Below are 72,089 nucleotides of genomic sequence, written 5' to 3'. Positions count from 1 at the left end.
GCAATCAAGGGAAAGATCCAAATATGACCAGGCAGCTTTAAATGAAAGAATGCAAGAGTACAAACGGCAGGTTGACAGAGAGAGCAGATTGTCTTCTAATGGTTCTAATGGATCTCCTAATGGAGATGGTATACAAGCAATAGGTAGAAGTTCACATAAAATGATAGAGGCAGTAATGCAGTCTGCTGCGAAGGGAAAGGTTTAAAGAAGATTTTAAGTTATCCCAGATTTCTGTTTGTTAGATTTTATTAGTCCTCTGATGCTTTTGCATCTATGTACTGTATATCTGCATCTGAAACTCTGAATATTCCTACAGGTTCAAACCATTCGACAAGGCTATCTGTCAAAACGTTCATCAAGCTTGAGAGGAGACTGGAAAAGAAGATTTTTTGTCCTTGATAGCCGTGGAATGTTGTATTATTACCGCAAGCAGTGCAGCAAATCATCTGTAAGATTCTTCCTCCTCTCCTGCTTTTTTGAAAAATATTGAAAGTAGGGTGCTTGAAGTGCATTTTGTGATGAAAGCTCTCTTCTGCTCTTCTTGATCTTTCTTGGTGAGTAGGGGTCTGGCAGTCAGCTTTCTGGTCAGAGAAATAGCTCTGAACTTGGATCTGGATTATTGGGCCGATGGCTTTCTTCTCATTATCATGGTGGCGTTCATGATGAAAAATCTGTTGCCCATCACACAGTGAATCTGCTTACGTCAACAATTAAAGTTGATGCCGACCAGTCAGATTTGAGGTTTTGTTTTAGGATAATTTCTCCTACAAAGAATTACACCTTGCAGGTATGACCTAGGTGTAGACTGTGTTTCTCATTAGCTGTTAACTTGTATCTTTGCATTTCTCTTATTTCTGGGATCAATCAATTGCTGGGTTGACAGGCCAAATTGCACTTGTGTAGGATTAGGGCTATTATTTGGAAATTGACTGCAATAATGCTTTTTTTGTGCTTGTCAGAGCAGGCAGAGAGTGCACTGGATCAAATGGATTGGATTGAAAAGATAACTGGTGTTATTGCTTCTTTGCTTAGTTCTCAGGCTCCTGAAAGGGTAATTATTTATGTAGCACAATTTTTTCTCGTTGCTTCCTTATCAACTTATTGACTGTTGAATTCTTATAAATTTTCAGTGTCTCTCTGCTAGTCCCATGGGAAGTGGTCATCATCGATCTGCCAGTGAGAGTAGTTCATTTGAAAGTTCTGATTTTGATCACACTGGTGTTGAAGAGTATGCCTCTGAGAGAAACCTTGTTAGTGCACATAACGAACGCCAATCAAGAGCCTCACAACATCAAAGGTCCTGTCTAAAAAATGAAAAGCCAATTGATGTACTGCGAAGAGTATCTGGGAATGACAAATGTGCAGATTGTGGTGCTCCTGAACCTGATTGGGCATCTTTGAATCTGGGTGTTCTTCTTTGTATCGAGTGTTCTGGTGTTCACCGTAATCTTGGTGTTCATATATCGAAGGTGAAGTGAATAGATTATATACAACATTTTTATTCATCCATATGAAAACCTGCGTCTCTCTAGAGAAGTATTTTATTGATCAATTGCTCTTTTTCTTGAATTTTCTTATTTCTAAAGATGAATGGTTCTCAGTAATGAACATGGTAATACAAACAGAATGAAAAGTTATTTCTGCTATTGATTGGATTACAGGAATTTGATAATAAAGAGAATAATTAGTCTCTTGTTGGAATTTGTATTTTTTTGGTTTCTATGCAGTATACTGTTTTCTTGCTATAGTGAATTCTTTTAGCTGGATAAAAGCATCCTGAGTAATCTTTAGTGATGTTGCTTTGTCCTTTGTGTAGCTCTGATGTTTTTGTTGGTTCATATTTCAGGTTAGGTCGCTTACTCTTGATGTAAAAGTGTGGGACCCATCTGTTATAAGTTTGTTTCAATCTCTGGGCAATACCTTTGCTAACTCAGTTTGGGAGGAATTGTTGCACTCCAGAAATGCTTTCCACGTTGATCTTACTCCAAGGTAAAGAATCTTTTTTTCTTATGATTAAAATACAGTATATGTAGTAATAATAAAAACCAACTTAGTTCTCTAGCTATGTGTTGCTAATGCTTATTATTGGTGATGAAGCTTTTCCAAGTCTGATAAACCGCAGCTGCTGCTTATGGGAAAACCTTGTCATTCTGATTCTATTTCTGTAAAGGAGAAGTTCATTCATGCAAAGGTTAATTTCCTTCGACTGTAGTCTTTACATTTTCTTTACTATTTCCTGTAGTTGCTTATGAGTTCATATAATAGATGTTCTTGTCTATGCATTATTGCATTTTCCTCGAATGTTGGATAATTGTACTTCAATTACGGGTGAGACACGTTTGATAAGGTGCATGCCTTGCGTGCCTAGGCATGCTTTTTGGTGAGGTAGTAGGTGCAAAGGGAATGTCTGATTGAAAATCTATTTAATTTTCTTAACTTTTATTAATTTTCTTTAAATTTTACCTTTTCACAGTAGAAGAATGGGACAATATCGGACTCTACTTTTTTGAATGTTTGAGTTCTCAACAAAGAACATGAGATTACATGGAAATCATGCATAATGACCCGCAGAAAAAGGGGGGGGGGGTGACTTTATCTTTTAGTAGTAGAAAAATATGGGTCAATATCAGACTTTCTACGGTTGAATATTTGAGTATTCAACAACAAACATGAGATTATAAGGAAATCATGCATAATAGCCCACAATAAAAACCGGGGGGGGGGGGGGGAAGACTTTTGCTTGTTTTATAAAGTAAATTGGACTGTTTCATATGCATATTTGACCTTGCTTTACTCAGACAACCTTGCACCTTAGGCATTCTAAGGGTTCTAGCTCCTGCAGTTAGACACTGCTTAGAACACAAACATTAGATAAAAATTAAATTTGGAGGGTCTGCTGAACAAATATTAATTCTAGAACTTGAGCAATGTGAATAGTTACTTGTGGCCGTTTCAGCTTCATTTAATAAGAGAGCTGGTTTGGTAGAATTTGTTTGTTTTAAGCTGTCAAAAAATGTGAAGATATCTTCTTGTAATTGTCTGTACTTCTTTCCTTTTAAGCCTTTAAGATAGGCATAAGGTGACCTTGTGGATAATAGTGGAAGCTTAGATAATCTTATTTCTGTTAACTCCAATCGATACTTCCTTCACGCTGTGCACTTAATTTGGTGATTCATGAAAACCTAGAATATTCTCAGGCTTGAAGATAAAACATATACTTTTTGTTTTAACAATTTCTAATTATTTGATGTGTGTAAACAATTGAAAGAATTTTCTGTTTTCTTTATGATCTCAGTATGCAGAAAAGCTTTTTGTTTGCAAGCTGAAAGATGAGCAACATCCTCAATCAGTTGCACAACAGATTTGGGAGGGTGTTCGTGCCAATGATAAGAAGGCTGTATACCGTTATATTGTTAATTGTGAAGTAGATTTAAATGCAGTGTATGAACAATCTTCTGGGTCTTCATTAACCCTTGCCAAAGTGATGCTTCTGCAGGAACATACAAATGTCTGTAACAACAGCTCCAGTTACATCACAGGGGATTCATCAGACAGATCCTCTGCTAGCTCTTTCAACTTGGTGGGTACCAGTGAAGGGCAAACCACAGACGATTTAGATGGTTGTACCCTACTTCACCTTGCCTGTGAAACGGGTGACATTGGCATGATTGAACTTCTATTACAATATGGAGCAAATATAAATGTAATGGATTCAAGAGGTCAAACACCACTTCATCGATGTATTCTCAAGGGCAAGGCTGCAGTTGCTAAATTACTCCTTACCAGGTTACTGGCAGATCCTTTCTAAAATATTGTAATAGTTGATTAGTTTTCACGGTCATTTACATGTTGAGTTTATTAACGTGTTGGTTTTCTGCAGGGGAGCAGATCCGCAGGTGTTAAATAGGGAAAATAAAACCCCTGTTGAGCTAGCAGTGGAATCAGATTTTGATGACAGTGAGGTCCTTGCTTTATTATCAGACTCAAACGGGTAACTAGGGTGAAAAGAAAATAAATTGGAGTTTGAGCTGTACCTGAAGTGTGAAATTTGAAAATGCATTCGTGTTGGTTTTTTTGGTGTAATTATAACAATATCTAAAAGTTAGAGCCGGTTGTAGTTGACATGGATGTCCCCTATATTGGGAGGGGTACTAAACAAAAAACAAGTGGGAGGTTGTGCTAGTGCTAGGCTGCCCCCATGGGTACATGTGAAAATTAGTACCCTAGAGGACAAAGATGGTTTTAAAAGCAAGTAAAATGGTCCATCAGCTGACAGCCTTGCTTCAGAGGGGAGGGGAAGGGAGGGGATGGCTAAAGGGTAAAGGCTAAAGTAATAATGCAATGCGGTGTTGTGTTATTTATTAGTTGGATCATTGATGTAGCTGTTGAGTTGATGTTAGATTTTAGAGTAGTTGGTGTGTTATGTACATTTAATTTATATATTATAGTATTGGTGCTTTTTTCTGGTGCCTGTAATTAAATATTTTTCGTGGTTGCACTTAAAAAAACATATTTTATGTCGTTTATTTTTATTTTTTATTTCTCATTTGTATTAGTCTTACGTTTTAGCCGGTGATAAAACGGTATTAGTATTTCTGTTAAAGAAATCACGTATAATTGACACTGAATGAGTACACAATAGTTCAGTTTTTATATTTCTTCAAACATTTGTTAGTTACTATTGTCCGCTTTTGTTGGAGACAATGGAGTTTATCCCTTTGCTTTGTATTCATCTGATCCATCTTCTAACTATTTTCTTCTGTTCATTCTCCTCACTTGTTAGTGTAATATAACACTAAATAACAATTTAAAAATTGAAACTAAATTCAGGTATCAGATGAATACAAAGCAGAAGAAACTGGTATGCAGGAAGCTATCATGAAACAGGAAGGAAACGAAGCAAAATCGATTTAAAGGGTAACCAAAGCTATCATGAAACAAGTAAACAGGAAGGAAATGAAGGCAATCCAAGGGAGAAGCTGAAGAGTTGGTAGCTAATAGGAAGATGGAATCCGAGCCAGTTAAAGCATAAGCGGGTGATGAGATCCAACAAGAAAGCTATGTTGGGAGCTGCTGAGTTGAATTATGGGCTAGTTTTATGGCTAAGTTTGTTAGCTGGCCCAACAATTGTACCAGTCGATCTCTTATATTTCATATGAATGAATTTAATCAATTTTTTTTTCTCTGGTCAACATCTTTCTCTCCATTTCTAATTGAGAAGAAAAGAGAGAGATGAGAGAAAGATGTATCTCGCCTCCTCTCTTGGTGCACGTTGGTTTTGATTTTGTTGTGCCTGAACTTGTTTACTATAATCATCAAGGAAGCCTCGATATATAGAATCATCTAACATCCTTTTCGATGGACACTTTTGATTTTATTCCTCACTTGACATGGAAACTTAGCTGTACTCCTCACACACCCATTATGTAGCGTTTTAGTGGGACGTAACTTCACTTAGTCTTAGTTTAGTAATGCAAGTGTTTTTAGAGAAAAAACATTTTTGAAGAGAAACTAAAATTTTCATCTTCTCATAAAAATACTTTTCGGCCAATTTTTTGCTTGGGTAAAGCACTTTTTGTCTTAAAAAGCAACTTATTTAAGAATATTTTATCTAAAAGTATTTTTTTTTGTTTCAAAAGTACTTCTTAAAAGTAATACTAAACACTAAGGGTTCGTTTGATTGCCAGTAAAATGTTTTCCGTAAAATGATTTCTGGAAAATGTTTTACTTTTTTGTAAAATGATTTACCGGAAAATATTTTCTGGTGTTTGATTGAATCTGTGTAAAATATTTTCTGCTTTTTGACAGATTTCCTGAAAATATTTTCCGGAAAAGTTGCTTTTACATATATTAATATATATTAATAATTTTTTATATTTTAAATTGTTTTTACATATATTGCAATGATTTATTTATAATAATACTCAATTATTAAGCTACAATATTGATCGTTATAAATTGAAAAAAACTAATATCAAATAAATTATTTGTAATTGTGTTAAAAAAACAAGTATTGAATAATTATAAATTGCTTCGAAACCACAATGAGTACTAGAAATTATAATATTATCCAAATACATAATTAGTAGTACACTACATAGTAACAACATTGTCCAAGTGCATAATATTACACCACATAAAAGTATCAATATCTTCAACCTTGAGAAAATTTTTGAAGCCAAACTTTTTTATGCTTCTTACTTTTAACTAAAAAAGCTTTGGCCTCGGATTCATGACTCACTAGATAATCAAACACAGAACACAATAAGTCATCATCAAATCCTTCTTCCTCCATCGACATCACTTGTTCGTAAAGCTGTGATGTCTTATCGACAGTAAATTGTTTCAAAGCATTAGCAATTTCGCCAAGTTGTTCACCCACAAATTTAATTTGTTCATCAACGAGACTTTCTTGACCACTTTTTCTTTTACGTTTGGATGTGCCAGATGAAGATACATTTGTTCTTACCTCTTCAGCCTTTTCATTGTCGCAGTCTACAGGCATTGAATCTTCATTACCATCATCCAAATCTATGTCAGCAAATGTTCTGGTAAAACTCCCTGTTGCCATATCTTTGCCAACAACCAAAGCCATTTCATCATAATGATCAATGCTTTTATTCAAAAATAGTTCATACTTATTGTGTGCCTGTTGGATATTATACACAATTAGAATAACAAGTAAAAAACAATTGAAATATACTTAACATATATATACATATATTACCATCACTGCTGCATCATATGTCGCTCTATCACATGTGATCATTTTCATGTTATCATCTCATCCAAAACCACTTTCATATCGAATTTTGCATATAATCTGTCACTGGTTTTTTACTGTCCTCAAATGATTTTCCACATGCTTCGCATCGCATTGGACTTGGAAGCTTTCAGAAATGGTGTCGACAACTCGATTAATAGAAACTGATTTGAAAGTATTAGAAGGCTTATTTTCTTTTCGAGCCTCCTCTGCTAGAATTTCAAGGAAAACATGTTCTATCGGTTTTGTCCACTTGAATTGCTTGGAGGTCCCTTCTTTGTTGCCTTTACATTAAATAATTGTCATTGTCAATAATTTCAATATCCAACAAGCTTAAAACATAATAATCAATTCAATATCCAACAAGGTTAAAACATAATCAATATCTAACAAATTCAAGACATATATCAATATCCAACAATCTAAAATTTCAATATCATTATCCAACCAACATTTACAAAAAAAAAAAATACTAAAACATACATAACATAGAAACAATAGCCCTAAATCTACCTAATATTTCTAGCCATATAATCAGTCCACATAGTTTGTGCAATTTCATCTTTCTTAGCAAACCATTCTCTTGCTTCTTATCTTTCTTCTCGCTCCGTGAGAGTTTGTATTATCGAATCAGACTCAGACACCTCGTATAATCCTTGATTAAGTAAATCACTAGGATCAACTCCCATTATATGATTATGAATGATACAACAAGCCAAAACTATATCTACTTGAGTTTGAAAATTCCAAAATGGTTCAGCATCTAATACACGAAACCGTTTCTTCAAAATCCCAAAAACACGTTCAACAGTGATCCGTAATGATGAATGGCGAAGATTAAAGAGTTCCTTTGCATTTTCAGGCCCTTCAGCACCAAACTCTTTTAAATGATATCGGACACCACGATATGGGGTAATACATCCAATTCGGATGCCATATCCAGCATCAGCAATATAATATGTACCTATAATTTTACAATACATAGTTAATACTAATAAACTATGAGCTTACTAGAACTATTTGTGATAAATATTACCTTCCGGAATTCTTAATCCTCTTGGGCATGAAAGTGCATCACTTAAAATACGAGAATCATGTGCACTACCTTCCCAACTAGCTAGAACATAGGAAAATTTCAAATCAAATGTAATGGCAGCCAATACATTTTGTGTCGTCCCCCTTTTACGGCTACGAAATCTTCCTTGCATGCTAAGTGGAACGGATGCACGAATATGAATTCCATCTAATACTCCAATACAATCTTTAAAATAAGGATAAAACCTTGGATTGTTTCTAATTTCACTAGGAGTTGGCTCATCATGTAATCTAATAACTAGTCTATACAATTTCAAAATAGCTCTCAATACAACCCTAAAGTAATGGTGAACTGTCTGAGTTGATCTATAATATCTAGATCCAATCACTCGAAACCTTACATTATGACCAATTATATGTAAAAATATAACTACTTGCTCCCTAATATCGACAGATTTATACGATTGTAACAAATTATTCGTACTAAGAATATCACATAAATTAAAAAAGGCGATCGGTCTCATTCTTATCACATCAATGCAATGCTGGTCACCACTATATAAAATACTATTAATATAGTTTTCTCTTTCATAATCTCGATTCACACGAGGGCGAGAAGCAATTTCCTTCCTAGTTTCTAATTTTTAATCCAAAGAGCCCCAAAAGCTAAAACTAAAGCCACGACTCCGACAATTGCCATTTGATGTTGATTACGATCCATCTACACAAAATAATGCCACACAAATATATGATCACTACTACAAAGATTTTCATAAGATCACATAAAGTTACCATGACTAAAAAAGTGCATACATGCATATCAAGCTAATTATAATTGCCCAATAATAATTTTTTGAAAGTAGCACTTAAAATATATTGATCATAGTTAATACAATACTTCAATTGGTGCAAGATTTTGTTATATATTATTAGGTTATCTTTCATGTATTTATAAAAAATATTTTTATTATTTAAGTTACCATGTATTTATAAAAAATATACATTAACATATTATTTATAAAAAATATCTTTCATGTATTTGTTATATATTGATCATGCATTTATAAAGTTACCATGACTTAAAAAATATTGATCATAGTTAATACAATACTTTAATATTTAACATATTATTTATAAAAAAATATACATTAACAGAAATTTGATTATTTAAGTATTGTTTTTTATTGCAAAAACATTATTAAAAATGGTGATGCCTCTTTTTTAAAATATAAAAAAATTTTAAATTATAATTGCTATCAAGTGTGTTTTCTTTTTTTATTTCGATATAAACAAAAAAAATTGACAATGTTATAGATTTTTTTATTTCTATTTTTTATAAAAAATAAATAATGTTTAAGTGCACTGCTACAATTGCTATATAGATAACAATAACTACAGTTAAAATTTCGGACATAATTAACAAAAATATCAGTCCCTAAGATGCTTATATAGATGAGTTATTACTAGCTTCCTGATTTCTTAAATCAAAATCTACTTGAAAAGTTAAAAACAAATTTGATTTTGGTTCATCTGTCATTTGTAAAAGTTTTGAGACTTTCCCATTTCTAACTTCATCTTTTCTTTAATTCCGAGTCTTTGAACTGTGAAAAAAATGGTGGGGTACATGAATTCTTTCCCTCCTATTCATACTGTATATTCACTACAATCTCTTTCATGGAAATTTAGCATGTTTGAATTTAGATAGCAAATGAATATGTATCACACCTAAACTTCCAAATCGATATCAATGTGTAATATTTAAACAACATTTCCTTATATTTCAAAAAAAAACATAATTCCTTGCCATAAACTCTATATTACTACATATTTAAATCTATAACATGGAAACTTGGGAAAAGGTCATTGTTCCCATAAACTTATACTGTTCCCCATTGGTTATCGGCTGTCTTGTTGGTTAATAGCAGCTTCTGTGCTTGCATTGCACCACAAATGCATATTACCACTGACAACATAATAATAACAACCTAAAGCCAGACCTTTTTAATGCCAATTCCATATGCTATAAATCATGCCAAAATTACCAAAATTCATGACATATGCACTTATGTATTTACCTACCATCAACCAAATATAACAGCTCATCACTGCCATTTCCCAAGTAATACGTAAACAAATTACAGTAAAAATGTAAATCAATAATAAACCATACCCAAACACATCCAAAAACCATGCTTAATTCACTTGAATCGAATTATAACAAACACAAATGCATATTATACCAAATCATAAATCAAGCACACCACAAACATATAACAACCACAAATGCCATGCCATTGGCAGACCAGAATCAAGAAAGAAGACATTCCAAAGATAAAACCTTGGACCAACCTCTTATGAAAATATCAACCAAAGCCACCAACAGGAGTAAGAATGTTGAGGTAGAGGCTAGGACAGCAAGAACTATACAGCTGGAGGTCAAGCATAGAAAGAAATTAGAACCGTTAGGAGCAATAAAAAATCAAACACAAATCATTAATGGTTTAATTTAATGGATTGAAATTACAATATATCAATACTTGTATTATATGGTGTGAATCATGCTTCAAACAGAAGAAAATTGCAATTTATTATATTAGGTATTCTTCCATCACCTAAATCTAATAACTATTTGTTAAAATCAGATACTATATCAAAATTTTTATCCTTAAGCTGCATATTTATTATTAAGGTGAGCAACTGACAATGATTCCATAGGTATGATTTCGAAATAGAAGCTAAGACAACATCAGTCTTGCTCCCTTTTGGAACAACGAAAATTTGTAGGATCAGACATTACTGATCTGCATATTTATTATTTACCTTGCATTACCCAATTTTCGTGCATAAAAACCTAAAACCCTTTTACAATTACTGAACAATGCACTAATACCAGGACAGAAAATACAAACCTAGCAAGTCTTTTTCGACATTGAAAATAAAACCATAAAAAATCAAATAATGTCTATAATAATAAGGTTACCTGAAATTTCCCACAGATCTGACGGAAATTGGAGTGGAGATAGCAAAAATAAATGGTGGTCGGAGAGAACGTTTGGATCGGTAACTGAATCAGTCGGAGAAGAGGGAACCGAGGAAATGAAAGAAAACTGCGATAATCTGCCACTGGGAACTGAGGAAATGAAGGAATGAAGGACTTCTTGTGGGGGGTTAGTGGAAAATTAGTCGACAAAAGCACTTTTTCTACCGGAAACGATGGAAGGAATGAAGGTATTAGAAGGCAGGAGAGCAGGGAAAATGTCTTACGGAAATTGAAAGGGTAAGAGATTTTCCATAAAATGTAACCCAATTTTCCGTGTTGCGGAATTGATTTTCCAAAAGGAAAATGTTTTCCGCCAATCAAACACTGGAAAACTTGTAATTGGTTTTCTAGAAAATCAATTCCGCTAATCAAACAGACCCTAAAGTTGTGTTGTGAGAAAAGATATGATGATGGTGCGACTAGAGGCAAATCTAGGGGAGGCTGGTAGAGGTCCCGCCCTCCCCCAAATGGAAAATTACTATTTAGACCATTTAAAAATTTTTAAAATTTTAAATTAATAAAGATAAAATTATATTTTGACCCCCTAAAATTATAAAAAATTAATTTTATTATTTAAAAATTATAAAGATATAAACTATTAAAAATTAAAATTTGATCGACTCAAAAAACTTTTAGGGCTTCAAGAGGGTAATTAGTCCTCATCTATTGGCCTTTAACCTTGTATGGCGGTTTTCTCCATAGTCTAAGAGTAGATTTGCCCATGAGTGAGACCTTATAGACTTTAGAGGGTTGTTTTTATTGGGAGTTTTGATGACTTCCAATAAGGCAAAATCAGGTTTTTCTTAAGGGAGTTTTTTTTTTCCTTTTTTTGCAAAGTTTGGTACATAGTAAGTTTCCCCTTATATGTTTCAAGGTTTTAAAAGTAGCTCTCTTTATAAAAAAGAAAGGTTTTGATACTCCGAAGTTTTATGCAGATGGAACTTTGGGAGTCCTACATGGTAGCATAAGACTAGTTTTTCATCTTCATAGTGATGCTAAAGCATTGTCGTGTGGGCTTTAGGTCTCCCCTGACTTATCCTATCCCGAATGGAGTAGGAAATTTGATTTTGAGATGTAGGAGAAGTTGACAGCTCTTCGGGCATTTTGGTTGGGTCGACCAAGTAGAATGTTGTATGCTTAGGGAACCTTGAGCACCAGAATTGGACCATTGTAGTGATAATTGATAGGAGAATGTCCAAGTGTAAAGACAGAATGATAATACCTTCGAACTTCTTCATTGGGAAACCAATGAGTAAGACATAGAATTAGAGGTGTTCATGGGCCGGGCCGGGCTCAGAAAAAAATTCAGCCTGCATCCTAGGCCCGGGCCTGGTCCAGCCTGAAATATGGGCCTGCAATTTTGTCCAGGCCTGGTCCGAGAAAAATTTTCTAAGCCCGAGCTCGGCTCGGCCCGACCCATTTTTTAATAAACACCAAAAAATTATTTTAAAAATAAAAAATAAAAAAGTATTTTAAAAATATTTTAAAATAAAAAATAAAAAATATATTTATTATATATTCGGGCCAGGCTGGGCCCGGGCCAAAAAAGTGGTGCCCGAGGCCCGGCCCGTTTTCTAAACGGGACTCATTTTTTTACCCAAATTCATATTTCGGGCCTATATTTTTACCCGAACCCTCTTATATTTTAGGCGGGCCGTCGGGCCGCCCGGCCATGGACACCTCTACATGGAATGCCTCAAGTTGGTCATTCGTTATCCCCATTTTCCACATAGCATCATAGTAGAGGATGTCATTGGCACTTCTGATGTCAAAGAGTATCCTTTTTATCTCGTGGTTATAGACAGTGGCGAAAATGATGATGCCGTCGTCGTAGGGCTTTTGCAATCATTCCAGATCTTTCGGTCCTGAAGAGATGGGTTCATCTTTCCATGACCTAGGTGTTTTTATGAGATCATGGTAAGGTGAACCTTGGCATGTCTTTCGAAGGAACTCCCTCCTGTTATCATATGGAGTCTTTCGCGTGTTAGGGAGTCCTCATGGTTTGGTTCTTTCGATTGGCGTTCTTCTCTTGGCCCTTTTTCAACTTGCTCTTCCCTTTCGCTTTTTCTTTGTCCTCTTTCTTTAGGGTGCTAGGCTAAAAACTTTTTGAGGTACTCATTTTTTTTGGGTTTCTCAATTTGATTTTTGAGGTGGACACACTCTTCAGCGTCGTGGTCGTGGTCCTTGTGGAAGAGGCAATACTGAGAGGTATCCTTTCATCTTTGGGCATGTCGGTGGTGAGGAGGAGGTCTGCAGAGAAGGTCTGAAAAGGTCCTTTTGCCATCATCAAGATATCTTTTTTTGGGCCTATTGAGAGAGGTATACTGTTCATACTTGTGACTGGGAAATCGTCTCCTTTTTTCGGTCTGACTGGGGCAACTTTTGCTTGAGGTTATCCGAGTTTCTTTCCTTCCTTTGCAATCCATGATATGATATTTGGCAACCATCATTTCTTTCGCATTGTCATATATTTTGGCGCAGGCTAACATGTCAGAGAAGACTTTAGGGATCTTCGAGAGAGAGACTTGGTGAAGTTTTGATCTCTCAGCCCATTAGTGAAAGCTGCAATGGCGACAATATGGTCCAAGTCTCGTACTTGGAGAGTCGGCATTAAAGCGATGACATATAAGTTTTTTTGTCTACTCTTTAAGAGATATTAAGTGTCATGCTTCTATTAGATTTGCGTCAATGGGTGTATAAGACACCTGCTTGAGCCTTGAAGCAAAGGCTCTCTCTTAAGCATGGCTTCCTTCTCTTCATAGATTTGGTGGTCGGTATTTTTACTTCCAACATTATCCATAACAAATTTTAAATAATAAGATTTAAAGATGAAAATTTTTATTTATTAAAAATAAAAATGTAACATATTTAATGAGATAAAAGGGTGTAATAATTATTGACTCATAATAATTCCAAAGGAGAAATTGGGCTTTAAGCATTTTAATGAATTTGGATCAAATGGGCTTAGCAAATGTGACCGAACCCAATAAATGGATATTCAAATATTCGTCTATGTAATTGGGCTAATTTTAATAAGGTTCAAATGATCCGAAATTAATCAGGTTTAATTCCAAATTTAACGTGTTATTTGATTCAAAATAACTATTAATGAGATATTGTTATCGGTATAGAAGGATGTGAGATTATGAACAATTTTAAGTATTGTATAAAAAAATATATATTTACCTCCAGTAATTCAGACCAAGTTAATTGGGCTCAAAATATAACAACTAAACTTAAGACGTGAGCCAATAATTTAAATCAAAATTCAAATTTTAAGCTAAACTTTAAAAATTCGACAATTCAACTCAATATTTGAAAAATAATCATTAATGCCAAATTGAGTTGAAAGTTGATTATTTTTATTGTTATTGAGATCCATTTACCCATATTTTAGATTAAAATGATCTGGACAAAATTAAATTTCTACTGATACTATTTACAAAGTTTTGGTTAATAGATTGAGGACTATCATGAAAAGCTTGGTTTCTAAGTTCCATTCTACCTTTGTTGGTAAAGTTGAGGTCCTTGGTTTAATGAGACTTTGGTTTAATTGCAATGTTGAAGTCTTACGAAGTTTAAAATCTTAGTTTGAGTCACATCCTATATAATTTGTGATTCTTATTCATATTCATTCTAGCTAGTTAATTAGTTGGAGTGAGTTAATTATTTAGTTCAAGCAAGTAAGAATTAATTCTATTGGATCAGTTGTAATCTTTTAAAAAAATTCAAAGCATATGATAAATTGAATTGGACCTTCTTGAAGTGTGACTTAAGTAAAATTAATATGTTTGAATTATCCATAATCCCTTCTCAACTCTTAAATAGGAGAATAAATATGCTTTAGCATGCTAGAACTTACATCTTCCTATACTGACAATATTATTGATACCAACTGAGTTAAGACTCAAAAACTGAAAATTTTTAAATTATTAAGTATCAAATACATGGTTTTGAATTCATTTATATATACTTGCAGTTTCCAAGCATATTAGGCTATTGCTGATGTTAACATGGGTGCCTAAGCTTTTTGCAGATGAAACAAAATGAGGTTAGTTTCATATCTTTAAGGAGAGAGTGCAAGGGATTACTTTATATCCATAATGTGGTACATTGGACTATGCAAATCAAGCTGAGTCTTAGATGAACCTGATACTGTGGCTGAAAGTTCAGCTTCAGCATCAGATATTCTATAGATAGTGTTCTCTCAGAGGAATAATTAGCAATCCAAGCTTGTGGCCTTTTCCTTCAATCTTCATTTTTGCTTTTTTTCATCCTGAGTCACAAAATCTGTAATGGCAACAAGCTGTGGATTCAATATTGCGGCTGAAATTAAGAAAACAGGAAAAAGAGAGGCAGCAGGCAATTGCGGTGGGGTGGGGTTGGGTGCAGCCTCACGCGTGGATGTGTAACAGGATACGGTATAGCATTAGCACACAATATTTCTTGAACTGCAATTGGAAAGGAAGAAGGGTAAGCTATATGGTCACCTCACCTCACCTCACCTCACCTGCAAGTGCATGGGATGACCCAGTTGTGATAGTGACACCTACAGTCCAAGGATCTATATTTGATTGGTGCACTTTGCAAAGAATGATGGCAGTCATTTTTGGTAGGAGTGGGACCAAAAAGTACATCATAATAATAAAGCAGCATCATGGAAAAGGCGATGCTTCAACAGCCAACACGTCTCGCTACTGGTACGTGTAAAAGTTTTAAGAATCTCAAGAGTCCAAATTGCATTACATGATTTATGATGATTGTTGGCTTTGTCTTTGCTTTGGTTGCTGAGGGTCCATCCAGCGTGTCATCTGTCACCATGGATGGGAACCTTCCCCTCCTCTTCATTGCTTCAGTGCTCACTTGTCACTACCCAATCAATTTAATTTAAGCCCATGATTGGATGCTTTAATTATTACTTAAAATCTTTTTTGCCCTTTTTTCAGAATGAATGAGTTGGGTCTTACATGCACTCGAGATTGTTACCTCAGCCTCTTTAACTCGCTGCTTGGCAAGTTGTGACTTTTGATTTGGTAGGATGAAAACAAATCTCTCCATTGTTAGAGATAAGATTATATATTTTAATATTATCAAAGCTTCTATTTGATGTATATTACATTGAAACTTCTGCTAAAAGTAAATACTATTTTTAGATTTACATAATCACCCTTCAATTTTACAAAAAAGTTATTTTAGCCTTCTATTTTTTGGGTCTTTTTTAGCCATTAAATTTACATTATTTATCAAATCAACCCAAAATGGATGGAAAAGTTAACATTTTTTAACTTTGTTGACGTGACATACACGTAGATTGCCATGCGTATGTCACGTTAGCAATTAATTAATTTTTTTAAAAAAATTATACTTTTTTAATAAATTTTATTTTTTAAAATAGTTTTTATAATTTTTTAAAATTTTAAAAATTAATTAATTATAGACGTGACATCCACATGGCAATCCACGTGTATGTTATATCGGTAAAGTTAATAAATGTTAAATTTTTCATTCATTTGGGATTGATTTGACAAACAACACAAGTTTAAAGACTAAAAAATTGCGAAAACTTAGGCTCCGTTTGTTTGGCATGAAAACATTTTCCGGAAAAGCTTTTTAGCCTTTTCTAGTGTTTGTATGGCTGAAAATAATTTCCTAACGTAAAATGAATTACAAAACACGGGAAATGATGCCTTTAATTTAGGAAAATGTCTTACCGTTTTTATTTCAGTAAAAATAAATCATAGTTAGATATGAAGGGCTTAAATGACTTTTTTTTTAGTTGGAGGGACAAATAAATCATTATACCATTTAGATTTGATAAGATTAAGGATGTATTTGTAAAGCAACAATAGTTAGATATGGGTGTAATTACTTGTAATTATACTTCTGTTGTTGTTTAGGTAACTATTATAACTAGTGACACCCAAGGGATTGAGTGTAGTTTATGCGCTCAATTATTTACTCTAATTCTTAATAGGAATTGAGAATTGGGTGAATTACAAACGATAATTAACTATGATGAATTTTATTTATAATTTTTAAAGATATAATTAGATTATAATAACTAGGGAATTAAATTTTAAAAAAAAAATTCTAAACAAAATTATACTAATAAATCCTTTATATCTTAAGAGATCAATTTAATTTAATGTATGACTCAGCCAATTATAGAAAATTATGGGAGAAGGAGAGCTGGCTCCTTAGAGGAGGAAGCTTTATGGAAAATGGCCTATCAATCAAGTTGTAGTGATCCATCTGAAAGATAATGTATATTTTCTATCAGTAAACCATGTTTTATTAACTTAGTCCATGGTGTTAGTTTACCTAACACAATTCCTTAATCTAATCCTTATTCAACAATTATCTTTTTACTGCCCTAATTTTTGGTTTAATAATTGTTAGTTGTAAAGTGCTAATGTGCTCCTATAACCTAATGATGATGAAGTAATTATAATAATAAATCATGACTTACCAAAAACTTAAAATATGGTATAAGTTTTTATATTTTTTTATATATTTAAAATTTTAAAAATTAAGATTCAATTGTTAACACTTTAAAAAATTTTCTATTAAATTTATTAGTGTGATTTTTTAATATAAAAAAAAACTCATTTAATAGCGATGTTATAAAACAAAGACTTTATTCACTGTTTGGCCCCTGAACTATTAACTGTTTTCTCATATTGGTATCTAAATTCTTTTTGTCTCATTTTGGTACCTAAAATATAATTCGGCCCCTGTCATTAACGGTGTTAAAAAAAGCAATCAATCAAAACACCCCACGTGTCTCCATTGACTGCTGATGTGGACGATGATATGGTCGTTGATCGTGCCAACTATGCATTGACCAAACCAAAATATTGTAAAAATTTATAAAAGAATATTAAAAATCGTAATATATATAAATTGTAAAAAAATATTTAAATTATTAAAAAATGTTACAAATTAAAAAAAACATTTAAAAATTGTAAAAAAATTAATTATTGTAATAATTATTAAATATTGTTAAAAATATTTTAATGTTGTAAAAAAAGTTATTAAAAATTATAAAACCTTATTTAAAATTTGTAAAAATTATTAAAAATTGGGGAAAATATTAAAAAATGCTAATAATTATTAAAAAATTGTAAATAATGATTAAATAATTGTGAATTGGTGGCATTTAATCAACCATTTCACAAATTTAAATATTTTTTTACACTTTTTTAATCAAATCATATGTTCTTACTATTTCAAGACCGAAAATCTAAAAATAGTAATGGCAGAATAATCAAGAAAAGAAAGTAGATGACAACATAGAAGAAGAAGAAGGAGAAGAAGAAGGAGATTTGTTAATTATTTACAATTTTTAATAATTTTTTAAAAATTAAATAAATTTTTATTATTTTTAATAACCTTTTTAGAATTTTAAAATATTTTTAACAACATTTAATTTTTTACAATTTTTAAATATATTTTACATTTTTAATATTTTTATATATTTTTAAATATTATTTTATGATTTTTAATATTTTATTATAATTTTTTGGTCTAGTCAACGTGATTAATGGACATGTCATTGTCCACATCAACGATCAATGGGGACATGTGGCGTGTTCTGGTTTTTTTTTAACATTGTTAACAATATGGGCCAAAAAGTGTAACATAATAGTTCAAGTACTAAAATGAGACAAAAAAAATTAGGTATCAATATGAAAAAAATGGGTATAGTTTAAGGGCCAAACAATGAATAAAGCCTAAAACAAATGATATTATAATTAAGTTGAATTTAACAAAAGAAATTTAATAGTACTAATAATTGGACTTGAACTTTTAGACCCCACAAGTAAAAATAGAAATAAAAAGTTAAAATTCAATTATACAAAAAAAATACAGAGATTTAAAACATAATTTAAATTACCAAAATCAGATAAAATTAAATCGAAGTCAATGGTCAATTTAATCAATTGTTGGATTAATGAAAATATTTAAATCCAACAAATCTATATAATTTATAGTTGTCATATATATATATATATACCTACGCATATTATAGAAATACTAATTTTTGAATGATCAATTGATGAATTGTTGGATAAATGAAAATATTTAAACCCAACAACTCTATAATTTACAGTTGTTATATATATGTATCGAAATCCTAATTTTTGAATGAATGGAAGTTGTTTTTATTGTTGATTATATTATTAAAGTTTAATTCAAAACTTGATATTTAAATTATAATTTTTTTATTTTGGTATTTATTTTTTTTGTCACAAGTAGTATTTAATCTATTTTTTTAAGTTAGTATTTCTGTTAGTCAAATCTCTTAATGGAAAATTTGTTTATGAAAACGATTTTGTTGCCTACTAGAAATTAATTTTTTTTTATAAAACTTGAACATTTGTTGTGTTATCTATGCCACTGAATTTTGTTAAACTTAGTACTTGTTTTTCTAGACTAGCAAGATTTAGTGTTTCTTGGCTTTCAACCAAACGATTTTCTTGCTATCCTCAAACCCTCAGATTGCTAATAAAATTGGCTCTTATCACAAACAAAATACAAAATAAAAATTATAACTTTCCAGTGAGAAAAGTTTACTTTCTCTATAGTAGACCAAAACAAAACAAAAAAAAAACTAACTCGAGTACTCATGAATTTAGAATTAATTTTGTAACTAAAATTTTTTTCATAAATTTTGGCAGAGTATCCATATATATAATGCGTATTTTTTAGTCACTCGTACTCACTATATAGAGAAAAATCACAAGAATTCTACTTAAATAAGAAGAGAGAGAGAAATAATATTTTAATAAAATCTTTGAATCTAACTAGGACTCATTTTATTAGGTGGCACACATTGAGTTTCCCATATCCAGTGTGCCACCCACCTTATGCTATAATGAGTTTATTGGGCATTTACTATGCTCAGCCATAGTAGGATTATCACCTTTGTCACTCAGAAATTCCTTAGCACTCCTCTTACATATTTTTTTCACGGGGTCTCCTTTAAGGGGAGTTACAATCGGTATTGGTGGTGTAGGTGGTGCTGGGTGAACCACTTCTAGTTTTGGTTGTTGAGGCTGTTGAGGTTGGGGCGCTTGAGTATCCCCTATAAATTGATCAAACATTTGTGTCATCATCGTGAAGAAGATGTTTCTGTAAGCATTTCTAGTTGCTCCCAAACCAACTGCAGGTGCTTCCTTTGGAATAGGGGGCACATGACTTTCAGTTTCTTCACCAGTCACTTCTCTAGATCCTTCAGACATTGTTATCACACTACAAGAAAATTTAGATTAGTTTAAATCATAGGGACTATGCCTGAGGCGTATCATGCATGTTGTGGCGTGACACAACCTTCAATTTTTTCGAGAATTGACTTAACCTTGGCTCCAATACCAAACTTGTAACATGTCAAATTAGACCCTATGATAGGATCCGAGTTTGATGTGTCACTACTCAAAATCGGACTAAGTAAACCAATTTGGTAGAAGCTTTATAAAATTATTACAAAGTTATACATATAAACATATAATAGCTATGATTTTACTGAAGTTTGAATAAATCATTAACAGTTTGAAATAACGCTCAAGCCATTTGGCGTATAAGTTCAAATATAATAATTTCATTAAATAGAATGTAATAATTCAAATCCAGACATTGGTACTTAATAGAAATCTTGTAAAAATAAATTTTTGTCAAAATAGAAGTTCTTTATACAGTCCATTTCCAAAATACATTTATATGCCATCCCCAAAAGTCATGCAGGATGCAGAACAAAACAGCCAGCTCACAATAGCAGCAGCACTCTAGCGTAGTCCTTCTAACAAAGTCTTCTTTCAATCAGCGAGCCTAAGAAGGAAAAGGTAATAGAGTAAGTTCATATGAACTTAGTTAGTTCCAAAGAGACTTTATATATATATCTTTACTTATAATACAATTGAACCTTTCAGAGGAACTTACACACGATAAACATAGTACACCTAGTGGCATATACAGAACACAGATAGACTCAATACGCCAATTTACTTATCACTTAGGTGTATACTGTACGCTAATTTAACACAACTCAGACAACTCATCTTCATATCAACCACGTACCCAGAATTCAGAATCAGAAGCATATCATATAGTCTCATTCACATACATTCTCCCCCAAAACTCCTCATATCATTTTAATTTAGAATAACATGTTTTATCGTGATCTGCCAATCCAACTTGCAATATAGCTTCCCTACCGGAGGCTACACAAACATATCTCCTAATCTCCATCACCACATATCAGATCATATCATGCATTCAGAAGCAGATGGTAGTGGTTTAAGCATGGAGAATGGAACTTACTTTATATCATAGATAGACTGAACTCGGACTGATGACTTTGGATAATCATTATCCACATATACACATTTCATCCATTATAGAGGAGGTTTACTTACCTTATACCTATTGTATAAATAAGAAATTTACAACTCATGGAAGTAATAAGGAACTCACCAGAATTTCTAACACAATCTACAAAGTAGGTATTTTACCTTTATAACTTGGACCCTCGTTAGCTTCTTGAGCTAAAATAAATATACTTATACATATCAGATCACTAATCTATCAAAATTGAACATGCATGCAAGAATCAACAACATTTAATTCGGAATCAAGATGTTTTCTTTCTCACCCACCCTTTTAACATTTTGCATGTAATGCAAAAAACACGTAAATAACTTCAATTATAGCTTAAGGGTTCATTAGTAATTACCAGTAAGCTAGTACAAACGTATATGTTAGCTAGATACTGTGAACCTTCACTTTGAAGAAGTTCTCTAAACTTAAGTTTTTTAAAGGCTTTTAGAAGAAATCAAGAAAGAAAGAAAAAAGACATAAAGTTGTTCAGATTGACCACCGCTATCCTTATATACTTAAGCACAGAGACAAAGATTAGTCGAAAAATTAGATAATTCCACTAACTCTCTTAATTCTTGTGATTAAGTACATTTAACAAAATTTAGGTTTTATTATCTACAGTAGTCTAGTTCTATTCTAACTAGACCTCAACTTGACTAACCAAATCTTCATACTAAAATAATAAGCAAATCTAAACAACTGCAAATTTAATGAATTTGCCAAAAGCATCCAAGTTGGACGGATACTTAACTCAAACCTTAGAACTTGCCAAAACTAAAAGTTCACCAAATGGCGTATTACACAAATCTATCCTTAATTTACTATTTATACGCCAAATAGTAACCAAATATGAAGACTTTGTCGGGCGAGCTGTTTCAAAGATACCCGTTTTTTTAACTTTTAAAAGTTTCTAATTTTATTAATGAATGATTAATAAGAAGATTAAAAGTTTTCTAGAAAGAAGTTTGAATGAGAGAAAGAATAATTAACGTAATTAAATGCGTGGTGTATTTGAAGAAATTAATGCTTTTTCGTTTCTAAATTTTCTAGGCTTAATTGAAGTAATTAAGTTTTAGATTTTCAAAAAAGTAAATAAATTGCATTAATTACGTTAATTATTAAATGTTTGCAATCGTTAATCACATTTTTTATCAATCCATTTACTAAATTCTTAACTAGTGCCGAAAAACTTTTGAGTTTTCTAATTTTCTTTCTCAATATATTTTCTTAACCGGGAATACTCTTGCAATTAACTTTTCTACCTATATATTTCTTTTCTATTTTGTTTTCTTCTACTCCTTTTTAATGCATCCTGCCATTGGAGCTTCTATTTTTAGCCTGGATTTTTTTACTTTATTTTTTGTTTTTATTGCCATTCACTTCCTATATGTTTATTTTTGTCTTTTAGTGTTCTTTTTTCTTCTCTTCATTATATTTAATATTTGCTTACATTTTTAATTATAAAAATAATTTCTTTTAAAAACGGTCATCGGTGTTACTTGACACACTAGCGGTACAAAAAAATCAATTATTTTTAAAACCTGACAACAGTGTCGCCTAAAATGACGATGGAACTAAAATTTTATTTAAAAAATTCGGTGCCACTTTTTTTTTTGACTTTTTTCCACCGTGAATATCCGTGAGAAATATAAGTATTTTGAAAAATGCATACGGGTGCCACTCGACACAATGGCGACACCCAAAAAATATGTTTTTAAAAAGTCGATGATTAGCTAATGATGAGGGGTGGTGTTGTCGGTGCATATGGCGACACCGATGGGCACTATAAATTTCAAATCATTCTCGTACATGATTTTGTTCCTGAGTTATTTTTGTAATTATTTAATTTGTTAGGGTCAGTTTCGAAAAAAAGCCCATTTAAACCTCCTCACACCTTAATTTTTTCTTTTTTTTTCTCAATAAAAATTATTTTCTAAAATAAGAATTTATAGACTCATAAAGGTTTTTTTAAAAGTAACCCAAATTTTTTGATTAATTGTGAAAATAACTCAATTTAAAAATCATATACATAAATGACCTAATTTTTACAGTTCTTGTCGGTGCCGCCAGACACATCGATGGATAAATTGATTGTACTGGACTGAAGTGTGATTATATAAAACGTTCAAGGACCTGATGAAGCAATTACTCTTTTCAGATTGACTGAAAAAGAGGTGTCCTTGTCAGCATTGCAACACCAAATTAAATACTTTTCAACTTTTGGTCTATTTGCATGTTAGATTTGACCTCTTTTAAAATTAAATTTATATAGCTCTTCAAATATAAGAATAATAAAATTAAACCGTTCTCAATTTTTGTTTTTTTAAAAACAATAAACTTAAAAAATCATATAAAATTCTTATTTAAATTACGCAACTATATCTCTCAAAATATTTCCTCAAGTTTATCTAAATTTAAACATGCTAGGGAATGAATTGAAAATGTTGAATTTAGATAAACTTGAGGAAATTTTTTTAGGGATATATTTGGATAATTTAAATAAGAATTTTATATGATATTTTAAGTTTATTTTAAAAAAATAAAAAAAAAGTGAGAATGATTTATTTTTGTTATTCTTATATTTTTAAGTGTTATTTAAATTTAATTTCCAAAGGAAATAGAACTAACATGCTAATAGATCAAAAGTTGAAAATAATTTAATTTAGCCCCATTTTCAGCAAATATAAAATGTTTAATTGCTTCGTCAAGTCCTTCAACATTTTGTATAATCACACTTCAATCTAGTGCCACCAATTTGCCCGACAGCACCACTAATTTTTTTAAAATGCAATCATTGGCTGATGATGGGGGCCTAGTGCGGCCGGTGTGTCTGGCAGCACCTGAAAACACTGTAGAAATTGGGTCATTTGAATACATGATTTTGAAATTAGGTTATTTATATAATTAATTAAAAAATTGGGTTACTTTTATAAAAAACAAAACCCGAATCCCGTGGATGAAAATAAAATTTAACAAATTTGGATAAGATGGTGATGGTAACGTGGCTGTCAATGGCCATCTAGATTTCTCAAATATTTTTGCTTTCATAATTAATGATTCCGTAAACTAAAGAAACAAAAGCAGACGTGTGGACACCTGCTAATTTGGTGGCTGCTGTTTTTTCAGTTTTCGCTTTAAGTAAGTTATTTTAAATTATTTTGGATAAAAAGTTTCGATTTTCATTCGTAGCTCAATTTCGAATTAGTTAAACTCATATGGTTTTTCAGATTTTTTATGGGTGTAAATTATTTAGATTAATTCCATCTTGTTGCCAAATACCAACCAATTTTAGACCAATTTTAGATTTAGATTCTACAATTTTATATTTGTTATATCATTTCTGCAAACTTTACATGTGTCTTCTTTGTTGAGCAAATCTTTAGCATAGTGTTGCTCCACAATAAACCCAAAGGGCTTCCATCATGATTACCTTTCTCAGTAACGTATGAAATATCGTGCCAGTTAATTGTTTAGTCATCTTAAGTCATGTGTCACCAACTTTTAAGTTATACTGCCGACCTTGTAAAAAGATAAGATGTGACTTTTCTGCGAAAAAGATTCTGACACATGACACTTGTCTATCTCATGTATATAAGCCTTCCCTTTGCACTTAGAAAACAAATAATAGCAACATAACAGATCACTCTTTTCACCTCGTACATTTTCTCTCTTCCTCTCAACTATCTTCTCCACCCTTTTCAACCACCAAATACGATGGCTTTCTGCCCAACTTGGGTGAACTACCATTATTGTCCTAGTTTACTTCCCTTTGTTGATTCTTCACGTCAACAATTTGATGTGGTAAATGTGGGTCGCAATAACAAATCCAAATACTAATGTTCTTCCAACCACTAGGTGCAACCCCCATGTGTACCACTAGACGTCTCCAAGAGACACTAGTCGTGCCACACTAGCCATCCAAGAACATCAACATGCACAGTTTAACCCTTATCAACAGTATTACCCACCATGATGGTATTATAACTATTACCTCCAAGGCCATGCTAATTCCCCTCCACCTGATTAGAGCTTTTAGAAACCCCATTCGAGGTCTCAAAAATTTATAGAAATGTAAAAAAAAGACCAAAGACCTTGAAGAACAATTGCCTTTCTGACAAAGAATGTATAAAGAGCAACAAAAATTTCTTCAGGAACAGTTAAAAAAGCAAAGGCGGATGGATTTGAAGAATGAAATAAACATGTAGATCATTAAGGAGTTGAGAGAAACTAAAAATGCTTAGAGGCAAGCCCCCCAAGAGCAAGAATATGAGATGGCCCATTCTACCCTCAAACAATAGCATGGCAAATTGGCAAATTCAAAAAGATGAGTAAGGTATGTATGTAGACTGTTGGACGTGCTGTGGTAAAGTCATCCGCCACCCTATTGACCTGATGGCAAGTTAGAGTATTGGCGCATACCAGCGTTAAAGTATCCACCCGTTGGCAGTATCTAAGGAATCGATTGCAGGATGTTTCCAGGAGAAGAAAGATTACGCCCAAGAAAGTGCGAGCCTCAACATTGTTTTTCTTTCTGCTTTTTGTTCAGATTCTTCTTTCTAACATCAACATTCTCTTCTTCTTTTTCGTTAAGATCAAAATAAGATATCATCTAATGAGTAGATGATTTTGCCTTTTGGTAGGCCTTACAACTTTGCACATTACGATTATAGAAGGGAAAGGTGTTATAGGAAGACCTTGTATGGGGGTCGTATGTAATTGAAATATTAGTAAAATGTCTGTAATAGGGATTCTAATGGAAATCTTATGATCTTTTAAGTAGTTGCTGCTACTAGTTGGGACGAACAATTCAAACAAAAGCTCCAGGCCGAGGTTAAGGTAGGTCTCTGGTGAGTATTTAAACTTAACTTCTGCATGTCACGTAATTATATGAATGTGTGTTTCTGAGAAATATCTACAAATATGTAAATGAGGTGAACAATGTGCGGCATGATATGACGTTTTGTGATATAAGATGTTGTTGGCGTGTGTATAGTCATTACCTAATATTTTCCTATTATATGGGTTCAGTACCTAACAATTCTGGGTTATGTAAAAAGGTGAGAAAGAGATTCGTTTATGTTGCCTTCGATAGGGCAAGTATATTGCTAATCAGACAGGCAAATCACTATGACAATAGAGATTTATTGTGTAGCCTACGGTAGGGGAACTATAATGCTAATCGGACTAGCAGATCACGAAATAAATCTGTGAAAAGTCCATAGGCATGACATTATATGATAATACACCAAAAAGGCATGAAGGTATAAAACCATGTGGGAGAATCCCCATGGCATCCACAAAGATGGTCCGCCAGGATTGTAAAAATGAATTTCATGGAAAGTCTTTGTGGCGAGTTCTCAGGAAATCCTTTATGGCGTATTATCTGGGAAATCTATAAAGTGAATTTTATAATGATCAAGTGGTGATATGCTAGTCTGCCTTGCGTGAGATCTGGGTATGCCTATGAGGCATTTTCTAATAGGATTCTCAACATGGTAACCAACTAATGAATCTGTCTTAGTGATCTGCTATGACAGAAACCTTATGTATCGAAATATGGGGTAGTATAAGTGCCTACAAAACTTGCAACTTCTTAGGTCCTATATTCAAGTTATTTAGGATTTAATTGCTTGAATTAAAACGTTGTATTCCTCTAAGCAAGTATGTTTGCCTGGACTGAGTTGAAGATACGTTGTAACTAGTGTTCTGATAATCATTAGGTCCTGTAAAGGAATCCATTAAGAGTAGTATTAGCCGAATATTATTCTGAGAAGTGTATCTAACCACAATTGCAAAAAAAATTGTGTAATGGGATTTGAAGCATGGTGAAAAATCTGAGATCCGCTAGTTGGGTGAAATATGTATAAGATGGATAAGTGTAGAGATTGGCGTATGATTATCATCTAACCAAAAACTAGAAAATTATTTGCTAAGGTCTAAGAAGCAACCAAATCCTTGAGTTGAAGAATTCTATTACACTATTTAAATGTAATAATGAGCGAGGCTCACTAAGTTTCTTTGAACTTACATACGTCTTTTGGTATGCAGATCTGTGAATTGAACTAGAGTGCCGAGAGGGACCAAGCCAGAGATGCGCCATGGCAGTAACCGAGGGAAATATTATGCATACAATGGAACATTTATGGAAACATATTTTACAAATGACAAATAGTAATATAGGCTACGAATATGTCTATTTTATCAGACAATTTGGTGGAAGGCCTTATTTTACCTTTGAAAGTTATGACAAACGATAAATGTATTGTTTCAAACCTATTGTCTTAGAAAGGATTTTAAATAAATAAAAGGTACATTCAGTATGATTTTTTGCAGATTGAAAATTTTAGTTAAGTATGTAAGTATTGTAACGGCTTCTATTCAGATTTGGTAAATTGGGTCGGGTATAAAGTGTTACAAATACAACAATAGAGAAAAGAGATGGAAAATTTTAAGAGGGTAGAATTGTCTAGCCTACTTAGGAATTCTACCAATGAGCTTTTGGCCCTAGAAATATTTGAACATCATGACCCCAAACGTTCAAATTTCTTAAGATGTTGTATGATGGGTGTGGAGATCCACATGATCACCTGATCTACTATAGCTATCACATGAACATTTTAAGTGATTCTAACGAAGTGAAGTGTATAGCATTTTCAATCACTTTAAAGGATTACACAAGCTTGGTTATTAACACTAATCACCCCGATTTTCCTAAGAGGCACAGTGCCATTTAACACATACCTTTACAAACTTTTCACTGCCTTTAATTTTAAAGCCAACCTTAAACTGTAATTTTAAATTTTAAATTTCAAAATTATAGAGAACTTTAGTAAGTTGCAACTAGCGTTGGCAAACCTTCCCTGTCATAAGACTAGGCAAATGTCACATTATAACCTCTCCCCGTTTAGGAGACAATAGTTATACCACCTCCACAAACCTTACACATGTACCCTTTAGGAAAACCTCACATCGGGTGGACCTCTGACATAATGTTGCTTTGTAGTAAAACTAAAGGACCTCCACCACTGATTACCTCCATTAGTAATGCATGGAATCCCGTGCCAGTTAATTTTTTAATCGTCCCAAGACATCGTGCCACCAACTTATTGTTGGATTTGGTGCCCTGAGTGTAGTATATTAGTTTGTACAATTGTATTTTTAAAAAAATAGATTGGTTTAATAAAATTATTCATGAATTATATTAATACCCTTTATATATTATCCTCAATGGTTTTTTTGCATGCAAAGCAAAATTGAAGCAAATATTAGTTCACTAGTTATCTAATGTTTAACTAATATTAAGCGGTATTACATGGTCAGATCGTAAGACTGAAGGACAATTTATATTAGTAGATGAACCTAAATATGTCCCTAGTCTAATCGAAAATGAGCAAACCAATTGAACGAATAATGTTTTGTCTATCAAGTCCAATTGAGGAGATGTTTTGTCTTGAGCATCGAAGCGGATGACTCCTAGAAGATAGATACATAGATGTTGTAATAGCCATTTTTCAGTGGTGTCGAAAATAGTGATTTTGACATCATAATTCTGACAAGTGAGTCCGTCAATATTATTATTTAATGTTTATGAGTTAAATATAGTACTATAGTGAATCATGAGTTGATAAAATTATTAACTGGTCAATTAGATACAATACAAGTGGTTCGTACAGAAAGTCAAGTAGTTTTGGAAAATAAGGTATCGAAACCTCGATTTTGTAAACCAAGCTTGTAAATATATTCATTGAATATTTATGGAGCTATGTTATAGGTGAATTGAGGTTTGGTCCAGAAATTTTGTTGTTTAAATTGTTAATTAAAGTACAACGACTAAATTGTAAAAACCGTAAAACTTGATCGCTATTTAATTTTAGTTGATAAAAGGGTTAATCAAGGCTTATTAAGGGATGTAATTGGTAATTTAACCATATTTATATATATTGGAAGATTGGTGCCCATTTTATATGATTATATTATTAGAATTTAAGTTTTTAATATTAAAACATGGTAAATTATAAAACAAAATGAAAGATGAAAGACATTCATAATCTTTTCTTCTGATCTACACTGTTCCTCCATTGTCAAAGATTGAAAGTTTTGGCTCAGCTTTGTAGCTTTGCATGGTAAGCCATTTTTCACCTTTCTTTTCGTAAATTTATGTGTTTTGAAATTGTTAAGCCATTTTCACCTTTTTTTTGTAAATTTATGTGTTTTGAAATTGTTGTAGCTTAATCTAACTAGCCCAAGAACTATTTCGTAAAATTGTTAAAGGTTTTAAAAGTTACCATTAATGATTTTTGGAATGGATAATTGAGTTAAGTTATTGTTTAAATCAAAATATACAACAATCGGAGGATATACGCGGAAAATGAAAAAATACTGACTAGTCTTTGACATATAAATCATTACAGTTTTGCCAGGTAAGTTCATACAATGTAAATAAATTTGATTGGTTGTTGAATTATGTTTAAATTTTTATTCATGTTTTATTGAAAGCTTGGATTGGTTATGAAATAGTATACAAATTGGAGTTAGACTTAATTGAAATGAAATAGTATTGTATGGAAGTGTTGAGATTAATCTCGATGAACTTAGTAAAAGTCTCGTATACGAGGTTACGGGTTGATACCCAATGATTTCGAGCTTCATTTTTTCGCAGACTCAAAGATACATGTGACATAGGTTTAGTTAAACGAGTAACCTGATTTTTTTTTATAGGTTTATCTCAGACAGGTAACTTGACACTAGTGTATATGATTAGCTCAGACGAGCATCATATATTATTTTCACCTATTTATTGAGTTTCTTCATAAGTTTCAACAGGTAAGTTAAAGATAATAAATATGATGTTATGAAGTTGAGGCTAAAAAAAGACGTATATGAAAAATATATGTGATATGTGTTTATTTGAGAATTAATATGGTGTTATTTGAAATTATAAGTATGGTTATAATTCAAAAGTCTTACCTATTGATGTGCTTTGTTATGTTTTGATAGGGAAATTGTTTGTATAATGAATTCTATAGTTGTTGAATGGTTAAGGTAAGTCATTTGTTTGTATTGTATGAGTTTACTAAGTATTTGTAATACTTACTCGATGTTACTATTTGCCTTGTGGATTTTGGACGTTCGGAATGTGTCGATAGGATCAGTGAGAAGTATACACCTATCATCTTCTGATTCGGTATACTTTTGAATGTTCAAACTTGGTTATTTGTGGCATGTACATAGGATGATAAATACTTGCAAAGTGATAAATGTATTTTGGCATAGTTGATCTTTATGTATATATAGATATATGGTAATTTGATGAAATAGTGAATGGTTGAGCTCATAAATTTTGGGTACTTTTTTTTATGTAAATATGAATGGTTAGTTATGATAAGTTTTGAGCTTGTGACTACTTTGGTATGAAATGGATAAGGAATATAAAATGGTTCTTATTAATTCTTGTTACATGTGTTTTGGTGCCAAATTTGGCATAATGGTTTAGGTATTGATAAATTAGTTGGATGCATTATATGTCACTTTGAAGAGATGGTTTGTACTTTGCATCTTAGGAGTTATATACATTATACACGGGCTAACACACGGTCGTGTGTCACACACGGACAGGTGACACGGCCGTGTGCTCAATGGAAATTACGGAACACTTGTATACACGGTCACAGTTTGTAACACGGGCTGGCTACGCACCTGTGAATGTTTTGAAATTGGACCTCTTAATGTTTTACATGGCCTCAATTAGATACACGACCCAGCCACACAAATGAGTAACTTCTTGCCACACGGTTTAGCTTGTCACACGGTCGTGTGACCCCTATTTACATATTAGTCATTCTTTACTTTCGAGATGATTTTAGAGCTTTCATAAGCTCGTTTTATGCCTGATTTTGGTTTGTAAATAATGAATTGTTTGTTGTATGATATTTATTGAATATTAATGAATTTTTTATTTAAAATTTCAAGCAAATGTTTTGTTATTTGCTGTAGCATCCTGTAACTCAATTTTGACATCATGGACAGGTTAGGGATGTTACAAATGTGACTGACTGGACTAACAGTACATCGGACATGGCATAATTAGAATAAATCCTAAATTCGTTTATGGATTTATTCACTTTTGACTTCCATAATGTAACATACCTCAATCCTGAGTGGATGATGGAATTTGTATGTGTGACTCGTATACTTTGATGTAAGTAAAAGCGTAAGTTTAAATACATAAAGAACCGAAAACTGGTGCATTGGGTATACGAATTTTATAGTATGTAGCATCGTTCACAATAGTGGAATTCATAACCCAAGAAATGGGTAAATGATATCCTCTCATTAACATTACATGATAGATGGAAAGTAAATGTGGCCATAGGTCGTTTGTCTTTATGATAAATGACTTAATTACTATTTGATAGTAATTAAATTTTCATGAAGAAATATATAATGGTTTCCATGAGAAAAAATATGATAATATTGGGAGATCAAATTTATCCCAAGAGATTAAGGATATCCTATGATGATAAAACACTTATGACAATGTCATTGGACGAGCACTAATCGAGTAGCTTTCATAATGCTATGTAATCGGGGTGAGCTCAATCACAATACTATAGTGGAATGACTTCATGACTAAATGAGTTTATCATTAATAGGCGAAAGCTGAAACTTAATTATAAATCGTTTGAGCCTTAATCACATATATCCAATTGGTCCCTCTACTAGCTCATTGAAACAAAAATGAATTGCATTTAGAATCAAAAGAACAAAAATTGGTAGAAAGTATAAAGTTAGAGAAATGAGTTACATTCGAAAATGAATGTGGTTTCTCACTAAATATAAAAATAACTTGATAATTGATTTAAGTTTTTTAAATTATCACATCCCAAAAATTGGGAAAGTAGAATCGGGTTAGCAAATCGAGGGTTAGTGAATCGAAAACCAAAGTTAGGTTAGATTATTAATTAAATATGAATAAATAAAATAATATATTAAAATAATTAGAATTAAAAATTTAGGTTAAGAAATTAAAATTAGATGTTCGAGAATCAATTTTCTTAAAACAAAATTTTAAAACTAGATCGAATTTGAAAATAATTTAGAAAATGAGTTTTAATTGAAAACTATGACTGATTTGAAAAAGAGGAAGAAACTGGATGTGGCCAAAAGGGCAATTGCCCAATTTTTAAAAATTGGTTGGCTATTTAAAGACCACCATGTCTCTTTCCTTCCATTTCAACATCTATTCAAATTTCTTCTAAAATCTAAATCTGAGGTTTCTTTCTCAGATTGATTCATCCTCTTTGATTTTCTAGCCTTCCAAACACAAGTTTTCTTTTCAATTTTAAAGAAAACTCATCTTTTCTCCTTCAATTTTACCATTGTTCTTAGCAAATTTTAGCTCGAATTTGATCCTCAACTCGTTGATTTCTTCAAATTGAGGTAACATTCTAATTTCTTAGCGATCACACTAAGTATGGTGTTATTTCAATTCAAGTTTTAATTTATTTAATCAAGATCTCAATAGATCTAATGATTTTAAACTGATTTTTGGCTTGAAAATGGTAGATCTCGTCATACTAAGCTAATTGACTATTTTAAAGTGATTTTCAATTCATCTTGATCTAATTAGAAGGTTTCTAAACTTAATTTAACAAATCCTTAAGGAATTTTAATGAATTGAACGTTTGCCCCTTCTTAATGTTCATACAAGCTTGAATTTTCAGAAAAAGTTAGATCAGTGTAATTTAATGAAATTTATAGTTTAGATTTGTAATTAAATGATATTTAGGAAGTTTGAAAACAAATTCAAGTTCTAGAAACGAGATTTGAGTGTTGAAACTTCTATTTCGGTAAAACTAGAAAAGCTTAGATCTATGATTCTAGAGTGACTTGATTTTGCTTGTTGTTATTTGTGATGTATTTGCATCGTGTTTGATTTGTATGCAAAGTGTCAAATCACTTGGGAGCTTTTACAAGCAAGGAAAAAGGAAAACAAAAGCTTACTTGAGCTTCTATCATCGAAGAAAATGTTGCAAAGGTGAGTGAACTGATGTGCTATAATTAATGCAATGTGGGATGGTTTTCTTGTATTTATTCTTTTGCAGAGAAATATATTGTGTAGAGTGGTGAAGTGAGCAAGATTGTGATCCTAAGGCAAAACAACTTGATTGTGTATGTGAGATGGTTTTCTTGGATAATAAAGGATGGTAATGTGGGATCATTTTGAGGGATTAGACTTTCGTTTTTATTTTGGTTTGTAATAGGACATTCCATAGACTGTTTAATGACTTTTATAAATGGTTTTTGGATGCTTTTATTTCTTGAATTGTTGCATGAATGATACTAGATGAATGGTTAGGTTATATGTTGATTAGCATGCATGTGCTTTAGTGATTTGTGGTTATAGATGCTTGAATGATTGGATGTATGCTTGGAAAAATGCAAAATGACCAAATGCCAAGGTATAGACCTGTAAAGCTCTTACAATTTTCTTATATGAAAATTTGGTATGTTCAGTAGATTGAATTGGGACTTTAGAAAAGCATGCTAGTATAGGTAATTGGATTGGATGCCAAAGCATGTTAATGCATGATTTAGTGTAAATGAGCATGATTTGTATGATGTATGTATGCTATATGATATGTAAGAATAGGGAAATACATGAAATCATGAAATGGTATGTGTAATTGAGTGTCAAAGTGTTATATGCAATCTGTAATTTTTTTGCAAATATATTAGTCGACGTCGTGATGAGCCATAAACAACGTTGGGACAAGGAATCGTCGTCGGGATGTCGTTTATCACATCGTCAAGACAAAAGCCCCCTTTTAAGCGACGTCGTGATGTGAATAATCACCTCGTCACGGTGTGGTAAACTATGTGTCCCGGGCATGTGTAACACCCCTTTACCCATATTTGACGCTGGAACAGGGTACGAGGCATTACTGAACTTAAACACAATCAAACACACAAATCCAGACCAAAAAATTTCATTATCTATCACTACCACCACATTCAAATTACTTCACATATTTAATCATTCATACTATTACATTATCACTTCAACTCCTATACATGCCATATAAATAAAAAAATTGTTTAACAAAATCTACCAGGGTAAATCTGGATAGTGTGATCCTCGATATAGATCCGATCCTCCGAATGTATATATTTCAATCTACAAAAATAATAAGCATACACAAGTAAGCTTATAGAAGCTTAGTAAGTTCATTGGCATAGAAAGTAAATCTTACCGAACATTTAATAACAATCATCTAATATACAATTTCACTAATTCCTCTTGTCAATCATAAAAACAGTGATAGGTTTACTTAATTGAATTCAATATCACTTATTAACAAATTTTAATCTCTTAGGCCCGTTTATCATTTACCTCTTTTAATTAAATTAAGGGACGATTACGGAATTAAGTACTTCGTTTTCACAATGCCATAGTAAAACTATGGTTTACTATGGTCTTGTACCTTGTCACATATCACACACCAAAGCCATAGCCTAGCCATGGTCTTATTCGGATCACATATCACACTGATGCCATATCCCAGATATGGTCTTACACAGTAGCACATATCACACCGATGCCATATCCCAGATATGGTATTATATGGAAACTCATAATCACATCAGAACGATGCTATAGCCCAACTATAGTCTTATACGGAAATCACATATCTCATGTTGTCATGTTCCAACCATGTTCTTTTCCATCAATTCGTCTTGGCCACTGAACGAAAGTACTCAAATCTATTGTTCCAACTAATTTGTACTTTTACTTAAGGATTATTTTACAATAATCAAAATTTTATAACATTCATATACAATAATATACAATAATATTCATGAAATTTTCATAACAAAATATTGAATTATTCTGGCTAATTTGCAAAAGTTGTAGAAATTTCAAGGATTATTCTGGCAATTTTTCCTTTCCACGATTCGCTTCGGGTTCTTGATCTATAATTATAATATCATTCAATTATTAGCATTTATCAAGATTTTACTCTATTTCATACTTTATGCCTTTAATTTCTAAAATTACACTTCTACCCTAAATTTTACAATTTTTATAAATTAGTCCATGCTCAATTATTCCATCGATTGATCTAAATCTTCTTAATGAGTACTTTATCTAAATAGTATGAACTATTTAACAGCCTTTAAAATTCAAAATTTCAACACAAAACCCTAATTCTAAATTCTTCCACAATTTAGTCCTAAATATCGATTTCTATTTAACTATCTCCACAAAATCATCACAAAAATGAAATTAAAGCTTCAATTCCATGCTAAATCATCATAAACTTCCAGCCCTTATTCATGGCAACTTTCTAAATCATTCATAAAAGCAAAAACTAATGAATTAGATAATAGGATCTAGTTGTAAAAGTCTCAAACTCACAAAAACTACAAGAAATAATCAAGAATTGAGCTTACATGTAGTAAAATATGAAAAACCAGTTTAATAAAACCCTTCAATGGTGTTTTTGGCTGGAGAGGATGAAGAAAAATTAGGAGAATCCCAGATATTCTAATTTAATCCAATTTTTAACTATTAATTTCAACTTAATTAAAATTTTGCCATTAATTCACACTGTTTCTCAGCCTTTTCCTTACATAACATCCAGCCCCTCTTATTTATTATTTAAGCCACTTAACCAATTTCCACAGTTTTAAATCTTATTCAATTTAGTCCTTATCATTCAATTGACTACCAAAATGTTAAATTTCGTAATGAAACTTTAATACTAACTTATTCACACTCCTTAAATATTCATAAAAATATTTATGACTCAATTTTAATTCTGAGCTCTCGATACCTCGTTTTTATCTCAATTTATCTAATAATTTCCTTTAATACGCAAAATTCACTAATTCAAAAATATTTCTAAAATCACACCTAACTTTTACTTATTAATATCTAGACTCACATGTCGGATTTAGTGATCTAAAATCACTATTTCGACACCACTGAAATTTGGGCCAGTATAGCTGTTTTGTTAACTTTACAATTTGATCCTGATTTTTGTATTATGTAATTTGAGTCCTTAAACATGTTAAAATGACATGAAAATTGACATGATCATGTATGTGGTAAATTTCATAATTTTACTCTTAATTTTGTAAAATGTTTTTCCCAAATGTTTTGCAAATCTTATGATTTAGTCCTTTAAACTTTGTTTTAAAATTAAATGAGATTTACTTATCATTATGAATTGAAATTTTCAAATGTAGTCTAAAATAAGGTGTTTCCACTTAAGGTAGGATTAATTGGATAATTTATGATTGTTTTGCACAATAGATGTGAAATAACGTTTTTACCCATGTTCTTATTTTACTAGACAAAGCATGACTTAGGGTTGTATGTTTATTTTTAATGGATAATTGAATAATATGCATGTATTTCATGGTGTGAATGGTTTACTTTGGTGGTCGATAAGAATAGTCACGTAAGTCGCTAATGTAACGTTTCAAATTTGGGTCGAACCCTCCTTCTGAGATTTGGGGCACCACATGAATGTGGAAATTAAATATATTTTCTCATAGATTCTTTTATGGTATGTCACACCTTGGTTTGGCAAGCCGGTTCGGTTTGGGAGACCACGCTGGCGAAGACTGCCTAAGTTGTGAGACTTAAACCTAATAAGGCTAGTAAATTCGTGGCAAAGTACCTCTTAAAACTTCGTCAATACTATGGAGTACCACTTCACAGAATGGCGAGTTCTTGATTGTGGTGATAACCTAATTAGGCAGACTTTTCTGCCAATGAGACCACCATCCGTGTTTTTATATCTTTGCTAATGCAAACTTAGTAGTTAGTAGGACACGTTTTAGTCATCTAACGTCTTAGAGGAGGTAATGTGTCAGTAATTAGGACACTTGGAGAGCCTCATAGGATATGATTAATTAGTGGAAGCATGTGAAATGAGTAATGATTAGAGTAAATCCCAAGTGTGATTTGGTTGAGTTATCTATAAATAGGATAGCCTGATAGTGTAAAGCAGATTCATGTTTCATCTTCTCTTCTATACTTTGGTATTATCGAAAAAATCAAGAGAGTTCTTCGTCGGCAGTGAAGGTGTCATCTGTTAAGCTTAGGAGGGCTTCTGTGCTAGTTGGCTGCTAGTAAATCCTTAAAGATTCCTTTAAGCTTTACCAAGTAGAAAGAAGCTATTGTAAGAGAGGTTCAGTAGGATTTTCATTTGGATACTAGATTGGAAGGAAACTTTTGACCAAAAACTGTTAGCATGTCTTCAGATTCATGACATTTGATAAAGTTTTGGGTATTTTTTATGTTTAAAGATATTGTTTTATTGTTTTAGCCAAAGAAATGGGAGAAGGTCTCAGTACCAAAGGGTAGGAACCCGTAGAGTAGATAAAGCTCTAAGTAAAGTATTCAAGTGAGTTCCTTCGTACCTTGAGTTGGATATCTGCATTATTTCTTTTAACCTTTAACATTGTACAACCATGTAAGTGGCTTTGTCTTTTGGCTTTAATGTTCATGTCTAAGGAAATGTGTTCAAAGTGTCATTGCATGCAAGGGTATAAACGTTAAACAGACTAAAAAACATGGTATAAATACTTATTCCTTGGTGCACAAGCTCTATATCTAGACTAGTGTAAAGAGGAAATAGTGAGATCTTGTGTATAAAGACAAAAAAAAGACATCGGATAATATGTTTTGCCTCCGGTATGGCACTCTAGTGCAAACCATGTAATAGCCCGATTTTCAGTGGTGTCAGAAATAGTGGTTCAAGACCACCAAATTTGGCGAGTAAGCTTGTAAATTTTATTATTTAATATTTACGAGTCAAATATGGTTTTAAATTTTTTTGAATTAATAATTTCTGTCTTATAATGAATTATTACGTTTGAGTAATAAAACCCTAGTTTAAGTGGTTTTAGAAAATTAGGTGACGAGACCTCGTTTCTATAAACGAGCATTTACAGAGTGCCATTAAAGTAGTATTAAAGTTTCGTTGAAAAATTTTAACATTTTGACAGTTAATTAATTAAAAATGACTAAATTGAAAAAAGTGCAAAACTTGCTAATTATAATAATAAAGTGACTAAATGACTTAATTAATAGATGAGGGAGGACTTAAGAAATAATTATGCCAAAATTAAAAGGGTGAGGCGGCATAAGGATGGAAAATAATAAAAAAAATGCCATTCAATGGAAAAGGCAAATAAGTTGAAATTAAAAGTAAACAAATTAGATTTAAAGGTTTTCTAGACATTTCTTTCTCAACTTTGGTTCAAAAAAACATGGGAGAGCTCCTTGAGCTGGTTATTCAATTTTGATTTATATCAAGATCGGGTGAAAAATCGAGAAAAATAGAAAATTACCAAAATACCCTTGAATCTTGGTATTTCTGCAATTTAGCCAGGTAAGTTCGTATAACTAAAATGTGTATATTTATATGTTTGAATTGAATGTTGTATTTGTGAATTGGTGTAAATGTCATATATATGAAATTAATCACATACCCGATGATGTTTGATAAATATAAAGTTCCATTTGAATAAATGAAATTCGATAGATACTGGGTTCCCAAATTGGTTGTGGTCCTGCAAATGTTGTGGACACACCACAGCTCAAAAGAGTGTCCCAATATTTGGCCCTCTCGAGCTTCCCGTTAATAGCTCTTCGGAGCATTCCGATCAGTTGTGATCCTGCATGTTATGTGGACACACCGTAGCTCTTATGAGCACCCCGTGATATAGCTCTTCGTGAGCTTTCCGATTAAAGGCTCTTTGTGAGCTTCCTGATTAATGGCTCTCCAGAGCTTCCCGATATGGCTCGCTTGAACTTCCCGATATATGGCTATTCGGAGTTTCCCGTTAATGGCTCTTCGAAGCCACCCTTTATTGGTTCGTATGAGTTTCCCGTTATATAGCCCGGATAAGTTTCCTGTTAATGGCTCACATGAGCTTCCTGTTATATGGCTCGAGAGAGGGCTTCTCGATTATGTGCTCAAATGAGCACCCTCGAATATGAATTGACGGATTTCAGATTCGTACACTTCATGTGTACTACCCTTGTATCCATCAATATTTTAAATAATTCAATGGGTAAAGTTCTGATATGAGATAACATGAGTTCGAAATGAAATATTACCAGTATATACCTGAAATACATGGAAATGATATTTATTTGATATATTGAAACATGACATGGAAAATACATGTATATAAAACTTTCCTGATAATTATGTATATTCATGATTATGAACTGTTATCGGAATAAATATACACGAAATTCATGAAAATGATGGTACATGAAATATTGATATAATGAAATGAATGATATATGTTTATGAAGAAACGACAAGAGAATGATATGTATCATGACATGTAAATATGCGACTATCTTTGATATGTTGATTTAAGGAAATTATGTATGTTGAGACGAGTAATAAACTCAAGTGTGACATGTCGAGAAAATAAATTTATCAATGTTGAATTTATATGAAATATGTGCAAGTAAGCTAACAAGTGTTGTTGTTGATGCTTAGGCAAATGTCAAGCTATTGGTTTAATGGTAATATGTTATTTATATGATGCACTGAAATGGTAAGTACTCAAGAGAAAATATGCTACTGCTCATGAAAGAGTGGTAAGGTTTAAGTTATGCAATTTCTTATGAAATGACTTATCATGTGATTAATTCAAAAAAGGCTATGTTTAAATGCACTAATGTGTGGCTATGGTTAAATGATATGCTTATGACTGGTGTGTTATGCATATGGAATGAGTGTGGAAAGTAAAGGAGTGCAAATGCAAATAAAGAAATTCGGAAGAGTTAAAGTTATATAAAATCCTACTAAGCTTGGGATAATATATATAAGTGATACTGTGGAATTATTTACCTTGTGAATTGATGAATATAACTTTATGAGTATTGTGGTATCAATATTGGATTATTCTTGATATGTATAGATTTCATATTTGAAATGAATTAATATGATTAAATACTACACGAGCTTACTAAGCATTCATTGCTTACGTATTTGTTTTTATTTACCCTACAGATTATTGGAAGCTCGAACGGGTTGGAAGCTTGTCGGAGTTATATCACACTATCCATTGGTTCTATCGGTAATTTTGGATGATTTGATTTTGGTTATAATAGCATGTACAAGTTAATTTGGCCAATGTTGGCTTATTAATGTTTTGTTATATCTAGCCATAGGGATGGCTTGTGATGAACATGTTTTGATGTGCATATAAGAGGCTATATCATGTTATATGTGAGTGTTTGGTATAGTTGAATGATGATAATCTTATAGATATGTTAATACTTAGTACAAGTACGCATATATGTGAATTTGGTCAATTTGATAAGTTTGAATACTAGAGTATATGTGATGATAATATATGTATAAAACTTAGATTTAGCTTGATTTGAATGTTATGATATAGGTTGTTGATGTGTAAAAGTGTTGAGTTAGGTTGATGACAAATGGGGTAAGAAATGTGGCTTGAAATTGACCTAATTTCGTCCACACGGGTAGAGGCACGAGCGTGTGTCTCAGCCGTGTGTAGGTGACACGACTGTGTGTCCCATGTATCTATTAAATTGAGCAAAACAGAATGTTCACACGGCCTAACACACGGGTGTATGGCTTGTCCGTGTGACCTAAGTCAGTAAGCACCTAATTTTGGACACCGACTGGGACACGACCGTGTGTCCCTACTTTGAATGTCCACATGGCCTGGTCACACGGGCGTGTGTCCCTTGCACCTTTGAAAATTTTGAAAGTTTTCCAAAAATTTTTTTGAGTTTCTGGTTTAGTCTTGATTTATTTCTAATGTGTATTTTGGGCCTCGAGGGATCGTATAAGGGACAATATGTATGATTTTGATTGGTTTTTGACTTGAATGCTATATGATATGAAATGTTTACATTTTCTGTCTGTTTGATTTAAAAACTCCGGTAATGCTCCGTAACCCTATTTCGATGACGGATTCAGGTTAGGGGTGTTACAAGCCGTGAGTGGTGAAAACCTAGCCTTGCAAGGGAACATGTGTGTGTTCGAAAATAAAGAGGAAAGTCAAGGGGTACGAAGTTAATGAATGGTAAATAGCTCTGATGAGCAGTATGAAGATACAGGAAAAATGATTCTTCGGAACTAGGAGTAGAAGCTAGCACAATGAAGGGAGTATGTGGGAAAAAAGGTGTACGAGTGTAAAATAAGAAGTGTAAAATAAGAAGTGTGCATTGCATGAAATGTTAGCAGTATGCTTGATAGTTATAAAATAGTAGTCCACGTAAGTGGCATACACGCAGATCAGTTGTGCCCGTGTTTCATCATATGCGAGAATTCATAAACAATTAGTGTCCGCCGGTAGGCTGAGTCTGGTCACAATAGTATCCGTCAGCAGATACTTTAGATCAGAAAAAGTTTCATCTACCAAGTATTGCATGTTAGTTTGTCATTTTGAGTCCGACCTCTTAATGTGTGATGGTATTTTAGTGGGATTCATTTCTCAGGAACTCACTAAGTTCTCACGAACTTACCTAGTTTCTTCTTCCTACTTTCAGGTCGTTAGTTGAACTTGGGGATAGTAAAGGATTTGCGAGACTAGTGGCCCATTTGTGAGCCTTTCTAATTTTCTTTATGTGACATGTAATTGTTAGGGGTACTAGGACGACTATTAGGTGCCGCCATTTAAAAATCATCAAACTTTATTTTGAAACAGTATTTTGTACTTTGGATGCTTATTGGTAGCCTTGTTATCAATTGTGGTTTTAGGCGTTCTCAGATTTAATTAAATCAAGTTTTAAACTATAGTACAAGCAGTAACTCGAAAGGAAATTCGTTCGATCTCATGGATATTTTCTAAGCTGCCATGAAAGGCCATTTACTTGTTTCTTCAATCTTTTGAAGTGGTGTGGTACCATTTAAATGTTGTTTTCAATTATATATATTCAAAATTTTTGGAACACCATTTTGGTAAATGGGTACCCGCCAAATCAGGAAGTTGGTTTAAAAAGAAAGGTTTAGTGTTTTCAATGGTTCGGCTTGTGGCACTCCATAGCCGGATCCGATGAAAAGGTTGGACGTGGGGTGTTACAGTATAGTTGTCATTACTTTAATGGAATTAGAATTGGGTTGAGAAAATTATTAAATTATTAAATTTATTTATTTATTTATTTAAATTAATTTAATAATATATATTTGGGGAAATAAAAAAAATGCATCGAGTTGGATTAAATTATAAAATGTTGGGTTAAAAGTCCAATTAGCACGTATAATTGGACTCGATACAAGAGAGGCCCCAAACCCTTCATAATATGTATGAGGGGCAGCAACCTTAGTGTATTTAACTGGGGTCAGCTGCTCCTCTCTCATAATTCAACTAGGGGATTGGTTTTTTTTATTAAATAAGTATTATTTATATTCTACTAATTTAACTAGGGTTATTCTATCTCTTCCTATAAACAGATTTCATTGGTATGACTAAAAACACACAACTTTGAGATATTATTATTTTTCCCAAAAATAGTGAGAATTTATTTTTAATTTTTCGGGAATAACAATTCTACTAGTTTCTATAAGAGAGAGATTTACTTTCCTACTAAAAGTAAGAAAATTAATTATGATTTTATGTTTGATTCGTAATTGTTTAAGCTCACACTTGAAGCGATTTGTGGTACGATAATAGTGAAAAGGATGTTCGATTTAAAGTCGAGAGCTTCAAGATTCGTCTCGCGCAAAACACTAGTACTTATTATGAAGAGTTTATTGCTATAAATATCACAAATCGGCTCAATTTTTAAATTTTTATTTTTTTTGTTGTGTAAGAAAATCGTTTTCGAACCATTTTTTCCAACACTTATAAGGTCACATCACCGACCTTGTAAGAAGACAATGTGACTTTGCCACTAATGAGATCTTGACACATGACACATCTCTATCTCATGTATATAAGCCTTCCAATTGCAATAAGAATGTAGATAACATCAACATAATAAAACACTCCTTTCACCACATACCCTTTCTCTCTTCCTCTCAACTATCTCCTTCACTCTTTTCAACCATCAAATACGACGGCTCTTCTCCTTACCTAGTTCAACCGCCGCATCGTCCCAGTCTATTTCCCTTTGTTGATTCTTCACGATAAAAATATGCAAAATTTATGATTTTTAAATTTATGTTTATTCTCTCCAACATGAATACAATAAATATAAATAAATAAACATATTGCAAATTATATAAAATCGATTATTTTGAAAACAAGTATAACACAAAAAAGAATGCCTTAAAAAAAGTTTTTTCTAGCAGAAGTTTGTTTTTTTCAGACTTGAGCCTGGTCATGCTTTCCCCTTAGTGTTTTGAGATTTCTTTACCGGCATGGAGATTTCCTTGGGATAGAAAAGAGGAAAGGATTTGTTTTTTCTATTCTTTATTTTTCTTCTGTTTCCCAAAATGTTTCTTAAGTCAGGTTATGAATAAAACCTGCCCGTTTGCATGCAAAATAAATAAGAGATATTTATAATCAAGAATGGTTTTGTAAATTTACCAAATCTAAATTCAGACTATTATTTTCAACTTAAATATTGTAGGGATTTTTTTATTTTTATTTTTTGTCTTGTTACCAATGTACTTGAAAATGTTATTTTTATTTGAGTTGTTTTGTATCTACATTTATAGGATTCTGTTTGTTTTTTCTTTTCCATTATTTTACAACTTTGTGGTTTGGTTAAAATTTAATGCTTGTTAATAATAAGTAGTAGTTAAAAAAGGATAATATAATTTCTTTTAAATTTGGTAATTAGGTAGATTTTAATGTCTATAATTTTTTTGAGTTCATTTTAGTGCCTGCATTTGATAATTAATTTTATTTTGATCCCTGAACTTTAATTTTAATAAGATTTAATGATGTAATCAGTGATATTGGAACATGACTGGATCAAACGGACTAAGAACTGATCGATATAAAGATCCGAACAAAGGACTTGAACTGATTGACTATATAACTACTTGAAACTGGTAAAAATAAACAATCAGGACAACAACCAACAGCTGAACAGGTTGATTCGATTTAATAATTTCTTTATATTCTTATTTTTCTAAAAAAAAATCATAAACTTTTAATTAATTATTTAATCGTTGTTTGTCCAATGGTTGAACAGATTGAATTGGAGGAATTGGGAACCGATGACCTAATCTATTCAACCACTAGTCTTGTCACTAAAACATTAGATGTGATACGTGAAGATTATACAAGTTTTATATAATTTTTTTAAAATTTCAAATAATGATGTAGTACTTTAAGATTGTGTCCACATCATTAAACTTTTATAATTTTCAAATTTAGGGATCAAAATAAAATTAATTATCAAATTTAAGTAGTAAAGAAAAAAAATTTAGTACCAAAATAAATCTAATTATGCAATAATTATATTATCTCTAAAAAGTGGTATGTGATCTCGAAGGACGTCAAAATTTTATTTTTATTTTTGACAACTAAGAAAGACGTCAAGTTGGTTGAGGAAATTAAATAGAAAGTTATGCTTTTTAGGAAAAAAAAATAAGCACAAAGGAAAGGTTAACACGTGATTTGGTAAGGAAATAATATTTAAAAGAAAGTTGTTATTTCTTTTTAAATCAATAGTTACAGTGAAAAGCTAATTTCTAAAATTAAAAATAAAACTTAAATATTTGTAATTTATTTTATCATGAAACAAAAAATAAATGATAACAAATAATTATCAATTATTCTTATAATTAGATTACTTTAGTACATTATATTACTTAATATGTAAATAAGGAAATGGTTGGAATTTTAATATGTAATCTTTTCCATAAAAGGAAAACATCCTAGTTGCATCAAACATCTTTAAAATAGGTTTGAATAACTTACATTTATGGTCACTTATGTTTTAGTCACTTACGTTATCGTGTTGTAATATTTTAGTCGCTGAATTGTTAATTATACTTAACGGTGTAATGATAAACTAACGTGGCACATTAAACTATCATTTCAAATAAAATTTTTAGGTTAAATTATACAATTTATCCCCCATATTTTTTCGTTTTGAACAATTTAAAATTTTCTTTTATGATCTTTTAACTTTTTTTTTTCCATCTTCTTCTGCTTCTCCCTATGTTTTCCTACCTTCTTCATTTCTTTTAACAAAGAAAAAGAGTGAAGAGAGAGAGAGAGAGAGAGAGAGAGAGAGAGATGGAGGGTTTGGATAGTTAACAGATGGTATGGGTTTATGGGTTTTAGTTATAGGCAATGATGGCTTCCGACTTCCTACTTTTTTCTTCACTGCCAATTCAAATTCTTAATACGTTAAAAAAAATGGAGAAGGTAAAAAAATAGAAGGAGAAACAAAATTGAATGAAAAAAAAAGAAAAGTTAAAAGATCATAAAAGAAAAAAATTAAATTACTTAAAACGAAAAAATATGGGAACCTATTGTATAATTTAACTTCAAATTTTTGTTTGAAATGATAATTTAACGTGCCACGTTAGCTTACTGTTACATCGTTAACAACAATTAACGGCTCAGTGACTAAAATGTTACAACACGATAACGTAAGTGACTAAAACATAACATTTCAAACATAAGTGATTAAAATGTAACCTAAAATAAACAAAAGTGACCATTGGTGTAGTTCACCCATTAGTTTTTAAATTTTAAATCATTCTAATTATATCTTTAAATTGTTGAGAATATCAATCATATCATTTTGTTACTAAAATTGTTAATTTAACTATTAAATGATATGTTAGATCTTATGTGATATAATTTAAAAAAGAAAAAAATAAGAATGAATTGGATTTTGCAAAAATGAATGTTTTAAAAAGCACAATTGAGGTTTTCAAAAAAAATTTACTTTTTTTTTCAATTTCACTTTAATTTTAGTTTTTACTTTTAAAATTTTATGCGACAAAAATTTATTTCTTTAAAATTTTCATTTTAAATTAAGTTATATAAGATTTAGCTTGTCATTTAACAGTTAAATGAATGGCTTAAATAACAAAGTGACCTAATTGATATAACATTGATAATGTAAAATGTAATTAAAACATTTTAAAATTTAGAGAGCAATGTATACAATTAACTCACAACTATAAGTTAAAACAGAAACATAGGAGAGAAAATGGGTGTGATAAATTAACTAAAATTAAAGTCGGTCATATTGAGAAAAATGTAATAATAGAAAAAGCTTGGGTAAGAATTGTAGTAGATGGCAAGCTTAAAAGAAAGCAAAAATCATGGATTTAAAGTCCACCATCAAGACCAAGATAAATCAAAGGAATTGACATACTGGACCCGACACCGAAAATCTTATCCGGATCAGGAAATGGATTTAGGGAAGATCAAGTTAGAGATGGTATATTCAGTTGGCGCCAAGCCATAGGAAAAGCTCAGAATTAGATGAAATGAAAGGATGTGCAACTAAAAGTCTATCCACTTCTTAACTTAAATACCGCCTGCCTATCGTGCCCTCTCTCTCTTCCTTCTGTCGGTTACTTCTTTAAATTCCTCTTTCATTGGCTTTCAAATTAGTCTCTCTTTCTCTCTCCGCTACACACACACACACTCTTCTTTACTCTTCCCTTGCTTGCTTGCTTTTCCATCTTCCTTCTTGCCATATATAATTTTGTATTAATTTTGTGATTCTGCTATAACATAAGTTGGTTCCACTTCATTGTTCTGCATATTGGGTGGTGGGATCATTTGGGTTCGGCTTATTTTTTGGCATCTCCTTGCTGTTGAAGAAATTAGGTTCCCAGCTGCGAGTCTCATGGGGTTGGGAGAAACAAAAAGTTCACCAGGCTATGGCAATCCACCCTGGATTTTCAAAGGCAGGTAAAGTGTCAGTGTCAAACTTTCTAAGCTTTTTATCTATATTATTTGGTTAATATGAATAATATATATATGTGTCGATGTAATTATTAAATTTGTCTGAATTTCATCCCAGTGCCTTGTATCAACTCCATCTTGTCAAAGCTGAAACTGTTAGAGCATTCATACCCAAGGAATTACGCCTAGTTGAAGCTTTTGGGTAGTCGTATTTACTTAAAAATTCTATGGGGGTTGATTGTGGAGTTTCAGAATTTCATGGTTTTTGCTTTTCATAAATTAATCATGGCATGCACAATGCAGATACACACTGGGTGGTTTTTTCCTTGCCAACTACGATGACAGCCCTGCTGGGGTGTTTGATGAGGTTTCGTACTCTCATTTTCAATTAACGTTTTTATCATGTATTAGGTGGTATTGAGAGATGATATTAACCAGTAAAAAGTGATCACATGTCAACTGTTTCTTTGCCAGCTTGTGGTGATAGCAGGAATTGTGTGGAATCCCCCAACGTCTTGCGCGTATGTGTTCTGCCCTCTTTCGCTGAGATTGATTAAAAAAAATAGTTAATTATATATATCATGTATGGAGGAAATGCATCATAAATTGAGTGAATTCGCTGGCCTTAAGCCTTTACAAGTCAGGTCAGGGCTGTTCTGTCTTGGTATTCATGTACCAGTTTCCTCAAGGTTTGGCTTGAACTAGCAAAAAATAAGGTGGTGCCCACCACTCAATTGCGTTTCACTTTATGTGCTAACTATGTTGGTCAGTCAAACTTTTATAACTTGAATTGTGTCTTATTACTCATTATATTATGCGGCTTTTCTTATAATTGTTCATTAATTTATGCTTCCATAGGAATCATTCAGTGTTATTAGTCACATTTGGTATAGTAGCAAGTATCTTCCTCAAGTGGCATGAGCAACTTGCCATTTTTCTGTAGGAAGTGTGTCAGGTTCATGCATCAGGAAGAAGATCACTTTACACTGCTTGGATCACCTAGTTCCACTCAATAAAACCTAACGGCCTTGTACTTGTTTCCTATCAAAACCTAATGGACTTGTATAGAAGCATTAGAATATGGATGGACTGTCAAATTATCATTTTCATTCATGCCTTGTCTTATAGTTGTTTCTCTTCTATTTCCTTTTTGTATTCAAACTAATTGCCTCTGCTTCTTGTTTCATTTCCTAATTTAAATTTGAACAGTTGGGCAGCCAGGGTTCTTGTAAACAGTGAAGAAGCTTGTCACCATGGACGCAAGGTAGGACATGGAAGTTTAGAATGGTCTTTTAGCAACTAAAACTGGATCTCTGGCCAAATTTACTTGATTACAGCTTTAATTCTAACTCTACACCATCATACAAGTTGACCTTCACTCCTGCAATTCCAATGGTTCAACATAGGGATGCAGAGCTCCTTCTACACCGTGATCAAGGGGCATTGTTAAAGTAACTAATGCGCATAACTCCTTTATTTCTACTACTTGAAGTTTGAACTTGCATTTTTTTTCCCTGGTCTTCTTGCAGGAGGTAGGGCTTCCAAGTCAAGTAGCCAGATTTTCAAAGGTAGTCCTCATTCTGCCAGACTCACTGTAGCTCTGGCACAATTTTCTTGCCTATAAGATTGGTCTAAATTTGTATACCACCATGAAAATTGTAAGTGTACATGTGTCAACTTCTTTATCAAGATGAGCTCTTTTCTGGTAGGGGTTGGCTGAATTACAACATTGATGGTATTAATTAGAATAAAAGCTGCTTAAAAAAATCCATTTCACATTGCAATTTAGCCTTTTATATGTTGCTAGGCCACAGGCAATACAATTCATGTTTATTATTGGTTTATGAATCATGGTTTGTGTGTTTTGTTTGAAAACAGAGAATTACACCAGTTCCTAGACAAACAAAGGACAAATTTGGTGGCTTTCTAAACATGATTGGTGTGGGCACAACAATCTGCCACTCAAAAGATTGCATGGACGTTCAGGTGACAGAAGTTGTGGGTCCTGCTTCATCAGATATCTGTAATATCAAACTTCTGACTGATGGTGAGTTCATAGTTGATCCTACTTATGTGCTGAACTCTCATGGCATTTGGAAGTTCCTAAGAATATCCTTCCTAAGAATATGAAATAACTTGTTTTCCTCATTTTCCTCATTTTCCTGTAAGATTAGAAGCCAATTCTAAATAACCTAAACAAGAGTTTATCTTGTTAGTAAAATAATCTGCCCAAGAGGTTGGCTTCACAAATGAATGCTTTTCTGTGCTTTACCATTTCAAGGCAAGCTTTAAACTGTTTTATATCTGAATCTGCATGCCTTTGTTTCACAAAAAAGCTTTAGGTTAGTTAGTCAAGCACTTGTCCTATAGGCTAGAATTAACTTTTTGGGTAATGCCATCCTGGTTCCTTGGAATTACCTTCATCCCAAGTGAAACAGCGCATTATCTAATACATAAATTAAATTCACTTCACATTATGCTTAAACGCACCTGATGATCATGCTCAGGAAGGGGGACAAATTTATTGTATCTTGTCTTTGCTTCTGGCGTTAATACTTGTGATAGATTTTATGGTATTTTTCTGGTTAAAAACTTGGTGATTGCAGTGCCTACACCGAAATTCAACAAATGGATGGGCCCATCGATCACAATGTCACTTCCAAGCTTTAGGTAATTTCGTACATGGTTTTATATTTCACTGAGCAGTCCACTTTGAAGTAGACGTTTAACTTTTTTTGTTGTGAAATTACAGTGGCCAAACAGAGTATAATCCCAACCTTTTGAAGTATTCATGCCGCCTTGCCTGCAGGTGTTTCAGATACTTTCTATCCCATGTATCATTATTACTATTATGATGATGATGATGCATTTGACCCTATGTTTATATCATGGCCATTAGCACTCAAATGTTAAAAATCTAATGGTGTTGACATGAAATACTGTTCTGAATATTTGACATGATAGAGTACGAGCAGTGCGGCCAGCAAAGGTATCAGGGCCATCACCATTAAAGAAGGAAAGAAACCATGATTCTGAAAGCAGAGGGTTTACAGCCGAGGAAGTGGTCGATAATGCAAGAAACCTAAGCATATCGGTTATGTTATCAAAGCCTATACTAGCTTTGGAGTTCAATTTCTTGGAAATGCAAGTTGAAGCTCCCATCATACTATCCAACAACACTACAAGCTCTTTACCAGCTGCTTGACCTCCCCCCCCCCTCCCCTCAAAATCATGCTCCTTTTTGTTTCTTGTTTTTAACATCAACATCAACTAATAAGATTCTAGACTCCAGGTTCCATTTCAAACATTACTCCCCAACAGGACAAGAGATGTTAAAGGCTTTTTTTCTTTTTGGAAATATATATTTCCTTTCCTTGAGATTCAAGAGCTTTACAAAAATGTTTCTACATGGAAAGATAATCAAACCAAGGAACAAACAAACAAATGCAATTTTCAACTTCAGACTTAAGCATCAAACTTACTTACAAGCTCCAACTGTATTCTCGACACAACAACTTAACTGATGAGCAGAGATCAGAATGCTTCTGGTAATGGCCTGCCTTCCAAAAATGCCTTGAATAGAACCAGTGATCTCTCAGGCTGCGAGAATGGGGCTTCATGAGATGCTCCTCTTATTGTGGCAAACGATAGGATGTTACCATAAGCTTGAGTCCACCCACCAACCTGCAAACCAAAAATAGTTATTGTAATAATACCACAAATCATAATATTACCATAAACTTCAAAAATCAGTAATCTCCATTCGTATTTACCTGTTGCCCCTCAAACCAAACTCGGTATGGCACAGTTGTTTTCAGACCTAATTCCTCCGCTAGTTGATTAACTAATTTTCGACTTCCGGTCAATGGGATAACAGAATCTTGATCTCCACTATATTCGAAAACGTCTATTGTGAGGACCATTTTGTGACAACATGAAGAAAACCTTGAACTAAGGACCATTTTTACCTGTATACCATAACTGGAATTCCTGCCTTCACGAGTCTGCCCACAATAGTGATAGTTGGTATCTCCAGATCAAGCAGTTCATAGTCTAGGACACTGATGGGCAAATTATATATAATTAAAAGACCATATTAAGCAATTCACCATCATAAGCACCCAGCCTCAAATTCATATAAACAAGGTGAATCATTGGAGAAGAGAATTACCTGCTGCAAACAGCCCATTTATGGACTCCTACTAGACGAGCATGGAGAGCCTTCTGCACATCTTGCCTATTTAGATAATTAACTGTTTCATCTTCTACACAGACATCTATCGTATCACCAACTTGCTGTTGGACATAGAAAACCAAGTCAGAAACAAGCAGCATAGAGTCAAAGACTAGAACATTAGACATTCAAGTTTATTAAATTAAACTCACTTGGGTAGTAAGGATTTTGGATTGTGAGAGCACGGATGATATACAGACATCAAGGGTCACATCATACTTGTCGACGAATCTACTAGTTTCGGTACTTACTTGGCCCATCACCCTTGAACAAATAGGAGAAACGTTCCCTCTATAATACTCGCTGACATATCTCGAGTAATTACAAGAAGTGGTGAAGAGTTTGTATGTAGAATCCGATATTAGTCCATGAGACCAGAAGAATTCAGCCCTCGAATTAAAATCAGCAGCAAATTCCAAAACAGGATTGCCAAGCTACAATCAATTGGAGCAAACAGGAATGGATGTTGTAGATAAGTAAAAGAAAATCCCCAAAAGGGAAAAAAGGACTGAAATTTCCTTGCAGAACTACTTACAGCGATTCCTTTCAAGTTGAACAGCTTTTCCTTCTTATTAAACTGATGCATAAGTTCAGCCAGCTGGGGTATATAATGGCCTGGTTTTAGAAACAAAATCAGTGCTGATTCACATTTCACACTAGAACAAACAATACTATGTTCTTGAACAGCAAAATGATACCAGCATAGCTTTCCCCTGTAATGAAGAGGCTTCTATTCTTGTACTGGGGGAATTTGAGGAACCAATTTTGCAAAAATACCAGATTGTCCCTAGCTACAACAACAAAAGAGACAAAAGTTAGAAAGATAAAAGGTAACTTGGGGGGGGTAAACTTTTGTCAGACAAGGAAAAGAAATTAAAAAAAAAACGAAATAAGAACAGTGATGAATGAACATGGCATCATTGTAAAGTGAAAAACAAATACGGACGGCAATGTCACTACAGCATTGTGAAATATTCTCGGACCCCTTTGCGTGATAAAAGAAATCAAAGAAAGAAGGGGAAAAAGTAAGATAACCCCAAAATAAATAAAAAATAAAAAGGCAAAGAAGCTCTATTGAATATTCAGTATAGAAACTCTGTTTCTTCTGCAACTTAACGTTATTTGCATACATTAAAGTGAGTGAACATTAGGGAAAATGGGTTTAGATTGGAGAGAGTGGTACCAGTGATCTTGTCATTAACAGCCTCATAAGAGGAGTCGTCAGCGGAATAAGAGAAGCCAACTCCAACTGGGGCCTCCAAATACAACATATTGGCCTCTGCAATAGAATGAGATTGCTAACAATCAACTTGTGCTTGTGCAGGCATGTGTTTCTAAGATCTGAAAAACCCCTATCCACTTACCAGTAATGCAAAAGCACCACAATTAACAACATGAACAAACAACCGTAAATACATAAGCATACCTCTATTCCAGCTATATTCGTTCTTGACCAGCACTTCCCCGCTAGGCCTAAACGGTCCATTCTCAGAAAAGGCTCCAACCCCCAGTGAAGAGCATCCAGGTCCTATAATTCACAACAAGAACTTAGAAAACGTGATAGAAGCATTATCTTGTAGGCCTGAACGAGAGACTGAAAAAAGTGAGAGACCTCCATTGAGCCAGAGGACAAGAGGTTTGGATGCTGGATCTACTTCAGCTTCAGCAAAGTAGTAAAACAAAGCTCTCTGCTTTCTCTTATCAACGGTCACATAGCCCGCATACTGTTGAAACCCGACTTTGGGTTGACCCGGTAGTCGAGATATCCGATCAAACAAAGCCGGAAAACACTCCACTTGAACAGAAAACCAAACCTCAAGTAGAATTAAGCCCAATGCTACTGATCTCCAGGCTAAACCAAGCATGGTATCTTCTTCTTTTGTTTTTGTTTCTTCTTTTTTTTTTCCTCAGATAAGACTAAGAGAACGGAAATATAAAAAAAAAACACAGAGTGAGAAAGAGAGACAAGAAAGTAGACTTGACAACAATGTTGCTGAGTGGGGTTGGATTTTATAAAGAGAGTCCTGTACTTTTGTTACTATTCTATTACATTTATTATATGTAATAATAAATATAAATAAAAATGTAATGTAGTGTAGGAACTAAAAGCCTAAAACAGGTGGTTGTTGGGTAAATTTTTGGTTCACTTTCTCTTCACTTGGAAATGGTCTGTTAGAGTTGAGATTAGGAGATGGTGAGCAGGACTGCAGGAGTGGGTCACTGGCTAACTGTTACAGAAAACGAAAAGAGAGAATGTGCATTGTAAAGCTCCCCCATTAACTCAGCCTTAGCTTACAGCAACACCACCATTGTGTTTATTTTATTTTGTTGTGTTAGAAATAGAAAGTACTTTCTTCTACTAGTCTATAATACTACAGTAAGCCAAAGAATACATTGTTCTATTTTTATGTTGTTGACTTCTTGTCACCTATGGTTTTTGGTAGCAACATAGAGCATACAGATTGTGTTGTGTTATGCTATGCTTACAAGGACAAATAGCCTTCTTTAAACCACGCTTAACGCTTTCCCACTGTTTGCCTTTTTTTTTTTGTAGGGGAGGGGGTTTCCCTCTAATTCGCATTTTTGCTTTCCAAATATCAGAGCAAATTGAATGCGTCACTGTGACATAGCAGAAGCATATCAGGTTTTACTTAGAGTATTAACAAAATTTGATTCAAAAAAATTATAAAAAAATATTAAATTTTGAGTTATTAAAAAAATCTAAAGAATATATAAAAATTTTAAAAAGATTTTAAAATAATAATTTTAGAAGTTAAATAAATTAATTAATAATTCAAGTTTATCATAGTTAAGTATCATGTTATTATTATTTTGTTTTGAAAAAGTTTTCAAATATATATATATAATTTCAAATTTATGTGCTCAAATATGGAATTAATTATATTGTAATAATATTTTATTTTTAATTTAACTCGAACTATTTCACCTGATTTAATTTGGCTTGAATTTTATTTTAATTGACTTGATTCGAAAAAAATTCAAATTAAATTAGGATAATAAAATACTACTCATAAACTCAATTAATTCGAAATCTTTTCACTAAATTTGACTCGATTCGATCGAACGTTAACCCTAATTTCTCTCAATAAAAATTTTGCAACAACCTTTTTTTTTTAAGGAAAAAAACAGATGGGAAACTTTATGATTGGTTGAGAAAGGAACTAATGTTCGAGCTTCAGCTTCGACTTTATATACAGTTGCACAAGTCTTTTTCCTCAATTTCTTGGCAGGTTTAACTTTAGTCAAATTATCCAATTAATCGCTTTCTTGGTAAAAATTAAGAATTTAGATGGCATAATTCATTTGAAAGGTCATATCAAGTGTTAAATCAATTTCGTTTTTTATAGATAAAATCAATTTCTTTGTTGATATTTCTCAATTCATTCTTATATTAAATTGGATATATATTTTTTTACATCAACACCTAAATGGTAATAAATTATTAAGGGGTATAATTCAAGGCTCCCCAACATAAAAGCTTATCCACTTAAGTAATCACATATATATCTTTCTTGAAATTTATCTTGTCACATCCTAATTGACAAGGCCTCCGACCATCGCATATTTATTATGTGACTTTTTTCATTCAGCAAGACACCTCCATCAATTTATCAGGTAAGTAAACCAAGCAGAAATCATACTCAAGGATGAGGGACAAAATTGAATATGATAGACCTAATCCACTAAGCATTAGTCATAGTGGAAGCAACAACAAGGGCAAGAAAATATCCTTAAAAAGGGTTAAGTTTGTATAAACATCTTAAGGAGAGATGCTAAAATAATGAAGCTACCATATCCCCTCCAACATGGAAGCATCTACCACGTGAAATGTGTCAAAACTTACAAAAGGAATAGTGCAGCCAAAGAGGCAAAAAGCCAAACTACATTCACTCTTGGCTAAAAGATCGAGGATAGTCAAGAAAAGATATCTTGTCACCCCACCAAAGAAAACCTACAAACATTTCATTTTGCCTTTTCAGAACAATACTACTATATTTGTAGTTGTCTACTTTCTACTATAATTGGTCCTACTACACAAAACAAATATAACATAGGCATCAACGTTGCCATATAGATAGTTAGCATATGCAAAAGGAATGAATTGATGAAAATAGAGCTCCATGAACATAATGGAAAGGCAATATTGTGGCTAGTAATTTCGCGTAGTGCGAACTCCTATTAGTTGGCACCATAAGAATCCAACATCGACAATCACAAAAGGCATTGTTAACATAACTAGTGCCCTTCAAATACCAATGGATGCTTTGAAGCAAAACATGAGAGGGTGCAAACAAAAAGGTGTATAACCAAAAACCTTTGCCTAGATAGTTGGTAAAGAATTCAACAATTAGCTCGACAAGTATTCCAACGAATGTAGAAATAATAAGTAGATCGGTGAGCATGCCAAACGTAGACTAAACATTATGTGGAGTGCAAGATATCTTGAGAAGCAGATTCAGCAAATCCTCACCAACAATCTTTCAGGATATCTCACACAATAGTATAATCATTCTTTCTAAACAACTACCATTAAGGGGTTCATTCTAGCTCCATCCTTGCTTCTTGTAGCCCTTATGTGCTTTGACAAAGCAATGACCCTTCAAGAAATTTTATTCAATTTATTCATATCCATATCATCGAGAAAAAATCAAGGACATATCATTCATCCTCTTACAGTTCAGAGTTCATCAAGCTAAGTCAAGGTCAAGCTCATCTCCAAAACCTCTAAGGGTCTTAGCTTCTCTAAGCTTCTTCCACTACGACTTCTTTACGCTTACCTCTTAAGGAGTCTTTTTTATTTCAAAAAAAAAAATAACTCACTAGGATCTGCCTTCATACTCTTAATATTTTCGTTTCTTCAAGGCGCCGTCCATAATTAAGTGGGTGTCTGCATAAACAAGCTCTCAAATTTCTTTATTAAAAGGATCAAAATCTCTCCTCCGTTGCCATAATCGAGGAGCTAGCTCCTCATCGATGTTGAGAGAGTAGACATGGTCTTACATTATTTCCTTACATAACACGTTAAAAGCTCTTATAGGATGTTGGGCTAAGATTTGAGGAAACCTTCAAATTTTTCAACAATTACCTCTTCGACGTCAACAACGCGACTCTCCATTTTAGTTCTCCAAATTGGAAGAAGATTGCCTCTTAATTCTTCCCACTTGATGCAAATGCAAGACTAAGATACACTTATTTTACAAATGCCTTCATAAAATGTACTTATTGTAGATGATCAATGATATTTACAACATCACCCTACAGCTACAACACCTTTAGTGGATGGAAGAATAATGTCATTACTAGCATGAGCATCTTCGGAAGATGGCAAATTAGCATCATCGTTGATAGGACTAAAAGTCACAAGAAAACAATAGATAATGATAATCTCCACCATTCGAGACCTTAGAGATTCCCATTCTGAACCAAATAAAAAGTACACAACAATACTAGGAGAAAACCCTTTGATGGCATATTGGTTAATGTTGCATGTAACACCCTATTACTCGACTCGATTGTCAAGTCTGAGCAACGGGATGCCACATTCGTTGTCGAGACAACTTTGTCAGACATTTCAAATTAAATCAAATCATACAATAATAATTAAACATACACTTCAATTCTATTTAAACGGAGCATACAAGTGCCTGATTTGGAAGTCCGAGCATGAAATATGACTGAATTATAAATTTTCAAAAATTTCATAGTAAGTATCGATATTCTTAAGTAGGTATCGATACCGTTTTTAGCTTTGATGTTTTAAAAATACTTCATTTAAACCACAAGTATCAATACATGTCATGTGGTATTGACACCTATTAAAAAGGTATCGATGCCCATTTAAGTATCGATACCATTTTGGCATTCTGGTTGTTTGAGAAAATTGTTCAAATGGTCAAGTATCGATACCATGGCATAGGTATTAATACTTTCTTGCCAAAATGGTCAAAATCTCCCAATACAAGTCTATTTCATGGCCAAACATAAATATCAAATGGTGACTTTAAGCATCTCAACCTACCATTTAATTCACACATTCAAGCTTAAAGCATACACTTAATTAGGGGTGAGCATTCGATCGAATCGAATCGAATCAAATAAAAAATTTTCGAGTTAATCGAGTTTTCGAATCTCATTTTATCATCCTAAATTTATTTAAATTTTTCTTGAATCGAGTCGAGTGAGATGGAATTCGAATCGAATCGAATCGAATCGAATATATTTGTTCGAGTTAAATTTTAAAAAATAATTTTGGGTCCTTGTAACCACTGTCACCCATCGTAATAAAATTTGTCCACCTTAATCAAATTTTTTATTAACTTTCGTCACATCATAATTTATTTATTAATTTTTTATATATTGGTTTGCTTAGTTGTTTCAATTATCTTCAGATTCTTGTCACTATGTATTTTGGAATTAAAAAATATATTAAATATAAAAATATGATTTTTTTAATAAAAGTTATTTTAAAAATAAAATGTGAAATTGATACCAATACAAAATTTTAACACGAATATTTTATGGCATAATTAATAATTTAATTTTAATATAAATATTCAATATGACTAAACAATTCAATAATATAAATAATATAAAATGTGAAATTTAATTTAATAATATAAATAGTAGATATAAATAAAATTATTACTATTTATGTTTAGTGATTTTTTTGGATATTTTTATTTTTTATTTGAGAGTAAAGGGTGAGAAGTAAAAGTTTAGGGGAAAAATAAAAAGTTTTGGGAATAAAAGTTTGAGGGAAAGTAAATAGGGGAGTAAAATTTTGGAGGGAAAATATTTAAAAAAATTGGAGGGGGGAGGGTTTGGGATAGATGAGAGGTGAGATGGGAAGGGAATAAAAGTTTTAGGGGAAAAGTGGGAGGGAGTAAAAAATTTGGGGGAAAATAAAAGGTTTTGAGGGTTTTTAGGAGTAAAATTTTGAGAAAAAATAAATGGGAGAGTAAAATTTTGGTGGGAAATGGATTTTGGGTAGATTGGGGGGTTGGGAGGGGAAGGGAGTAAAAGTTTTGGGGGGAAAGTGAGAAGGAGTAAAAGTTTTGAGGGAAAAGTAAAAAGGTTTGGGAGTTTGGGGTAAAAATGTAAAATATTATAGTTTGATATTCGAATTATTCGAGTTATTCGAATTTGAAAACTCAACTCGATTCGAACTCGAAATTCGAAAAAAAAATTTAAGTTGATTTGAATAACTCGATTAACTCGAATAACTCAATTCGTTTAACTCGAAATTCGATTTTTTTTTCGATTTTTTCGAATCGAATCGAGTTTTGCTCACCCCTACACCTAATCCACAATTACAAGTTCATCAATTCACAACCAAAACGCCATCCAATAAATGCCAAACATTATCAAAACATGATCAAGTCCATACCTAACATGTTTAGAATCTCATTCATTAACATGCTATCTTAAATACATATCTAGTTTACCCTTTTTCCATCAACTATATGCATACCCAATAACTTAATTCTAATCATTATTTCATACCTATTCACTTATATCTTCTTTCATTTCCAAACATTTCAACACAACAAATTCATATCAATTCATCTATCAAGAATACAATCATCACAAACTCAATTCAATGTCAAACATTTAGCAATTCAAAGTCATGCCCTTAACATTTTCAATGTACAAGGTTATGACCATATGTATACTACTTAATCTTTTAGCTTTTAATCAATCAGTTAACCTTTCAATCATCAACCATTCAAGCTATTTAACTTACTTACGTTATCCATACATCAAGAGCATCATTATGTATATACATTTCTATTCCAATTTTAGAGCTTTCTATATCAATGAACATTCATATTAATTTATTTCTCAGATTATTATCCCATTTTACACTTTTAATTCCCTATTAACTTGACTCAAACTTGGAAGGATACATGGATCAAACCAATCACACTAGTTTGGCACCCAATGCCTATCGAATAAATCCAAAATAGTAAGTTGCACCCAGTGTTAGTTGATATAACCGATGTATAGGTGCTCCCAACACTCCTCGACTCGTAGTCGTAATAAACCTAAACTTTTCCTTCCTTATGGCATACCAACTATATTCGACTGTACCCGAACAACTAATAGGATAACCATTTCTCAGTTTCATTTATAAGCTATTTTCTCATTTCCATACCATAATCTCGTCAACCCGTCATCAAATCTCATATGCGACAACATAATTAATCACAATATAGATTCAATTTCACATTTATAACAATATACAATATTTTCAGATTTATTCAATTTAGTCTTTATCATAAACAATCAATCCCAATCAAATTAATTCAACTCGTTTTTTTTTATCATTTTCAACTTACCTTATAATCTTGCCATACAATACAGTTCATAAATGCAGCAATCGAAGTAGCTCGAATTATAGAAATACAAACCGTAAACTCTGAGCTATTCGCCAATGACTTTATTTGTTCCTTTCCTTTTTGAGGAATCCGGGTCGACGTTAAGTACAAATTAACATAAACACACCAAATCATCAATACACAATCAAATTCACACTCAATTACAAATTTACACAAACTCTACAATTTTATTCAATTTAGTCCCTAAAACCGAGACTAACTTAACTTTCAATTCAGAACTCAACTTGTCAACCTGATTTCACTATAGTCCAATTAGGACCTCCAACTTTTCATTTCTACCACAAATTTTGAAATTTGTGTCTCTATTTTACAAAATTATAAGTTAACTTCACAATTTAGCCCTTTTTCACTTCTAAGCTTAAAATCTATCAATTTAATACCTAAAACTTCAAATATTCATCAATGAATTCTTTCTAAAACTTTAATAGTTCCAAAGAATAACACATGGGTCAGGTAGATTAAGCTTCCAAGATTTCAAAAATATAAAAATTACAAGAAAATGACTAAATTGCACTAACCAATTGAGAATTAAATGTTAAAACCCCTAATGGTCGAAACTCCTTCCTTTCTTCTTATTTTCAGGTTTGCATGAAAGAGATGAGGAAATGTGATTTTCCGCCACCTACTCTCCACTATTTATATTCTAACCTATTTTATTTTGTAATTTTAATTAAACTAAATTTTATAATATATATGTATACCTTAGTTAATAATCAGCCACTATAAGTTCCTAGATCTCTATTCTATTTCTAATTAATAAAAATCTTTAGTAATTGAACTTTTATCACTTTTACAATTTAGTCCATGTACCTTAATTAATCATTAATTTGATAAAATTACTTATCAAAAATTCAATTCACCCAATATACAACTTCGTAACTATTTAATAAAAATAATTACGAGTTCGATTTATGGAAATGAGGTCCCAAAATCGTATTTTCTAACACCACTGACTTTCAGGTCGTTACATTACATATGTTAAAAGGGCTACAATTCACTTGGAGATGTAGCAAAGTCAAATCTTGAATAAAATGGACTATCTTTCTTATCTCAACTTTCACTTTCACAATGGTCATTTTAAAATTTATGTATTTCTTGGCTAGTTTCTCCTCTAGATCCTTCTTCTTATCTACTCACTTCTCAAGATCCGTTGCTTGTTGTGCAATTCCATTTAATGCTTAAAGCTTATTGGCTAATCTCCCTTACTACCTACACTCTTTTCTCTAAAATTTGTTGAAGATGCTTTAACTCATACCTTTTCCTTTCTAAAAACATGTCGCGAAACCATAAAGTATATATGGATTCAATTTTGATAATAACTTGACATAGGAAACACTATATTAGAAGTCACAGGAAATGCGTAGCCAAAAACTTCCCATGTTTTACATAGACAACACATGCCCAAAAAAAAACCATTCGAGTTCCAGAGTTACAACAAAATGATTTCCTTAAAAATTTTCTAGAACAAACAAAAAGTAGCTCATCTTAATAGGCTTGCCCCACTTTCAAAGCCTTAACAAGCCCTTTGTATCTCTCAAAATAATAGGTCGCCAACCCCAATGATAATTCCATTACATTTAGCCAAAACCCACATATTTGCTTCCAAAGAATTGTTGTTTCATACTAAAAACATCAACCTATCTCAACCTCTTTGTAAACCAAAACACAGTAAACTTGAAAAAGTTACTTTATTACTTTTTTCTCAATTGGAGGATAATTGATATACTAGCATCACACTAGTCCTACATCATTAAGGGCATCTGCTTAGGGCTTGCAACATAAAGACTTGCTCACCTAGAAAACCACACTTATCCTACTTAAAATCTATCTCACATTTATCGCATCCCAAATTGCATGGCCTCTTCCCATCAACTACTTACCGAATGATCTCTCCATCTAATCACATCGCATATAAGTTATAACCCTATTCACCAATCTATAAACTAGGATCACTATTTGCCAAGGTTGATTTATAATAACCCTAAAGATCATAGTCTATAAAATGAATCATCCTCTCACAAAAATATTAGAACTACTTTCCCTCCAAACGCTCTCCCAATTTGACTCTCAACATCATAGCTACAACATGATTCAAATTCAATCAAGAACACCAAACTTTGTATAACAATCATATATTTTAAGGAAATAAATTATATTATGATGATCCTAAAATATATGATTTTTAGGTACCAATAATAAAATGTCGCATCAACTTTTAAAAACATAAAAGTCTTATTATACATTCATCCATATTTAATATATTCTCTAACTTGATTTAAATTTAATTAAATTACTTAACAAATTAAAAAATTTTAATAAATAAACAAACATGTTTTCTTCTTTTATAATTTTTAAATCATTTTTTTTAAATAATTGTTTTTTTATTTATTTGCTTTCAAATTATGTTTTATTTTTATGCGGTCAATTTTTTTTAAAATTTTTAGGCCAGTAATTTTTCTCTTTTTTTATTTTTAAATTTTAATCAAATTTCAAATTTTGATAAAACCACCAATAGTGGTTATAATTTTTCAAAGTTTATTTTTTTACTAGCATTTTTTTTAATTTTTAATGGTTGATTTTAGGTTTTTTTTTTCAATTTGTGCTTATGATTTTTATCATTTTTTTTAAAATTTTTAATTATTGATTTAAGAATTTTCAAATTTTATTTATTTTTGGGTATTTTTTTCCTGTATATAATTTCAATGTTTTCCCCTCAAAATTTTAATTATTTTAATTAAAGTCAAATTAAATTAGAGATACTATCTGTAACACCCTTAACCTTTATCCGTTACCGGAACAGGGTTACGGAGCATTACCGAACTTTACAAATTAAATACGAACATTTGTTACACATATTCTCAACTTTTGTTACACATATTAAGAATCAATCATATAACACTCATATTGTCCCTTAGATGGACCTTCGAGACCCAATAATCACCTTAGAAGTGAATCGGGACTAAACCGGGTATCAGGAAATTTTTCCAAAATTTCAAATATTTTCTTAAAAGCAGGGGACACATGCCCGTGTCTCTGCCTATGTGGATGAAAATAGACCATTTTAAGGCTACTTTTCTTACCCATTTTGACATTAACTTGCACTCAACATTCACATGCACTAATATATCCCAACCAAGTAATCAATACAAGCTAAAACATGTTCTCAACATGACATAACATCACAAACATTTCATTTACTTATACCTACCTTTTTAACTCATTTCATTGATTATTCAAATTCTACTACTAATTACATGCATACAAATATTTAAAATTCACAACCACAATTCAAATTATTTCATTGCCAAACCAACCCTATACATGCCATATAAACCAAAATTTACATTGCAAAAACTATCAGAATAAACTGGATAGTGTAGCTTGATGTATTGATTCGATCTTCCGACTACAAGTTAATCTACAAGAACTTTAAACAACCGAGTAAGCTTAATGAAGCTTAGTAAGTTCAATAGGTTAAACATTGATCTTACTGAACTTAAAATAATATAATAAATTAAATTGTAAATAAATCATACATTTTTCCTTGTCAAATACAATATAATCAATAAACACACTTCCTTCAGATCAATATCAATAATAATCTATAAATCTTTCAATTCAATCACATAAGTCTCTTACTATTTCTTACTGAATCGAAGAACGACTTACGAATATGAGTACATCGTTCTTTTTGTGCCATAGTCCAACTATGGTCTTACATATGCATTGCCATGTCCCTGCCATGGTCTTACATTTGTAGTACCATAACCCAGTTATGGTCTTATAATCAAAATGTCATAGTCCAGCTGTGGTCTTACACATGTATCTACACTGCCATGGTCCAACCATGGTCTTACGTTCAAGGTGCCATAACCCAGTTATGGTCATTTCATTAAAATGCCATTGCCTAGTTATGGTCTTACATTTAAACATTGCCATGGTCCAACCATGGTCTTATCTGTCAATTCATTCTTTGCCACGGAATGATCATACTCAATCTTGCGTTCTACTCGTTTTAAACATTCAATTTAATTTTCATACTTCTACAATAATCTTAATTTCAAAAAAAATGAATAAATATATTATACCATTCCTAAATTGACAAATAATCATGAAAGTTTAACCATATGAACTTACCTGGGTTGGATTGTAAAATTGGTAATAGTTCAGAGACTACTTGGCTAATTTCTCTTTTTCTCGTTGATTTACGAGCTCTTGATCTAGAATGTAAAATTTTTCATTCATTAGCATATATTTCAATTTCAGTCCACTTCACAAATTTATACCCCTCAAAATTTGAAATTACACAATTATCCCAACTTTTATAGTTTCTGCAATTTAGTCCCTCACCAATTAACTCATCAAATGAGATAATTTTCCACAATTAACTCTTTATCTAAATATTATAAGCCATTACACAGCCCTTAATAAATAGAATTTAATACCAAACGCTAAGATTTAATCTTTTTCACAACTTGGTCCTAAAATCAAGTTCTATTGAAATTACTTGATAAAGTCTTCATGTAACAAAACTAAAAATTCAAATCCATGTTAATTTTATCATAAACATCCATAACTCATCAATGGTAACTTTCAAAATTACCCATAGAATCAAAAACTAAATTAGATAGTTGGACCAAATAGTAAAAGTGTTAAAAAAATAAAAATTACAAGAAAAGAGCAAAAATTGAATTCACATGATGCAAAAATATGAAAAACCAGCTTAGAGGACCTTCAATGGCCTTTTTGGACTGAAAATTAGAAGAAGAATAGCCTAGAAAAGTTTAGAATTCAATTTATTTAAGTTAATTTCACAAAAAATACAATTTTGCCCTTTAATCACATGATTTTTGTTTTCTTTTCTGCTTATGCCGCCTCATGCCTTTATTTTAGGTATAATTTCTCCTTAAGTCCTCCTTTGTTTACCATTTATGCTATTTAATCACTTTAGCAAGTTTTGCACCTTTTTCAATTTAGTCTTTTTAATTAATTAACTATTGAAACGATAAAATTTTCTAACGAAACTTTAATACTACCTTAATAACACTCCGTAAATATTTTTATAAATATTTACAGCTCGGTTTATAAAATTGAGGTCTCGAAACCTCGTTTTTAAAACCAATTAGCCTAATAATTCCTTCTAAACTCAAATCACTATTTCACAAATCTTTCTAAAGTCACATTTAACTCGTAAATACTTAATAATAAAATTTACGAGCTTACTCATTGGAATTGGTGACTTCAAATTACCGTTTCCGTTACCACTAAAAATTCAGGCTGTTACACTATCATATGTGATTGAGTGTAGAATAATATTTGTATGTTTTTAAAAATTGATGATGCGATATTATTTTATTAATACCTACAAGCTATATATTTTAGGATCATCCTGATATAAGTTGTTCCCCTTAAATACGAAACTTTTCATTTATGAAGATATAAAGAACCAAGTTTTGTCATTTTCCATGACTAATCAAGATATTGATAATATAAATAGGTTTAGAAAATTGGTTTCACTCTAAAGTTATTTGTGGTAGGGGTGTTCATAGTTCGGTTAAAACCGAATTAATTGACCGAACCGATCTAATTCAATTAATCGATCGATGATCGAATTTAGTTTGGTCGAAGGTCGGTTAATAATTTTTTGAAATTTCAGTTATCAGTTAATTCGGTTAAAAATCGAGTAATTAATCGAATTAATTGAAATAGATATTATATATTATATAAAATATGTGAAAAATTAAATGTTGATAATGAAAATGAATTGCAAAGAAAGAGAGAAAAGAACACACATAATTTTACATGGAAACCCTTTCGGGAAAAAACCACGGGCAAGAGAGAAGAAAATTCGCTGTGTTGAATTCGAATGATACAAGAGGAGAGACGACTACATCTATTTATAGGTTTTAAAACCTTATTCTACTCAAAGTCTAATAGAAACAATACAGTAAGGTTGAAACGCCTTATTTAAAACAATATAAAATAGAAGAAGTGTACTTCTATACGGATTTTACTTGTATTTTATTTTAACAGAAATTTAAGTTACACAACTCTAACAAATATTTTTTTATATTAGCAATGTATTTTTTACACTATTATTTTTTATATTAATCGAAATAAATAATATATATTAAATATAATAAATATTTTTAAACTATTAAAAAAATAAACATTAACAATGTATTTTTTATATGTTTTATACTTATTTTAACTAAAAGATAAAAACATATAAATTTCAGTTCAATTAATATATTTAAAAAAATTCAATTTGAATAACAGTTGAAAAATTTCATATTTCAAATAATTTGGTTCGGTTAATAATCAAATCAAATGTTGAACAGACTGTGGGTAAATAATAAAGACAAACCCATTAAATGGCAGAAGAAAGGAAGCCCACGATTTACTCCGTCTGTCGTGGAAACGACACTTTAGACTTTTGGGGTTTGGTTGAAAAGTACTCAAAAGTTGATGATATTAACTAGACTCTCACTGTGTGCTTGGTGTTGAAACCAAAGCATGATTTTCATATTTGCTGTTTGGTCGAATCTTGTCTATGTATTGTGCATTGGTATGATTGGAATGACCTTACCTCTACCTCTTTCCCATTTGTCTCACCTTTCCCTTCTACCCGCCCACCCAGCAATTGATTCTTTTTCTTTCCCAGTGTTTACGTGGATTATTAGTTTAAAAGAAAGTTGAATCTTGTTACTATTAGGATGTTATTATCCAAATCTAATTATACTAATATTCATTAACTTTCATATCTTTTATTGATTTCACATTCTAATTTTGGGTAATAAGGTTTGTATGCCAGCATTTGAATAATTATACAATTGTATTTTTTTTTATATTTTCCTAATAAGTTTTTAGTATTGTTGGCAAAATTTAAGACTATGATTTTTTGGGTACTCAAGTTTGTGTCGCATAATGCGTAATTTTCATAAGTGAATTTTGTTTTATTATGCATCTAATTTTGTATTGGTTTTTAAGTGTTATATAATAAGTATAGGAATTTTAGTCACTTACAATATGAACTGAAGATGATATTTTTTGAAAAAAAAAGTATAAATAAAAATATATATTTATTAAATGACAGTTATTTTTTAGGTTAAGTATTTTTTAAAAAAAATATATAATAAATTTTTTGGCCACCCAACTTTACAAAAATAAAAATAAAAATTAGCCATCCATTTAAATTTTCATGTCTTTTAGCTTTTGAACTTGTATTGTTTGTTAAATCACCTTAAAATGGATGAAAAAATTAACACGTGGATTGCCATGTGTGTACCACCTTAGCAATTAATTAATTTTTTAAAAGTTAAAAATATTTTTTATAATTTTTATACCTTTTAAAATTTTTAATTTTTTTCAACATATTTTTTAAAATTTTTAAATTTTAAAAAATAATCAATTGTTGATGTGGCATCCACATGGCAATCCACGTATATCACACGTCAACAAAATTAACAAATGTTAATTTTTCTATATGTTTTGAAGTGATTTGACAAATATCACAAGTTTAAGGGCTAAAAAAGGTGAAAAATTAAATAAATAAAGAGCTCGTTAAATAATTTGTGGTTTTTTAAATGAAAAAAAATAGGTATATGGTTTTTATTTATTAAAAAATAATTATATAACTTATATAACCTATGAATATTTTATTTTAAAATTATATATATTTTAAATTGAGTTAGTGTCTAACTAACTTGTAATATTTTAGTGTCTGACTAACTTGTAATATTAACTTAATCAAGTGTTTAGTTAATATTAATTTAGATCAAGGAAGAACCAATAAAATGTTTAGGGGGAAAAAATAAATAAAATAATTTGAAGCCAAAGTGAAATTTTACAATTATATTAACTCCTGGTTTCCTAAAAACTAAAGGGACTACATAGAAATCCCTCCCTCTGCCCTTAGTTTAAATAATGTTTTAATCTAAAGACTAAGACCTTGGGAATTTCAATACCAAATTTGAGTTATTGTAAGTGTAATCTCCTCAACTCAACCTAGGCGTTAGGACTGAATTCGAGAGATTACATCAGCCACCAAAGTAACCCAGTAAGTTTATTGAAGTTTTAAAAACAGCCATTTTAAAATATTTATTTTAGTTTAGTAGAAAATTGGCTAAATATCGATTTATTATTCACCAAAATTTTTAATTATAGCTTAGCAGCGAAAAGGACGATAATTACTTATGTTATTAATAAAAGCCAAGGTTCATGCGTAACTAATTCATAATCATAACTCCATACCTACAAGTTAAATTAAATATTATGCAAAACAAAAACAAACTCAAATCTTATGCCACAATTTTTAGTAAAATAATACAGTCTTTGAGTAATAATAATTAAAATAAATCAATTAATGAGCCTAAAAGAATTCTATAAAATAAAAATCGAGCCGAGACTCGCCGGATGTCATACCCATGTTCTAACCTGGTGGGTTATTTGAAAAGATGAAAATTAAAAGGGAGTGAGCTATGAAGCTCAATGTGGGTTCCATCATAAGAAAACCAGTGCAACCGATTAGCACACAAAATCACATCACATAGAATAATTCACAATAGCAGTTTTAGAATATTGGTATATCAGATCAACTTAACAATGTATATATATATCATCTTAGAAATCTCAGAATTATATGCACATGCTATATGAATGCAATACAGTTTCAGTTTAACAAAAAAAAAAATCTTACCCCACCATTACACACTATAGTAAGAGTTCTCCAAAACTCGTCCATCCCTACACCTTAGGTTGGGGATAAACCACAAAAGTTGTAGGTTAATACGCTACCAGATTGTTGTGAATGCACAACATATTTGCATATGATAATTGTCAGAATGTGGGTGGATGAACCACCAGTGTTGAAGGTTAATACACTAACAGATGGTTGTGAATACACAACATATTTGTGTCACATCTTAAAAATCGGGTTAGAAGAAATTAGATTAGTGGACTAAGAGTTGTCATGCTCTGATTTTTTTAAATTTAAAGTTTGTAAAATTATAACAAGAATGAGTAATTGGCTTAATGGTTAAGGGAAATTAAGGATATAGTGTAATTGATTTAGAGACCCAAGTTTGAATCATTTCTTTTGCAGATTCAATAATTTTTCTATTTTTGCTCCCACTCCCTAGCCTAGATAAAATACAACTTTTTATTTAACTTTTCAACCTTTCCTCATTATTATTTTTGTTGTTTCCATCCCTTTCTTCTTCCTTTCTCATTTCTTTTAAAATTCTCTTATTCTTCTCTCTTCAGCCGCCCAAAAAACTAGCTTTTTGCACCCCTTTTTGTTGTCCACTTCTCATCCCCTGGTGGTAGTTTGTTGTTCGTTATCTTCACCTTCTTGCTATTGTTTTTCAATTTATTTTCCAGCCTCCAATCTGTTGTTTTCTTCACTAAAAAACATCCCACATTGTTGTCATTAAAATCACCATTATCTCCCATTTCTCTTATTTATGTAAGTGTTGTTTCCTCTCTTTTTCCTCTCCCTTTTTAATGTCGTTTATTTATTGATTTAATTCTAGAATTTTGGTTCTATTTTTGTTGATCAAAACAACCTTCCTTCAGCCTTTACATGTTCCCTAAAGACTACTTATAGAAGCCCCTTAAGCCTCTATCGTTGAGGTGTTTGCCACCCCTTAAAACCTCTCTTGTGGCTGTCGATTTAAAAAAAAAAACATTGACTTAACCTGCTATTTCCAGCCCTTTATTCCTCTATTTTCCAAGCTTAAAACAGACCGTAACTAGCCCCTTAATCCTTTCCTTATGTCGTCTATGGTGGTGTGTTGCCTCTTGAATACCACTTTGGGGGTTATTGTTTTTGTCACTTTTTTGTTCTTTTCCAACAAATAAATATCACTATTCCACTTTTCTAATCAGCATTTAATTGTGTCTTTTTTAGGTGTATTTGATTACCTTTTGTTCGACAATTTGGAAGTAGTTAATGGGTAGCGTAAGTGCAAAATTTAGTGAAAACTAGTGTCGTACTAATTTTGTTTAAAGTTGATGATTTGGTCGAATATTTCTAAGGATTTTTAGTAATGCTTAATTATTGATTTTTTATATGAAATTGATTGTAGGTGCTGATCATAACATCTCGTACCAACAGTAAAAATTGGAACCTATTTGCACTCTCACTAGACATTGTTTTAATGTAAGATTGATCGTTTTTACGAATCTAAAAATTCGTTTTTGAAACATTGTTTTGGCCGAACCCTTAGGGGTGTTTCAAGGCTAGTCTTAAGTGTAAAATTAATGTTTTAATGCTATTTTTGGATCAACATTCATTTAGGGTTTAAGGTACGAAAGTGCGAATTTTTACGAAGTTGTGCCGCGAGTTGCGAAATAAGGTGTGGTTCCTAACTTTGCATAATTGGATGTAAATTCTTCATATAAGTTATAATTTGATATAAAATGCTTGTTGGTTGGGCATGGCTAAATGGTCTAATAAGCGAATTAAAAGTTGTCGAGCAAGGTATGTGACTTAAAAAATATTGACTGAGTGGTTAAGCTCTTACCAAGATTGTTTGTATGTGAAATTGTTATATTTGATTGTTTGATTGATTACCAATGTTAGGGATTATAGTCTGCTTGTTGGGATATGCTTTGAAATGATGTTATATCGTGTTTATTGATGATTGAATGCATGTGTAATGTTCGACATGCTATGCCACTGTTCAAATTGCATACTAAGTATGACTAGATTGTATCGTAAGTTACATACTAGTGAAACTGCTGATTTGATTGATTGAATATATACAAGTCTAAAATCGAATATGTTACTGAAAGCATGTTTGAATGCTAATGTTATTAAAAAATGAAAAGTATGCAAAGCATACACTGACACTGATTATTGATACGCATGTTAAGCATTCCACTGTATCGAGATTGATTTTGATAGCATGAATTGCTCACTGATTGTATGGCATTTTGTATCTGCATAGGGTGAGTACTTTTTGGTTGACGGAGGAGTTCTATGGAGATCCGGCGGCATTTAAAGTCTGCAATACTGTTGTCAGTGCACTGCATCAGAAATTTGAAGAGATTAGGTAATTTTTATCACATTTTTACTGGCAGCTTGTCTACATTTTTACCGACAATTGTATTTGCATATTGTTATTGGTGGTTTTAACCACAACGGGCTTAAGGCCTTACTGTTTTGGAGTTCGGTAGATGGTTCTGAGGAACTCGTAGTGTGTAACGGATGGTTGCGTAGGAACCTTTTGCATTGTATACTCCATTTTGTATATTGGTATGGTTTAATATGAACTCTTGTTGATATGAACTTCATGAGATGGCTTTATGGTCTTTGGTTAATGCATATATGCGCTGATTGATAAATTATTCTATTTGTTATGGTCACTGTGTTGATGTCTCTACATCTTACTGTATTTTTATATGTTTACTTAAATAAATCTTGAACTCAGTTGCCCACAGTGTTTAACTTTTCATGTAAACCTAAAATCTAGGACCTGGCATACGGAGTATCTCTTCAAACATGTGACTGCTTTTAAATAAGCATATTTAATAAGTTCTTTGTTGGTTTTGAATTGTAATTTTATGTTTTTGATCTGTGGCTTGATTATTTTGTTTTAGGAATTTTTATGCATGCATTATTCATTCGAATGGTTCGGACTTAATAATCGTTGATTGTATGTTATTTGGCCTAAGTAAAATTTGACTCAATAAATGTTTTTCTGTTGCATTAGATTACATTGAGTTTTTCCAAAGTAAAGCGATAAACCAAATGATTTTCTAAAAATATCACTAGTAACAATAAAATGAAGTCTAAAGTATATATAACCTAATAAATGAATGTTTAACCTAACTCAAAGTAACAAACACAATTTTCCTAAAATAAGTCAGATTAGGGGTGTTAAAAGTATTAGTAAGATAGCTTAGCCATTTCTGTGGCTAATGTAGCCTTCTCAATCTGGTTATAACATCTAGGCCGGGTTAGGGAGGTTACAATTTGCATATAAGAGCTGCTAGAAAATGAGTGGATGAACCACCAATGTTGCAGGTTGATACGCTACTAGATAATCTGTGGATGAACCACTAGAGTTGCAGATTATTAATCTGTCAGAACTTCTTCCTTTCAAAGCGTCCCGCCCCATACAATGCAATATGATATGTTTATAACAGATCAAAATGGTAACAAATAATATGCTTATAACATATTGATACGACAACAATAAATATGCTTTTTAAAATACACTAATCAGTACAATAGCAAAACATATGCTTTTCATGGGCTCAATTTAACGGTATCATGAAGCATGTTGAACATACAATCAGAAATACAGATGCAACAGACATATATATTATTCTCATATCATGCATATATATAATAATTTAATCAAT

The 72,089-nt window shown here is 32.0% G+C and overlaps 3 protein-coding genes and 2 long non-coding RNA genes across 11 annotated transcripts in view; 4 read left to right on the top strand and 1 right to left on the bottom strand.

Moving 5' to 3' along the window:
- The window catches only part of LOC107909516 (ADP-ribosylation factor GTPase-activating protein AGD3), a 9,228-nt gene extending 4,702 nt beyond the window's left edge, over positions 1-4,526 (top strand). For both annotated transcript variants that reach the window (XM_016837070.2, XM_016837071.2), the window contains exons 11-19: positions 1-199; positions 317-448; positions 563-787; positions 965-1,051; positions 1,131-1,469; positions 1,847-1,989; positions 2,098-2,191; positions 3,296-3,786; positions 3,881-4,526. The exon at positions 1-199 is cut by the window's left edge and continues 17 nt beyond it. In XM_016837070.2, the coding sequence (XP_016692559.2) occupies positions 1-199; positions 317-448; positions 563-787; positions 965-1,051; positions 1,131-1,469; positions 1,847-1,989; positions 2,098-2,191; positions 3,296-3,786; positions 3,881-3,995 (1,825 nt within the window). In that variant the 3' untranslated portion in view covers positions 3,996-4,526. The remainder of the gene's footprint in view (positions 200-316; positions 449-562; positions 788-964; positions 1,052-1,130; positions 1,470-1,846; positions 1,990-2,097; positions 2,192-3,295; positions 3,787-3,880) is intronic.
- Positions 4,527-12,551: 8,025 nt separating this feature from the next.
- Positions 12,552-13,597, top strand: LOC121214779 (uncharacterized). Its single transcript, XR_005910522.1, has 2 exons — positions 12,552-13,157; positions 13,320-13,597. It is a non-coding gene; the product is annotated as an uncharacterized lncRNA (long non-coding RNA).
- Positions 13,598-46,557: 32,960 nt separating this feature from the next.
- LOC107909519 (protein NEOXANTHIN-DEFICIENT 1) lies at positions 46,558-50,441 on the top strand. 6 transcript variants are annotated; one of them, XM_016837076.2, is made up of 11 exons: positions 46,559-46,721; positions 46,986-47,069; positions 47,182-47,265; positions 47,367-47,430; positions 47,538-47,584; positions 48,273-48,327; positions 48,593-48,631; positions 48,942-49,110; positions 49,670-49,733; positions 49,816-49,872; positions 50,028-50,441. In XM_016837076.2, the coding sequence occupies exons 2-11, from the start codon at positions 47,005-47,007 to the stop codon at positions 50,266-50,268; spliced, it is 885 nt and encodes a 294-aa protein (XP_016692565.1). In that variant the 5' UTR covers positions 46,559-46,721; positions 46,986-47,004; the 3' UTR covers positions 50,269-50,441. The 6 variants fall into 6 exon arrangements, with proteins under 6 accessions (XP_016692568.1, XP_016692565.1, XP_016692567.1 ...); XM_016837075.2 differs by having other exon boundaries at positions 46,560-46,721; positions 46,979-47,069; XM_016837079.2 differs by lacking the exon at positions 47,182-47,265 and having other exon boundaries at positions 46,558-46,721.
- On the bottom strand, positions 50,394-53,278 carry LOC107909518 (serine carboxypeptidase-like 45). The gene is made up of 10 exons (XM_016837072.2): positions 52,910-53,278; positions 52,724-52,825; positions 52,481-52,576; positions 51,996-52,088; positions 51,833-51,912; positions 51,450-51,731; positions 51,235-51,359; positions 51,032-51,124; positions 50,837-50,954; positions 50,394-50,747 (listed from the first exon to the last, which is right to left on the bottom strand). Exons 1-10 carry the CDS (start codon positions 53,160-53,162, stop codon positions 50,598-50,600), a joined length of 1,392 nt encoding a protein of 463 aa, XP_016692561.2. The 5' UTR covers positions 53,163-53,278; the 3' UTR covers positions 50,394-50,597.
- A 15,638-nt stretch (positions 53,279-68,916) lies between these two features.
- LOC107908243 (uncharacterized) lies at positions 68,917-71,015 on the top strand. The gene is made up of 4 exons (XR_001686933.2): positions 68,917-69,183; positions 69,806-69,879; positions 70,018-70,075; positions 70,670-71,015. It is a non-coding gene; the product is annotated as an uncharacterized lncRNA (long non-coding RNA).
- The last annotated feature ends 1,074 nt before the right edge of the window (positions 71,016-72,089 follow it).

The sequence above is a fragment of the Gossypium hirsutum genome, chromosome D02, assembly GCF_007990345.1.
Source record: "Gossypium hirsutum isolate 1008001.06 chromosome D02, Gossypium_hirsutum_v2.1, whole genome shotgun sequence".
NCBI classification, from domain to species: domain Eukaryota; kingdom Viridiplantae; phylum Streptophyta; class Magnoliopsida; order Malvales; family Malvaceae; genus Gossypium; species Gossypium hirsutum.
Note: the sequence above shows the minus strand (reverse complement) of the source record. Positions and strands in the feature narration are given on the sequence as shown.

What these genes read in the sequence shown, in the direction of transcription:
- LOC107909519 (XM_016837076.2), top strand. Translation starts at nt 47,005, where the DNA reads ATGGGGTTGGGAGAAACAAAAAGTTCACCAGGCTATGGCAATCCACCC. An exon ending in AATCCCCCAACGTCTTGCGC is followed by an intron (nt 47,585 to 48,272) that starts GTATGTGTTCTG and finishes AAATTTGAACAG; the next exon opens with TTGGGCAGCCAGGGTTCTTG. An exon ending in AAGTAGCCAGATTTTCAAAG is followed by an intron (nt 48,632 to 48,941) that starts GTAGTCCTCATT and finishes GTTTGAAAACAG; the next exon opens with AGAATTACACCAGTTCCTAG.
- LOC107909518 (XM_016837072.2), bottom strand. Translation starts at nt 53,162, where the DNA reads ATGCTTGGTTTAGCCTGGAGATCAGTAGCATTGGGCTTAATTCTACTT. An exon ending in TCAACTTGAAAGGAATCGCT is followed by an intron (nt 51,732 to 51,832) that starts GTAAGTAGTTCT and finishes AATTGATTGTAG; the next exon opens with CTTGGCAATCCTGTTTTGGA. An exon ending in ATTCCAGTTATGGTATACAG is followed by an intron (nt 50,955 to 51,031) that starts GTAAAAATGGTC and finishes TTTCGAATATAG; the next exon opens with TGGAGATCAAGATTCTGTTA.